At 38.4% G+C, this 70,778-nt stretch overlaps 7 protein-coding genes across 7 annotated transcripts in view; 4 read left to right on the top strand and 3 right to left on the bottom strand.

Annotated features, from left to right (window-relative positions):
• Positions 1 to 11,424, bottom strand: part of LOC134679552 (uncharacterized) — a 17,830-nt gene extending 6,406 nt beyond the window's left edge. The window contains exons 1-5 of the mRNA XM_063538508.1: positions 11,260 to 11,424; positions 10,072 to 10,222; positions 9,358 to 9,445; positions 7,690 to 7,871; positions 7,107 to 7,459 (exon numbers count right to left, since the gene is read on the bottom strand). Coding sequence (XP_063394578.1) covers positions 7,107 to 7,459; positions 7,690 to 7,871; positions 9,358 to 9,445; positions 10,072 to 10,222; positions 11,260 to 11,365 — 880 coding nt within the window. The 5' untranslated portion in view covers positions 11,366 to 11,424. The remainder of the gene's footprint in view (positions 1 to 7,106; positions 7,460 to 7,689; positions 7,872 to 9,357; positions 9,446 to 10,071; positions 10,223 to 11,259) is intronic.
• An 8,751-nt stretch (positions 11,425 to 20,175) lies between these two features.
• On the bottom strand, positions 20,176 to 23,472 carry LOC134679543 (juvenile hormone epoxide hydrolase-like). Its single transcript, XM_063538501.1, has 7 exons — positions 23,293 to 23,472; positions 22,913 to 23,140; positions 22,024 to 22,188; positions 21,677 to 21,814; positions 21,396 to 21,597; positions 20,704 to 20,938; positions 20,176 to 20,398 (listed from the first exon to the last, which is right to left on the bottom strand). Exons 1-7 carry the CDS (start codon positions 23,449 to 23,451, stop codon positions 20,176 to 20,178), a joined length of 1,350 nt encoding a protein of 449 aa, XP_063394571.1. The 5' UTR covers positions 23,452 to 23,472.
• A 2,261-nt stretch (positions 23,473 to 25,733) lies between these two features.
• On the top strand, positions 25,734 to 33,400 carry LOC134679530 (juvenile hormone epoxide hydrolase-like). The gene is made up of 8 exons (XM_063538485.1): positions 25,734 to 25,841; positions 29,243 to 29,437; positions 29,970 to 30,197; positions 30,721 to 30,885; positions 31,373 to 31,519; positions 31,933 to 32,134; positions 32,365 to 32,599; positions 32,870 to 33,400. The coding sequence occupies exons 2-8, from the start codon at positions 29,243 to 29,245 to the stop codon at positions 33,096 to 33,098; spliced, it is 1,401 nt and encodes a 466-aa protein (XP_063394555.1). The 5' UTR covers positions 25,734 to 25,841; the 3' UTR covers positions 33,099 to 33,400.
• Positions 33,401 to 34,671: 1,271 nt separating this feature from the next.
• On the top strand, positions 34,672 to 39,817 carry LOC134679400 (juvenile hormone epoxide hydrolase-like). The gene is made up of 8 exons (XM_063538297.1): positions 34,672 to 34,747; positions 35,910 to 36,095; positions 36,441 to 36,668; positions 36,941 to 37,105; positions 37,334 to 37,519; positions 37,909 to 38,071; positions 38,324 to 38,558; positions 39,074 to 39,817. The coding sequence occupies exons 2-8, from the start codon at positions 35,916 to 35,918 to the stop codon at positions 39,297 to 39,299; spliced, it is 1,383 nt and encodes a 460-aa protein (XP_063394367.1). The 5' UTR covers positions 34,672 to 34,747; positions 35,910 to 35,915; the 3' UTR covers positions 39,300 to 39,817.
• A 1,977-nt stretch (positions 39,818 to 41,794) lies between these two features.
• On the top strand, positions 41,795 to 52,604 carry LOC134679390 (juvenile hormone epoxide hydrolase-like). Its single transcript, XM_063538290.1, has 9 exons — positions 41,795 to 42,277; positions 42,752 to 42,949; positions 43,041 to 43,268; positions 43,882 to 44,046; positions 44,340 to 44,486; positions 45,159 to 45,360; positions 45,963 to 46,194; positions 51,836 to 51,950; positions 52,326 to 52,604. The coding sequence occupies exons 2-9, from the start codon at positions 42,752 to 42,754 to the stop codon at positions 52,440 to 52,442; spliced, it is 1,404 nt and encodes a 467-aa protein (XP_063394360.1). The 5' UTR covers positions 41,795 to 42,277; the 3' UTR covers positions 52,443 to 52,604.
• A 622-nt stretch (positions 52,605 to 53,226) lies between these two features.
• LOC134679713 (uncharacterized) lies at positions 53,227 to 55,931 on the top strand. Its single transcript, XM_063538655.1, has 4 exons — positions 53,227 to 53,301; positions 54,622 to 54,746; positions 55,021 to 55,211; positions 55,467 to 55,931. The coding sequence occupies exons 1-4, from the start codon at positions 53,268 to 53,270 to the stop codon at positions 55,906 to 55,908; spliced, it is 792 nt and encodes a 263-aa protein (XP_063394725.1). The 5' UTR covers positions 53,227 to 53,267; the 3' UTR covers positions 55,909 to 55,931.
• Positions 55,932 to 68,153: 12,222 nt separating this feature from the next.
• Positions 68,154 to 70,778, bottom strand: part of LOC134679531 (juvenile hormone epoxide hydrolase-like) — a 5,247-nt gene continuing 2,622 nt past the window's right edge. The window contains exons 4-8 of the mRNA XM_063538486.1: positions 70,658 to 70,778; positions 70,061 to 70,207; positions 69,445 to 69,646; positions 68,691 to 68,922; positions 68,154 to 68,403 (exon numbers count right to left, since the gene is read on the bottom strand). The exon at positions 70,658 to 70,778 is cut by the window's right edge and continues 44 nt beyond it. Coding sequence (XP_063394556.1) covers positions 68,175 to 68,403; positions 68,691 to 68,922; positions 69,445 to 69,646; positions 70,061 to 70,207; positions 70,658 to 70,778 — 931 coding nt within the window. The 3' untranslated portion in view covers positions 68,154 to 68,174. The remainder of the gene's footprint in view (positions 68,404 to 68,690; positions 68,923 to 69,444; positions 69,647 to 70,060; positions 70,208 to 70,657) is intronic.

The raw sequence follows: 70,778 nt of genomic DNA, 5'->3' as shown, positions 1-70,778 counted from the left end.
TGAAGGTCAAAAAGTCGTAAATGTTAAGACTGACTGACAGACTTATAGTACCTAAACCTAACCTACTTCCAGATGACCTAGAAGGATGAAATTTGGAATCCAGCTCAGTTATTGTGTGAAAGCGTAGGAAAAAATCTAAAAATAAAAAAAAGTTATAAAATAGGGGGGGTCCCCATACAAAAAAAACATTTTTTATTGTGATTGACATATAAGTACCTAAACCTAACCTACTGAAGTGTTCGGCGTTCAGGGGTTATAATGATAACACACGAGAGTCGAGTAAATACTGAATCTATTGGTAGAAAGCGCTGGCCTTATATACTAAGGTTTTAACAGGTTTAATCGAGTGGAAGTTATGGCAATGGTCATTAACCATTGTATAGTAAATTACAGTAAGTCAAGGTTTATGGCATCGTTAACTTAATGTTCTATAAAGTAGTAAAATACATATATGGGAGATAGGCATCAAGTATCAGCTGTATCAGCTGATAGCAGCTGTAGCAGCTAATAGCAGCTGTGTATGATCTGACTACACTACAGCTTTCCCGTTTTTTTTTTTTTTGAAGACAAAAAATATATAACAAGTATTATTTTTTGGCTTAAGTGAACTTATATCTATGGTATACATATTGGTTCTTAAAATTATGAATATAATAAAAATCTTACTGCTATCTGGATATACAATTTGCTTACATGCCTATTTCTAAGATTACATGTTCCTTATATGGTTATGAAATACATTGTTGCATTAACATGTGTTTACTTTTATTGAAACTGTTAACTAATATGATATTTATTTGTTAGGCATTATTTATTAATTCTCTGTGTCATGGAGATAGTGGTTCCTTATATGGATGGTGGTATGCGATGGGATGTTAGGTTTTCTGTTACATTATTTATCTTATAGCTAAAAGTGCGGTTTTGACATTTAGTATGTTTCTTACTTATAATTATTCTATGTAACATTAGATATACTACTGTAAACAATGCGTTGCTTGCTTTCTTATGTTCTAATAAGGAAGATGGAGATCCTTTTTTGGATTCTGTCGGCTTGGTAAGTTTAAAGGTGATCGGTTTTAAATTGCATTTGTAAAATAAGAAATGTGGATTGTTAGATTATCAGATTAGTTCCGTCGCTTGCTTCGCGGATTTGTGTCGGTCGATCATGGAACTTGTAATTACGTTTGAATTTGACTTGTGTGTTTGTGTGTGTATATGTCTGGTGTGCCGAAAAAGGTGAGTTCTAATAGTAATAGTGCTTTGTTCTGTTTTGGTGTACAATGTTTTCTTTTGCTGATACTAATATTTTTAAATTTTGACCTTAGTCTTGAAATACTGTGTAGGGTTAATACTGGGTCCATCTTATCTCTATCTTCCTTTTTTTATTAATATTAAGTTTCCTACGTTATTGTTACATGAATTATTTTTTTTTCATATTTTTGTTTTTTAAGTTGTTTGGACATAATTAAATTATGTCTAGCGTCCTCCTGGGACTTTTGTAATCTATACTTAAGTTCTAGGGAATAAGAGTTAAAATTATAAATTGGGTCTATCTGTTATGAATAATTACGGTTCAGTGTAAACTGATATTTTTAGATGCCGAAAAGTGTAATGATTTAAAAAATTGATTTATAATTTTGATAATATGTCATTGACAATGTAAGGGTTGCATTATTTTTGTGCTGCATGGCTGGTTTTTTTTTTTACAATATGTTCTTACTTAATGCTAATATTTGTACCCTGATTTTGAATAACAGTATATGGCTCTTTTATACATTGGGTAATAATAACTATGTGGTTAAAAGGATTTTTCTACATTGGTGACGCAAAACTCGTATTGTAGTATAATACAATACTCTAAACTTTTAAATTAAGTGGTATTCTTTGGAGTGAAATAAGTTTTGTATTATTTTATTTATTTTATATAAGTATGTGTTTTTTTTATTATTATTACATTGACCTATTGTGGGTATGGTAAATAGGTTGTTAGGTATCTTTGCGAATTTTCTTCGACATTCAAACTGGTCATTAATTCATTAATTTATTATTATATTATGGACACAATACAACGTGTATTGTACTTACATGTAAGGTATTTTTTTTTTGTGATTTAATTGTTTTTTTTTTCATTAATTTAACTTATTTTTAATTAAGTTTTTTTTTTTTTTTAATTGATTTGTTTATTATTATCACTGTAATTGTAGGTATTTATTTAATGTTGGTATTACTTTTTTTTTATTTATTTAATTAATGTTCTTTGACTTCTTTGTTTTAATTTTATTTTATTCATAAACATGTTTAGTACGTAATTTATTGTATTATTTATTTATTTTCTTCTCTGTTTTGATTGATAGTTGTTTTTTTATTTATTTATATGTATAGTATAATGCTATATCAGATTTTTATATGTACTTATTTTTATTTTTTTTACAGGCTGTTTTTTTTTAACACATGTTTATATTTATAAACATACTATGTGTCCAAGGACCTCCATGCAAGGTAACTCGACCCTATCATGATGTCTCAAGGATTCAGTGCTTGTAAAAGAAAAATATTATTCTGATGTGTTATAGTGTGTATTATTTTCCCTGGGGTTTTTCATTTATTTCTATTTATTTTTTCATCAGAATTTTTGTGTCTTACTCGTGATTTATGGAAAATTATTTATTATTGTAATAATTAATCGCCAATGAGCCATTTTGTAATGTCTGCATTGTGTAATAATTGATCGCCAATGAGCCATTTTGTAATGTCTGCATTGTGACCTAATAATTGTAAGCTGACTTTGTGATACTTGTCACCTGTCTTTTAAAAAGTACACAGCGCTCAAAGCTCAAAGCTTTTAATAGTTAGCGCTCTCGGTCGGCCGACCTCTTTTTTTTTTTTACATAAAACATATTTATTAAGGATACAAAAATCAACATGCAATTGTTTGCATGGACATTATTTATTATAGCGCGCTAATACATATTACGCGTTAATATGTATTGCCAGACATTTGTTTTCACACATCGGAACAGCAAAAAAACTTTTCCGTGTGCCCAAGGAGTCTCCACGATTGATGCTCGATCGAATCATGGTCAGGTTTCAAGGGTTATTGCCTGGTTGTATCCTGGTGTACCTTGCTTACATTATTTAATTCCACGAGCTACCCCATTTTGAAAGGAAATCGTCATTTTGAAAACTTAAAGCATATAAGAGTCACAATAAATTTTAGTTGATCAGGCTAATGGTTGCAACACTTATGTGATTTAGCTCCCTCAATGTGATATTTATATTTGTCCTTTCTCTTTTTTTTTGTCTTTCATTATATTTAGTATATAGCTTTTCGTATAGTACCTATATTATGCCTTGATTTTCATATTATGTGTTGCGATTATTTTTTAGTTTAAAACTCTAATAATGCGTTAAGTGTATGAATTGTTTATGGGTATTTATTTTTCTTCTTTCTATGTAGGTAGGTACTCGAAATTTGAGATGACATAGCATATGTTGCATGTTCATCCGTATTGGGTGGCGTGTGACGAGTACGCGTGACGCGGCCTTCACGAGTCTGGTGCATCCCATTTATCATATCATATGTTTAAGTTGATTAGTAGCTAGTGTTGATATGTTTGTGTTACTTTGTATGTTTTGTTGTTATTGGTAATTTGTTGGATGTGAATATTGATTGTCTTAATTAAATTTTTGTATTTTCCCTTATATTTGGTTATTATGAGAGTGGGGACTGGCTGATGGCATTTTCTTATTTTTATGCAATTTCTAATTAGTTGAGTAATAGATCCGTGGACTGAATATTATTGATATATAAATGTAAGTTAACGTATGTTAATGTAAGATTGTTATTTATTTACTTTAGATTTAAAAACAAAATATTTATTCTGATTGACTACATGTCATAGAAATAAGTTATACCGTTATCTAAAAAAAATTGAAATCAAATTTGCAAATTGAACAGATAATAATTAAAAAAAATATAGAGTTTATAATTCGCATTAAAGGTATTAAAGTCGTATATGTAAGTTGAAATTATTTGATCTAAAATAATAATAATATTCTGTGTAAGTAATGTTTTCATGTATAAAATAATAATGTGTTTTGTAATTGTAATAAAGTGTTGACATGTAAAATACTTTTAATTTACCAATAAAAGTTTGATTGATTGATTGTAATAGCGAAATGATTTGATTGGGGTTTTTTTTTTTTGCTTTTCTTTTGGAAAACATGAAATTAATTTGTAACTGGTTAAGAGGGCCTTTGCAAAAATATATTAAATATGTTAAGTATTGAAAACCAAATGGTGTGAAAGCTAAGTTATTGAACGTTAAATTGGATAATAATTTGTAAAGATAATAAGTGATGCCGTTTTATGTGTGGAATAATAGATTCTAGTGTTTGTCAGTTAGTCCAAGTTAATGTTGGGTTAGTGTGATAGTGGTTTTGTCTTTATGTTGGGAAATGGGTTTGTTATGTTTTAATCGATGCTAAATAATATTATTGTTAAAGTGTTTTTTTTATTGTGGTGTTTTAGATACCTATATGAAGATATATATGTTAAGTTAATTGTAAAGATGGAAATAATGGAATGCACCCCCGTCTCAGTTATTAAAAATTGCTGATTGTATAAAGCTGTTTGAGTTAACCATGCGACGCCTTATATGTGTTTTGTTTGTTTTAATTTTGTTTATGTGTTTTAAAATTTAACGAATGATGCCTCGGTTAAATTTATTGATGGTTATTAGAAAATGTTTTTGTGTTATTAATTGTTTTATCTTTGCAAGTTTTTGGTATTTAATTTTATCTATATGTATGTTTTATTACTTGTTTTATTTTAATAAGTTGTTGATATTTAATTTTATCTAGATGTATGTTTTATTACTTGTTTTATTTTAATAATTATTATTTATCGTCAACTGGTGAATATATATATTTTTTTAACATATATTCATGTCTTGTTTTTCGTCATCAAGTAGTAATCGCAAACTAATTATAATTTTATTAATAGATAAATAGATAGTAGAAATTGAAATATCGCTCGCAGATGGATCTACATGTTTAAAGAATAGATTATACATAATTATGATTATAGATCTATCTTTACATAGATAGATAGATTATGAATTTGATTAATATTATCCTTATTGATAATTTTAACTGATAATTTTAATAAGACGAGAAAAAAAAAACCTTAAGTAGTTGGTGTGCTTGCTTACTTGTTAGTTTTGCGTTTGGCTGCGGTATACGTGACGGCTTCGGTATTGCCTCCTGGAAGTGTGGGCTCTGCCATGTCCATGAGGTGGCTGGTGATCCGGCCGAGTTGGTAGTTGGGGTCGACGGTGAATACCTGGTGTTTTTGTGGCCCACTGGACTGTTCTTGTTGTGGCTTTCTGTCCCGTGGTATCCACCGTTATTATTATTGTTATCATTGCCCCTGTGCCGCTGTGAGCTTGGCTAGTGCTTGCGCTGTTGGACGCTTTGTTCGGAGCAATGATGACTTTTCCTTTTTGGCTGCTCATGACCTTCTGGACGTAATCTTCTCCCTTGACGAGCTGAACGTACGCGCACCGGTCGAACCAATGCGCGTGCTGCTCCCATGGGACGTCGTCCTCCTCCCAGTCCTTGAGTCCTCCGTCGCAGTAGAAGCACTTGGTCTTGTCGCTCTGGCCGGTGTAGTAGAAGCCGGCCTCGGCGAGCTCCTCGGGTTTCTGCTTCATGCTCTTGGGCCAGTCTTTGAAGGTGCGGAGCCGGGCGGCCTTGTTGTTGTAGCGCGAGTGCGGGTGGGGTTTGGGGAGCACACTGGCGCCGGTGGCGGGCGGCGCGCACATGCCGCACTCGTCCTGGCCTGTAGTCATCTGGTGTTTGCTGTTGGGCACAGGCGGTGTTGGTAGAGGCGGCGGGTCTGGTTGGCTGGTTGGCTGGCTGGCTGGCTGGCTTACTGCCTGGCTGGGCGGCTGGGCGGCGTCTAAGCCGGGGCTGCCTCGAGCAGCCCGACTGGCAGGGTCGCCATGAAGTGTTCGGCGTTCAGGGGTTATAATGATAACACACGAGAGTCGAGTAAATACTGAATCTATTGGTAGAAAGCGCTGGCCTTATATACTAAGGTTTTAACAGGTTTAATCGAGTGGAAGTTATGGCAATGGTCATTAACCATTGTATAGTAAATTACAGTAAGTCAAGGTTTATGGCATCGTTAACTTAATGTTCTATAAAGTAGTAAAATACATATATGGGAGATAGGCATCAAGTATCAGCTGTATCAGCTGATAGCAGCTGTAGCAGCTAATAGCAGCTGTGTATGATCTGACTACACTACACTACTTCCAGATGACCTAGAAGGTTGAAATTTGGAATCCAGCTCGGTTATTGTGTGTAAGCGTAGGAAAAAATCTAAAAACAAAAAAAAAGTTAATAAATAGGGGGGGTCCCCATACAAATTTCTTTTTTATTGTGACTGACATATAGTACCTAAACCTAACCTACTTCCAGATGACCTAGAAGGATGAAATTTGGAATCCAGCTCGGTAATGTGGTGTGCTCGGTGTGTAAGCGTAGGAAAAAATCTAAAAATAAAAAAAGTTAAAAAATAGGGGGGGTCCCCATACAAAAAACCTGTAATACGCGCTAAACAACCGGCCAACGGTGTGTCGTTGGCGGCCAAGTCAAATCTAACCTGCTTTAAGATCTCGCATTTTTTTTAAATAACAGCAATTGTTATAGGTATCCAATAAAGCAAAGAAATAGAGTTTAATACTTGTTTATAATGTTATTTTGTTCCTATAAATACATATTTGGATTTTGCATAGAACTTGGCACTCATTTAGATCTCCATTCTTTTTGCGGCGAACCCCACAGCCAAGCATAATTTTTGTATTGAACTTGGCTCTCCTTTTTTACATTTATGTTTTTGATGGGATTTAAAATACACTGCCTTTGGTAAAACTTGAACTCATATAGTTTAATCATTAATTAGTCTTTATTTTTTTATTTGCGTCTCTATTTGGATTAGAAAAGCTATCAACGACAAGTTAGGTCTCAAACTCCAAGGTTATTTGTTTATTTCAATAAACTGAAAAAAAAAATTGGTATCAAATAACAATTATATTTACCAGGATGATTAGTTTTTCCATTACTCGTCAACTCCTGCATCCTTTGTACCAAAATCTTATCAGAAAGTTGCCCTGACTTTTTGGCTTCCAGCAGCTCTAGAATCTTCCCGAGCAAGTTTGAGTTAAACAGCTGGAGGTCTTCTTGAATCTTCCCAGGCAAGTTTGTTCCTGCCAGTGGGAGGTCTTTATCAAGCAACTTCAGTATTTTCTCAGCTAGAATGGTGTCTGATAGTTGGCCTAGTTTATTAGCTTCTAGAAGTTCGTCTACTTCTTCTGAGGAATCGTCTCCGATGTACGCGCAGTCTTTTAGGTGCTTGTAGCCTTTGATCATGATGAGAGATGCTCCGGGGTGGCTGAGGAACATATTGACAGTTAAGATTGTTTCTAAAGAAGTTGAGCCGCTTACATAATAATCTGTTGCATAAATGTGCGTGGAAAAATGCAAATAAGACACTGGCTTTATAAATAAGATTTTGTTTTGTTATATATGAACATGTTTGGAGGTTTTCCAGAAATAACGAAGCAGATGTTCCTATATCTGTCTGAGACTTAAATATAATGATAACATCACAAGTATTTTTACTTGACACAAGCAGACACTGTGACCGTAGACCCCTTGAGCAGATAGAACCCCCAGTACTCTTTCATGTCATCCTCCAGCTCCAGTTCCCTGGTCATGGAGACGGGCACCAGCTCTTCAGAGAGCTGTGGAGGTCCAGGCATCACGAAGGCATTGAAGGTCGTGTTGGATTTCACTACTTGCCGCTGTAACAATGGAATGCTTAAAAGGTTATATTTGGATTAGCACACAGCTGAATCAGCAAAACTACAGTAGCCTACTAGTCTTTATTTTGACCTTGATCGGCATGATTGATTTAATTATGACTAATGACAAAGAGAATATAATGCTAATGATGAAGATGTCAACTTAAAAAAATTACGCGATATTTTAATGCAAAATGAATGAGGGTTGACACATTTTTGCTAAACACCATCCTAGTTATATGTCCATGCTAAGTTGAAGTTTTCTAGCATTAACAATCACGGGGCCAAGCCTCGAACGGACACATGGAAAGATATAATGTAAAGACAGACATGACGAAACTATAAGAATTCCTAGTTGACTATGGATTTGGAACCCTAAAAACAATCCCTCTACATATCTAACCATAGGCAAATTTGGATGCTGATACGCAATAATGTGTAAACCCACATTAATTTTTCAATAAGATGTGAACTCAAAATATTGACGCTTAAAGTTGACATTTTATTGAAAAATGGATGTGGGATGACTCATTTTTGCTAAACACCATCCATTTCATTTCAAGGTCTATCTAAATTGGAAACATATCAAAGAATAGATTTAAACAATCTTAATTTATGCCTAACATAATATTAGGTAAGTAGGTACACGTTTTTTTATCGTATACAATAAATAGAACAATATGTAATGCCAGACTTACTGGCGATAACGACAGATAGCAGACTCTTGTGTAATGTATGGCTTGTTAAAGTAAATTGCACATTTATATTGTACCTGTTCCTAAATGTCAATATCTTGTAGTGTAATAATGGCAATACGCATAACATAACTGTATGGACCCAAATCTTCATGTTGTATCAGTATTACTTTATTTGATATCACAAACGAAAGTGACACTATTGAGGATATCGGCATTTGAGCAATGTCAAAAACTTTAGAAGCTAGGTATACTACAGGCAGAAATGCGGTTGCTGGAAGTTAGTTTTATGGCTGGTTGATTGGGAAGGTACGAGTAGTTGTATGGTTTTTGAGCATTAAACATTAGTTACCATTTATCTGTGTCATGTTTAGATTATATACTTTATGTAGTATTACATTTTATCATCTACATTTACCTTATCTTCCTTCTTGAACCACATATAATGATGGCGATTACAATAGTCACTGCCTGCCTTACCTTAACGAAGACTCGTTTTAACCTTATCATTTTTATAAGACTGCTCTTAGGGCAAAGCTTATTGTATATATAGTTTAAGTTTGTCAAAAACACGGGCTACTGTCAATGGAGTTCATAATATTGTAAGTCAAATAAAAAAATGAATTATTGTTCAACATTTAGGAAAACCTTAGGTACCTACTTTCAACACTCTTGGTATTTTAAGAAGGGGCAAAAACACGGCATAAATGTCACATACGTAACCTAATAATGATGTTAAAATGGAACTTGAATTCCTAAAACAATCATAAATCGATAAGTTTAGCTGTTACCTGGCACCAGGTGGGGGATATTTTGCTGTCAATCAGCCTCATGTCCGTCATGCTCATCGGATACATCTGTGCCTGGAACACCCGGTACCTGAAACATAAGGATATTAGCTAGAGATATTATAACTCCGTCTGTTCGGTAGACACTATACTCCCTAACATTTGCCATACATCGACTTTTTTGTATTCGATTTCTGCATGTTGCCTCGTCGTCAGTGCAGATGTAGTGAACTATCGTTGGCCATCGTATTTTCTCGGAAACGTTCGTATTTGTATGAAGGAGTATGATACTGACTGAAATAGCATAACATTAACATATCATAATATTTATTCCGTGAAAATACGATGTTAAAGGATTAGTCACTAGTTTCACTTCGTCTGTAGTGTCTGTACCGAGTTTTACCGTCAGGGTTTACTTCTACATTTCACCTAATGTACTTAAGCACATGTTGCGTACCTATAGGTACTCGTTCATCAATTGTCTATAAAATAAGCCGTTTTGTCTAATTATATTACGAGATTATGATAAGGAATATATAAGGATATATAATCATCTTCATATGGCTGCGGAGTGCGATAGAAACAATGAGTAATCATTAGAATTTTAAAGCAGTGAAAACGAAACAGTCAAAAGCGTTTTGTAGCGACCTTCATATATGTGTATGGCGGTTTTAAAGCTACTCAAAACATTGTTGCTGAACTGGGCTTTAAGCTTACCTCATGTAAAGTGGTATAAAGATGAACAGACTAGGCAAGAGGATCAGAAAAGCTAGCAGTTTGCAGATGCGGAGAGGGCCTCTGAAGACACCTCTGCTGGCGAGGTTGCTGCAGTAGCGAGCGGGGATGTAGGGGCGAGGGGGGGCGCCCGCTGTAATAAAGGAATCGAGGTTTACTGAAAGTACCTAAAACTTACTAGCCAGCGAGTTGCGTCAAAAGTTTTATTTAATCTTTAAAATGTGGCAAAAGTTTTGCTTATCAAAATAAGCAACCGTTTCATTTCTATAATTACCTACATATATTGCCGTGGCTGTTCTGAAATTGCGGCGATCTTTTGTGACATGAATCGTTGGTCATATCATAATCTAAACAGGCTGCATATTACATTGCCTAAGAAAACTTCCAAAATTGCTGAACAATATCTGTATCTCTAATATCTCTATAAATGAATCAAAATAAATATAATTAGCATTCAGACACCATGAACTCTACAAATAATCATACACAACACATTATTACGTAAAAACCAGTCGTAACACGTGTCTCTATCATGTCCTTAATTATTTAAATAGAAGCCATCAATATTTATATTAAAGCCATCGTCAACCCGTTGAATAATAGGGCAGGAATGTTGCATGGCCCTTTCAAAGGGTTACTAATTTCAAGAACCATGAGAGTGGTAGGTATTCTAATTTTAAGTCTGTTAAGATTCTGATATTGATATGATACGATTGGTGCGCTGTGCGAGCTTTCGTGATGCGGATGCACAGTGCGGTCAAGATCATATCATTAACAATATCAAAATGTTAACAAGTCATTGATATACAATGAATAAATAATTCGTATTTCTTCCATTATTAGAAATTTGATAATGGCAGTTTTTTTTGTAGAAATTCACTGTTCCTTCAAGTCAGGCTATATGTTTATATGTTTGGTAATATCGAGCAAGTTTGCAAAAATAGAAGGGTTTCTACTCAAAATAACACAAATCGTAGAATAATTGTGGCTTTCCATCGCAGAAGGGTCCTTATACTTCATATGCAATAAGAATCTTTCCATCGGAAATTCCAACAGAAATTGTGATAGGGTCATAATGTTTCCTTATTGCACATGAAGCATTATGACCCATTTCTGATGGAAAGCTACATTGTATTGTTCCATAGATGTCGTAGAATAATGGTAACTTACCTTCCAAGGGCTCCAACTCCGGCAGATCCATTATGCCATCACTGTCACTCACAACCACTGAGCTGGCGCTGTCTCTCTCGCCTGACACTAAAGTTTGCCGATGCATTTTGTTTTCACTAATTACACTAATTATGGGTACATTATACACAAATCACATATTTGCTTTTGAAATCACATATTTTTAACTATTCATCTATTTCTATGGAAAAGACATATGAATTAAGAACTCTGTTCTCTGAACTCTGGAGGTTGATTTTGAGTTACTATTTTTTTAAGGTTTATTTGATCTTGTTATGACATGATCTTGACAGTCACGATATGATTGATGCAATAAAAGTCGTATCATTAAGCATCTCGCTCGCACTTATGGATGCGCGTGAGATGCACTGCGAATCTCATCACGATGGGATCATAATAAAGTCAACAAAACTTTAGGAAATTCTTAAATCAGAATCAGCCTTTCTGGTAAGGTTGTGTTCTCATTTCGATTATAGTTAGACCAAGAAAAGTCTGCAGCGATTTTGATAGCTCACGCAGTGCAAGTGTTATTTATACGTTATAATTTCATAGAAGTTTGACGTTTAAAATACATATAATAACACTTGCACTGCGTGGGCTATCAAAATCGCTGCAGAGTTTTCTTGGTCTAACTTTAAATTGTTTGATTAGTTAGTTATCGTCAGTAGTAAAGGTAATACAAATAATCTATTTCAATTAGGTACATACAAGCTAGACATTGTAAGTAATTATTTACGTTATCAAGTGTTCATTTCATGTACCTACATATATAAAGCGCGTCAGACAGATAATGCAACACATTAGTTAATGACCTAATTATTAATCGTATCATTAGTTAGACGATTGTTTCCGTACTATCCGATTTGTCTAAGGTCAACCGGTAGAGGATGCTTTGTTGCATAAATACTTTTTTGTAAAAGTTTTTAATAGGAACAAAAACAGTTCCTTCTACAGCAAATGGTTTCAGACTGGGCTATAACCGCGAAAATCGAAGTTCGCAAATTGCGGCCATTTTTCTCTGCCACTCTAATTACGCCTTCATTGGAGTAAAAGAGAAAGATCCCCGCAATTTGCGAATTTCGGTTTTCGCGGTAGCCCCTCTGTACTGTTTAGGCTTTAAGCTAAATTACCCAGATTGAAAAAGTGGTTTGGATAAGTTACTACTTCAGTCAGTGTTATCATGGATTACGCGTGTCAGAATTTTTTCGGGAGATCTTTTTAATGGCGCGCCATACGGCGTACATCATAGAAGTACAGTTTGGATACAGACTAGTTACAACAACATAACTGCTGCAGCAGTAATACAGTCATTGCTGCAGAAAACGTCAAAAAGGTCATTTTATCGAGATATTTACATATATTCAATTTGACGTTTCCTGCAGTAATGCATCGAGCAGCATTGCTGCAGCAGTAGGTATTGATCGCTAAAGTTACTGCCGACTGCAGGGCTGCCGCAAATGTCACAATCGATGTTGCTGCCCGGATTTTTAATACTGGAGCAGTACTGCAGCAGTCACACCGGTGCAGCCTCAGTCTAAACGGCACCTTTAAAAGTGACATTCCATTTCCAACTGCAGCTGCAATACTGTTCATTTTACTATGGAAACGCGTCGCTGTCACTGTCAATTTCCATAGTAAAAAGAACAGTATTACAGCTGCAGTTGGAAATGGAATGTCACTCTAAGTGGTATCAAAGTGCATGCAAACAGTTTGACATGCTTGATACCAGTGTGATAAGTGGCCCGATGATATGTCAAATCGAGTGGTTTGTGACAATTGTGACGATTAGTTTCTTGCTGTTAAAACATCGTATCTGACACGATAAGCAAAGAGGTGTGTGTTGTCTGGGTGTGTGTGGTGTGGTTTGATTCAGTGAATTTAACATAAGAGTCACACGAAGTAAGTTACCGCCATACAATCGAAAACGACATTCTTAAATTGCTTTTAATTAGTCTGAATCAGAACGGTAACTGACGGACTCTACATGCCTACTTACGCATTTCATGACTCTTGGTCTTGATATTTACGGATTGCTATATTTCAAAGCCTAAACTTACACTTCAGTTACGATTATGACAGAAGCATGTTTAAAATTTATTATCGCTTTGACAGTGAGAACTCGGCCTTAGATAAGAGGTTGGTGAACCCTTATTGAGTGCTAAGTGTTAAGTTAACTATATCATTGGTTATAATGGTTATGTTTAACATGCTTGATAGGGCAATTAAAAGTGATTGCGCTCGACGTGGCAAAAATGTTAATTTTTGAGGTTCCGGACCTCAATTTGAATTTACTTCGCAGCGGCCAAGAAACCGCCTCATAGCCGAGAGGGGCGCCAATTTCGGGCAAATAACCAATATGAGCCGCCACACACGACGCGACGCGATGTCGTGCATACAAAATTGCGACAAGTACTACTAGTGTTTTGTGTAGTGTAACTTGTATTTTAGAGATGTAGATTTTATTAGCTAACGTAGACGATACGTTAGTTATTACTTTAAACATACGAAAAAAGTTACGAGTTTAAAGTTACGAATTAACTTGCAAATATATGTGAACACTGGACACTATGTGTAGGCACTTTCTACCCCTAGTGTAAGTTTCACTCGATATCGCGACGTGACGTACACGTTTGCGTTAACAGTCATTTTGTATGGGGTTTTAAGTTTCCAAAACGTCCCGCTTGGCGCGCTGTTCAAAATCCCATACAAAATAGACATAACGCGAACGCTCGGAGTCACACCAGCGAATGAAAACCAGAGATTCTGTTGAGTGTATAGACGTTTTTGATAGGCACGATAAACTTTGAACTCAAATAAACAACAGCGTCCAGAATATTATTGTTGTGTTATATGTAGCTTTCCAATACAGAAGGGTTCTTATACTTCAAGTGCAATAAGGACGTTTCCATCTGAAATTCCAATATAATTTCTGATGAAAAGGCCCTTATTGCCACATATACCGTAAACCCACTCAACAGTCCAGTACTATGTCTAATGGTCCACAAGTTGAATTATCAATACCAATGTCACAGATTATATAATATGCTTTTGGTTTAACTGAGTTTATTCTTCCGATCTTCATCTCATCATCTTCCTCGCGTTGTCCCGGCATTTTGCCACGGCTCAGGGGAGCCTGGGGTCCGCTTGGCAACTATAAATAAGTAATAGTCATATGGCTAAACATTCGATTTAATTTTGGACCACAGCTGGGATGAGCATTTTGGACTAGTTATAGTTGAGTGTGTTTTACAGTACCTTTATGTACCAACAGCAACTATATATAACAATTGGGGGACCTTATATCTTTGTAATAAGGTGTACAAATTGACACTTAATTGTGTGAACGATAAAACCATGTTTTATCTTGAAGTAATACACCGGTTGTGAAGTGTTTTCCTTGTATTTACACACGTGTTAGGCTTGGTAACGAATAAGTAACTAAGGAAAGAAAGAAATAACTTCAGTAGTATGATCAAAAAAGTGGACCTATGTCAGAAATTAATAGACTCTATAATTATTAGAGACTGTTTGGTCATTACCGTCTTTTAGTGAGGATGTTAAGTGCAACAACCTTTTTTTGTTTGATTAAAGCATGAAACTTGGCACAGTTGTTCCTTATATCAAAATAAGCCGATTTAGATCGGTAGCCCGAAGGACCCTCCCCTCTGGGGCCAGGGAGGGGGGGTCAAAGAACCGCTCCGCCCGGCTTCATTCTAAAAAATCTAACAGGCCCCGTTTAGCTAATAGGTCATATTTGGTATCAATTTCGGATAAATCAATAACGTAGAATTCATTTCTGTTATTAAAAAATTGCAATTTGTCGAACAAAATTAAAAAAAAATAAAAATAATCTAATTTTTCAAGTGTAATTTTTATGTTTTATTTGGTGTCAAAATTAAACTACCTGGTTTTTCTACATATAAAAAATATGACAATAAAGCCTATTTAATGCAGATTTTAAAAACATAACTTTTATTTACCTTTATTAAAAGAAAATTGCATAAAAAAACTTATACCGTCTCGCGCCGGTGAATATCTTTTTACCGACATCGGCATCGTTATAGACAACATCCGAAGTACACACTCTGGAGACCGATTAAATGTATTGTTTATTGTTGTAAATCCTATTATAAAGATAGAAAAGCGTACATATATTATTATTATGTGTCGTTCAGTGAAAAAAGGGACCTAGGAAAAAATTATCACAGAGCCTCGCGTTTGTATAGAAGCATCGAGTATTTAATTAGTGCCAACCACTCCAAGGACTCCATGGTCGCTGTTCTCAATGAATAAGAAGTAAACTGTAAGTATATATGTCAGTTTCAATCATATTCTGGCCACAGTAGGGTAGGGTCAGAACAGTTTGGAAACAGTCATTTGCTTTTTGCTTCCATTCCCAAGAAGACAGACTGAGCGTTGAGGGGGCTTTTGATACAGCAACCTTCGAGGCCGTAGAGGAAAGTCTGAAGAGTGAGGGCATCTGACCGGCAATAGCGCAATGGATAGGGAAAATGCTAAGAGGTAGATCCATTACGGCGGAGCTGGGAGGAGTAACAAAGACGATTAGTCCAAGAAGAGGGTTCCCACAAGGGGGATGCCTGTCCCCCCTGATGTGGTGCCCACTTCTAAACTCAATGGTAAAAGAGCTCAACAGAGGAGGCATGTACATGCAGGCTTACTCTGATGATGGAGTGCTGTTAGAGAGAGGAATGGTTGTCACTGCGATAAGAGATATAATGATAAGAGGTCTGAGACAGGTACTGAGATGGTGTAGAGAGAGAGGGTTGGATCTCAATCCATCGAAAACAAAGCTGGTGCTATTCACTAATAGAAGAATAAAGGAGATGAAACCCATAAAGATACAAGGTATAGAACTAGACATGGTGGAGGAGTTGAAATATCTGGGCGTTACTTTAGACAGTAAACTCAGGCACAAAACTCACATCAAGGAGCAGACGGCTAAAGCTATAAGAACACTGTTCCAATGCAAAAGGGCAGTAGGAAAGAACTGGGGACTGAAGCCAGGAATGATCCACTGGATCTACAAGGCGATAATACTACCCAGGGTGAGGGTGCTATATGGAGCCGTGACATGGTGGTATAGAGCACATATTAAAGAAAACCAAAGAGACCTAAGACCTAACCAAAGTCCAGAGATTAGCGTGCCTCATGATGACAGGGGCTATGAGAATGACCCCGACACACGCAATGGAGGTAATGCTAGGCTTGAAGCCACTCTGGATTGAGGTAGAGAAAAGAGCCACCGAACAGTGGTACAGAATGAAAGCATGCAACGAATGGAGAGGAAGCTGCGTAGACAAGAGACATGCGCTGATACAAAGAGAGGCACTATCAAAACTTGAAATGTTGATGGCCAATAATGACCTTATAAAGAGGCAGGAGATATTTGACAAGAAATATAGAATACACATAGGAGACAGAGATAACTGGAAGGTGGAAGTCGGACACCCGACGACCATCTGCTTCACGGATGGCTCAAGAAGAAGCTCGATGAAACTAGCAGGAGCGGGCATAGTGATCCTCAAACTGGGAGAGCATCAGTACCACTGGGTAGATATGCTAGCGTGTTCCAAGCCGAGGTATGTGCTATAACGCGCTGCGCAAGCATAATCAAGAAGAGCGTAAAACAAGAGGGCGCTGTCGTAATATACACAGACAGCCAGGCATCACTAAAGGCACTAAAGAAAATATCAGTTACCTCCTCTCTCGTGAGAGAATGTCGAGAGGAGCTCAACTTGATAGGCAAACAAAGAAGTGTCACGGTGGCATGGGTTCCAGGACACCAGGGAGTAACGGGAAACGAGAAAGCTGACGAGCTGGCGAGGATAAGGGCGGAGACGGAATACATAGGTCCGGAACCGGCTCTGCCTATGTCAGCGGATGTCACGAAGGGAGTCATAGAGAAGGTAAAAGAGATGGAAGCACAGAGAGAATGGGAAGAAGAGACTGGATGCAGACAGTCGAAGATGATGATCAAAGGTATAGACCACAGGAGAACCAGGTATCTTCTGAAACTAGGTAAGAGCAGTCTGAGACTATTGACAGGTATCATTACAGGTCACAATACTCTCAACGGACACCTCAAGATAATGGAAATTAGTAGAGACGCCGCCTATTCACATTGTGGTAAGGAGGAGACTAGCTTACACTTACTAGCAGAATGTACTATGTACGCGGCACCGCGATATAATACATGCGGTAGAGACACACTAAAAGAAAACGAACTAAAGGACGTCGAACTCAAAGATGTCCTTTTATTCTGCAGGAAAACAAGAAGATTTGAGGAGAATAGTGTGGGAATGCCGCCGGGACAGTAACCTGAAGCTCCAACTCCAGGGAACTGGGCTGAATGAACGCGACAAGCGATCGACAGCCCGCCTGCTTCTGACCGGGCGTCCCTACACTACATCTACATCTACATGTATAAGTTAGTCTATGAATTTACTAGAGTCGGTAGTGCTGCACTCTGGCGGCAGAACATTGCAGTAATATCCCATATTGAGAACAGCGACCATGGAGTCCATGGAGTGGTTGGCACTAACTAAATACGAGTATGCTTCTATACAAACGCGAGGCTCTGTGATAATTTGTTCCAAGGTCCCTTTTTTCATTGAACGACACATAAAATAATATTTGTACGCTTTTCTATCTCTATAATAGGATCTACAACAATAAACAATACTTTTAATCGGTCTCCAGAGTGTGTACTTCGGATGTTGTCTATATCGATGCCGATGTCAGTAAAAAGATATTCACCGGCGCGAGACGATATAAGTTTTTTTATGCGATTTCCTCTAAATAAAGGTATGTAAAAGTTATGTTTTTAAAATCTGCATTAAATAGGCTTTATCATCATATTTTTTTAATGTAGAAAAACCAGGCAGTTTAATTTTGACAATAAATAAGAGACAAAAATTACACTTGAAAAATTAGATACTATGAGTTTTTTTTTAATTTTTTCTACAAATTGCTAAATTTTTATACCAGAAATGAATTCTACGTTATTGATTTATCCGAAATTGATACCAAATATGACTTATTAGCTAAACGGGGCCTGTTAGAATTTTAAGAATGAAGCCGGGCGGAGCGGTACTTTGACCCCCCCCTCTCGGGCCCCAGAGGGGAGGCTCCTTCGGGCTACCGATCGAAATCGGCTTGTTTTGATGTAAGGAACAACTGTGCCAAGTTTCATGCTTTAATCAAGAAAAAAAAGGTTCGACCTTTTTTTGTCACTTAGAACCCTAGCTATTTACCATAAGGGCACACGGGGCCGTGCCCAGGGCCCCCATCCTCAGAGGGCCCCGAAGACACGGACAGTAACAGTATATTTGATTATTCATAATAAATAGACGATCATAATAGAAAAATGTTAGTTTAATTAGCTTTCTTTACTTTCCAAAAGGGCCCCAAATTCTTATGTGCCCAGGGGCCCCAACATAGTTTAAGACGGCCCTGTGTTTGTTACTAGGAAAAAAGTGCCGTTCAAATTTAAAAAATCTGTTATTCATTTGTTATTTAAATATTTGGCCTAATTTAGACTAAACTATTAAGTATGTAACTGTGTGGCGTTTGTTTAGGAGTGAGATGAATAACATTAAATTGTTAATTTATTTTGAATGAGCTCAATCAATATAACATTGTACCTACTCTAATGGTTTCTTTCATTATTTATACAGTTTTTTTATGTTATTACTTATAAATGTGTTCAAGTAGGTATATACCTATTTAATTACTACGCATGTAATTTTAATTTGTATACAATCTCATTAAAATGACGTTTCTCACTAAAATAAACTCGTATCCGAAACACGCGGCAACCGAATGTAAATAACCACAATTAAAAACAAAAACCATTCAAATATCAGCCTTTCTCACACGAAATAGCGTCTAAAATTATTTTCGTTCACGGGAATCACTGTACACTACACGATCACGATAATACACCTTATTCAGTTATAATAGAGTTCATACTAGTTAAACTTCGATAAGAATTGACCGGCACTGTCGGTGGTTTGGAGGCAACTACTCGCTATCGAATCGACGATGATAATTTTATCTTAACTTAGGACTATTAGGAGTAATGTAAATAGACATTCCAAATATTCTTTGCGTTCTCGTGTTCGCGTTTAAAATTATAAAAGTAATTAACACTGAGTAAACTTAGTTACATCATTACACACAACAAACTATCACTCAAAATCACGCAAATACGTAATTTCACGCAGAGTTTATATTTATAGTTTATATTACTATGTTATCCCCATAAGACCTCAGTCGGTTCACTCAATATGAAAATGCACTGCATAATAAAGTAGATCAAGAACCCAAGATTGTAGGACTTGGCGCAGGACAGTGAGAGACCCCACCCCAAATAATGGGACCAGGAGAGGAAGAAGAGAAGATGATTGCGTAATAAACTATGTAAAACAGTTTTTGAATAGAAAAGTTTTCCATCGAAGAGTTCCCTTGGTTACCTTCCGACTGAATCATCATTCGGGACCCTTTGAGACTCCAATACCTATTCATTATATCTTCACGATGTGTTAAAAACTACACCTCATTCGGAAGAATGGGAGTAGGAATACTCCTCATTGTCCAGAAAGCTGTTATAGCCTTCAAAACAGTCTTTTTTTAGGTGTAACGCACAATGTAGAACACTTGCACCTATTTAACTTTTTATCTTACTAAGGCCCGCTTGCACCATCCCAGAAACCCGGGTTTAAGCGGTTTAACCGTCAACCTAGTGTCAAATTGTACTGGTAACCATGGCAACTCCAGGTTTAACCGGTTAACCCCAGGTTAGTGGAATGGTGCAAGTGGGCCTTACTTACAAACACATTACTACTCAGGATCATACACACACATTTTACAATTTTCCTACAGCTCATTCTTCTCACTCTCCAGCTTCCTAAAAGCGGCAACAGCCTTCAACACATCCTCAGAGAAGACCTTCGGCAGCTGGAAGGCGAGGAAGTGTCCGCCGTCGTCGATGGCGTTGGCTGCCACCAGGTTGGGGAACTTCCTCCGCAGGATCCGCCAGGGTTGGAAGATCAGCTCGTTCTTTGCTTGGATAATCCAGGTTGGCACTGGGGTTGGGATTCTGGAAGGAAATGTAAATAATATAAATAAATACATATATATTATACGGTGTTTTTAACGCAGATCGAACTGGCCCCACAGTAACTAGATGATTTTTAAAAAACCTTACCAATTTAAAAGTGGTTGTTGCTAGGCCTATTTATTTGAATAAAGAATATATTGACTTTGACTAAGCTCATTAAGCTCAATAAGACTTTGGAAATTTGTTATTATGACCATCTTAACACATTTCTGACATTCAGGATCACGATTCCAAATTCACATAAGCAGTATTAAGTGTAATACCATTCGAGAAATCATACTTACTCATCCAACTGCAGTCCTATCTGCCTCTTACTAAAAATTTCTGCATACACTCTCACAGACGTGGTGAAGGAGCTGGTAGCCCAGTAGCACATGAGGTTGTCGAGCAGCTGGTCTCTGCTCCAGTGGTTGTCGAGGCCACCATCTGGTAGATACTTGTACTCGTTCTTGGTCCAGGTCGAGAACTTCTCCAGGATGTAGGAGAGGAGACCGACGGGGGAGTCGGAGATGGCTATTCCTGTTCAGGAAGAACTCAATATTAGTAAGTATAGTACTGTAAAGGTGTAAGCCAATTCTTATAATACGGACCTCAGAAGTTTCAAATAGCTGGACTGCATATTGCTGGCCTAGCCATATATAAGTAGAAAACTAGTTTTGTTGCCTACTTTATTCATCAATTTAATGGATGTTTTAATCGATATCCAGAGTGTAAGTGTAAATTTAAAGAAGCAGACTGCCTATGGGCGGTTTGAGCATCCAAACTATAAGTTAACTGGTTCGGACTGCTCTACTGCACTTAAAGTAGACAACTATTTTGTATTTCAAGAGTAGTAATTGGCCCCTATTTTAAAAGGTTACTCAGCACTACTGCCTTAAAGTAGGAGGCCGATAATTACAGGGGGACTGACATAAGAATAGTTTACCCTAGTTGTATTAAGAAATAAAATATCTCTCAGCATCACAAAGATATTCACCTAAAGTATCAGGTTTGGTGGCCTGAAGATGCACGTAGCCAGATTCCTCAAGCAGAAAGCCGAAGGTCGAGCTTAAAGGATACATTCGATCTGCTAGATGAGATTCCACCACGAAAGAAGGCATCCCTGCACCAATCAGGTTGAGGAGGATTGCGCTGGTAGATGCAGAAGCGCCCACATTTGAGTGAAAGCCAAGGACTTCCTGAAAAATACGAGAAATCATTCATCTGCAGTTCTAAACTAGTCCAAAGTAAAAACTATAGGGTTTCAAGGAGTCTCACCTGAGGAAACAGGGTGGCTAAGCTGATGCCGATAATATCTCCACCTTGCAGGTAGAACTTCTTGAAGCCTAGTCGGTGCATCAGGTTACGCAGGATCACTGCCATCTCCGCGGTTCCAAGGCCTGGCCGGGCTGGAGCCTGTATGTTACCACACGTTTAAAAATGTTCTGTTCAGCTGCAGATTTAGTCCAAGATTCGGGGACATCGTGGGACCCCAATAGGGTTTGGCTCACGAAAACTGTCAGGAAGGTTATTAAATATTTTTAAATTAAATTAAATGTAATAAATAGGTTTAAATATTAAACTGTGCGAAGCCGGGGTGGGTCGCTAGTGATGACTATACTTACATCAGAGAACCCATAACCAGGCCAGCTCGGCACGATGGCTTCGATGGCGAAGTCCCGGTCCTCACTGGTGGCGGTCAGGTGAGGCAGCGCCTCGTAGAACTCCCTCACTGACCCTGGCCAGGTGTGCAGGAACAACATGGGGATAATCTCCACACCTGCTGCGACCTGGAATCAGGGAGAAGAAGAGTAAATTAGTTTACAATCCACTTCCTAATACCCTGTTATGGTAATTACAGCATGTTAGCACGAGTCTTATAAGTAGTAGGAAAAATTAAGGTCTAAAGTCTGTTAAAAAGAAATTATAGGTACCTCTATTTTATTGTTTGTTACAACAAAACTTATTCTTCTAGACTATATAGGTACGGAGAGAAGTATATAGGACCAGACACCTAGAGACTCAGGGCACTCTAAAGGAGGCAGTTAGCAACCTGAAAACATTACTAGTCAGAATTAGCGCTACCTCGTTTTTCATACAAAATAGGCACAATGGTTGTCGATTTGCCCAGCATCAGCATAAGAATAACTAACTATTGCCTGTTAAAGCATTCTGAAAGAACTGACGTCGAGCAGTAGCGAGCGAGCATTATACAGTAGTTTCGGCGTACTCTACTGCCAAGACCCTGGTCTTGGCAATGGAGGTCCAGACCTATAGAGGTCCAACCTATGTCGAATAGAGTGAAAGTGGCCAGGCCTTGCATATGCTGTAGACATAATGGACGGTGGGACAGAAAACTATTTGAGTGGGAACCACTTTCTGATCGCCGAAAAGTGGGTAGGCAGCCAATGAGCTGAATACAGCTGGTAGAAAATGGATAAGGATAACACAAAATTGGGGAGAATGGAATCAACATTGAGTGGCAACAACCTGAAAATGTCAACTCTAACATACCTCTGGTCGGACCCTGATGATGTGAATATCCAATCCCTGTATATTAGTCTTGAACTGCGGGAATTTGTTGAAGAAGCTCTCCCTCTCCTGGAAGTTGTATCTCTCAGCCCAGTACGCGACCCAGCTGTCCAGCTGCTTATTGTTGAAGCCGTATTGGAAGCCGATGTTCTCCAGCGGAGGAGTCCACTTGCGATGGTTTTTCAGTCGATTTTTTAGGTCTTGGATCATCTATTGATAAATAAAAATAAATTTCACAAGCCTGCTTTTTCTACCATCAGGTTATAAATAGTTCACAAAAATCAAGATTGACGTACCTACTTCATATCCAAATGGGGTTAAGCACTTCTTCCGACCTACAATATTTAAAAAAAATGTCTCACCGAAGCACTAAACTGGACTTCAAAAGTCCTGACGCTGGTATCCTGCTTGGTTTCCTCTCCAGGTCCCCACCATGCTTCGAGATCGACATCAGGGAGCGGTGGAGGACTCCTCAGGAACAAGGTGTATACAACTATGAGGAATGGGGAAGTAAGCAGCATCAGGAGAACGAACCATAGTAGACGGGTAGACATCAAGGCACTGCGAAAGTACAAAAGAAATGAAAACACAAAGAACCAAAATACTTAAACAAATAAAAACAAAACCCAAACTAAACACTATTCATATTTGGGCGACGACAGCGGGTGTTGCCTCTGCGTGCGTCCCATAATGACACGGGCACTCGGGCAAGGGCATCAGCATCCGCTCGATGGAGCCCTTTCTCCTTACATTTCAAAAGGGACTCTACGCGTTGGTTTCGGCTCCGTGCACGCTCCCAAATGCACGGAACATCATTCCGTTTCGCGTTTTTACGAAATATTACAAAGATACCACGATAATAGGAAATTCTTAATTGATTAGCATACCTCGTTATCAAAGTTGCAATTATTTGAAAATTAGGGTTGGCAAAAGTATCTAACTGTACCGTATTAATCCTCACTTGGCTGTTGGTGTCCAACTTCACCCATATGAAATATTAAAATATGTAATAATTTTAACAAGAAATAGATAGGTAAATATCCATTGAATTCACAATAAAATGTGCTGCTTAAAAATGGTATAATAACGAAAATTTTAATTAAGGGACTGGTGGCGTGAAAGGTTATCGTCACGCCACCCGTCCCCACCTTCGCCTTTTCAATTTCTTAATTTTATTATGAAAATTGACATAAAACTAAATCCTAAATGAATACCGCCCATGAATCCCATGATACATCATATTATGAGGCGAGGTTAAGGTAAAACTGGTGCTCGACACGGTCCCAGTACATGTCATGTTGAAACTTAACTAATTGTCAATAGAGGTGACAGCAAGGTGTCATCTATTGGGCATTAGCATGTCGAGCACTAGTACGTTTTCCTTATATACTTAAGTCCAATGAACTGCACGCTGATAAGGGGGTTTGTTGTTTGTTGATTAGGAAAGGATTCGCAAAAGTGTTTATAGCATAACTAGGACAGTAGGTAAAGAAAGAAATGCTCCGCTTGGCCTCGGCTGACAATTATAGGTACATGTGATTTGATCTGAAGCTTTCTTATTCACTGGCCTAGGTGTGTATAGGTACTATTTTTCTGTTCGACGGAGCCGGAAAGCGGCAACTTCGTTTAGCTCAGCGGGCAGAAATTGCCGTTTACCGCAAGGAGAACAGAAAAGTATTTTTACTCAAAGACCACAAATTGTGCCTTTCTTAAGCCCATCTAGCACATTAAGACAATTTTTCCAATCTCAGTGACTGCACGAGTTAGCGCAAAAAATCAGAAATATTTAAAATACTTAATCTTATACCGTTTACAATAACTTCGGCTGCTGACTATAAATGTGTGTAAAAACGCCTGCAAAATGTGAGAGGCAAAATGGCGATTATACAAAATATGCATTAATGTTTTGTCGCTATTAAACAATGCACATTGACAAAATATGTGACAAAATACGCGGTATTTCGGGACTGATACGACAACTTTCAAGAAAAGGGCGTATTCCCATCCCGTCCCATCTTAAAGCTGGCGGCACTTGCAACCCCTCTGGCGTTGCAGCTAGGGTTTGCAATCCGGATCCGAAATGTATGAAATTATCCGGATCTGGATCCGGATCCGCGGATATTCCCATACATTTCGGATCCGTCATGCAAACCCTAGTTGCAGCCGTTGAAGGTAGCCTGAGTGACGGTAATAGTTGCCTCGTTTGCGTCCTAAAACATCATAAAAACTTGTAAGGATATGATGGATGAACTTTTTTTATTGTCTATTCATGTCACTGCCGCTCACACAAATACTGATTAGGAAGTGAGAGACGTTAAAAGTGCAACCATCATAGGCCCTAGATGTAAAAAAAAAAACTATTTTCTTGGCAGCATTAAAAATTAAAATATACAACTGATGGCGACTGTACATTCGTTTACCGTACTTACATTATTTCAACTGAACACAATCACGATGATTTTTTGATTCTGCAAAAACATCAACGAATCATGACAATGAATTTCTTCTTCTAAACATGGCTGTCTAAACGAGTTTCGGTTTAAGTCGCAAACCTCGTAACTCCATTTCAAGGAAATTAGTAATTGCTACCTTGGACAACAATACTTAAAGTCGTAAACATCGTAACTCCCCCGAAGGAGTTCCGAGGTTTGCGACTTAGGCCGATGATTATGCTCTGTTCACTATACCTACGCTATAATACAATGCATTTATTTTATTACCTACTTTTTTAAATTCGACTAATCAACGCAGCAGTTTTAAATTTCAACCTTATATTAACTGGATCAAGGTTGATTTTTCAAGAACAGTAATAGATACTTGTTTTTAAGCGTATCTCGTTCACAGTTATATGTCTGCTCCCTCCAGTGTGTTTTGAAGAAGGAACGGCGGCGGACGTTCATTTGTTTTCAAAGTAAGTTTTGTTTTTCTTAATTATTCTTTCGTTATTCAAGGATATCTATTGAATTATAGGTAGATGTTAAATTAAATTTTGGGCTGCGTACATAATATGCAGTTAATTATATAGTTGTTGCTATGTGTCTCAACTCAACATAATTAGAGGTGATTTGGTTGTTGAAAAACGAAGATATATTTTTTTACTTGAAGAAAACGCGTTTCTTATTTCTTATGATAATTAATATTATACTGTGGCTTAGTTAAACAGAGTTTTGTATGTAGGTAGTTCAAAAACATATAACAAAATAAATTAAAACAGGTTATGTAGTCAGTGTGAGTTGTTTACACACCGGCCAGCGGCTTATTACGCTCAAGTTCAATGCCATGGCCGTTGACGATCGATAATCTGGGGTAACGTTATGCAACAATTCAAATGATGGATATTTGGCGTTTGCATTATTGGTCATATTTTGTTTTAGGGTAAAGGTACCATTCGAATTTATACGACACGAAATTCTTAATAATAATTTAAGCAGATTTCAAAACAACAAATGTATATTTAGGTCATTAAGATCCCGGTATAATTTATGGTAGAATACAAAGGGTCGATGTGAGTGGACAGCGATCACCGGGGTCATTGGTCTCTATGGGTGTACCACAGGGGTCAATATTGGGGCCTTTCCTGTTCCTTATCTACATAAATGACTTGCCATTCCTTGTAAAGACCCACCATGACATAGTATTGTTTGCAGACGACACCTCACTTATTTTCAAAGTCAAACGACAGCAACAAGCGTACAATGATGTAAACGATGCTATTTCAAAGGTAAATGAGAAAAAGACTAAATGTATTCAGTTTGTCACTAGTAGTAACGTAAGGCATGTGCAAACAAGTGTCATTGTGAAGGATGAGGAATTGGAATTAGTTGATAGTACAGTTTTTCTTGGTATAACTTTAGATTCTAAACTTCAGTGGGGTCCCCATATTGCTACTCTTTCGAGTAGACTGAGTTCTGCAGCTTTTGCAGTGAGCAAAATCCGTCAGTTAACTGATGTGAAAACAGCTCGATTAGTATATTTTAGTTACTTCCATAGCATTATGGCATATGGTATTTTACTGTGGGGCGGTGCTTCAGAGATAAATACCATTTTTGTTCTGCAGAAGCGGGCTATTCGAGCAATATATAAATTGAACCATAGAGACTCACTTAGAGATAAATTCAAGGAAATTGACATAATGACAGTGCACTGTCAATATATTTATGAGAATATTCTGTATGTACATAAAAATATTGTTAATTTTAGGAAAAATTGTGACATTCATAATATTAATACTAGAAATAAACATAAGCTCGCAGTGCCCTTCACACGGCTCCATAAAATTAAAAAATCATTCATGGGTAATTGTGTAAGATTTTAATAATAAACTTCCAAACCATATTACTGAATTATCAATTAATAAATTTAAAAATTATGTAAAGCGTAAACTTATTTCTAAAGCTTATTATACCACACAAGACTACATGAGTGATAAAACAACGTGGGATTAATGGTGACTCGAAATAGATAATTCAATGTATGTACTTTTTTGTTAAGTTTTATTGACATTTGTTATTGACATTTAGATTTTATTCTAGAAACATTCTAGACTAGTATTTTTTATACAATTTTTTTTATGTTTGACGAGCTTTTTGTGAAATTCTTAGCATTAAATTTGATCTGTATAATAATCCAATATTACTATGGAATAATATTAACTTCAATAAATTGCTCTGATAATTAGCTTAAGATAATATATTATTATGTAAAACGTTCATAAGTGCTTGTTACTAGGCCTACATGAATAAAGTATTTTTGACTTTGACTTTGACTATGCAAATACAAAAAAAAACATGTTCATCTGACTGTAAATACCTACTTATGCCATTCTATTCTATTAATGAACATACATTTCAAGTGACTCCTATAAAACCACGTAAGTACATAGTTACAAAATAATGCAGTTACAGATGTACATCTTATTTTCTCGGAGACATTCGTATTTATATCGTCATGCTATTTCAGTCAACCTCAGTATTTTATGTATCAAGACTGACTGAAATAGCAAGTCACGTTCGTAGTTTTCCGTGAAAATACAATGGAAAATAATTATTTATGCACTACATTTATATAAATTCTTTATCTACATGTATAAATCAAGTACAAATTGTATTTATCAACATGTAGTCACCTAGTAACTAATGTTATCTCTTAATTCATTACTTTGTACAAACAGCAAACACTCCTACACAACACAAATCAACTGTCTTATTACAAAAGGCATAAGGTCCACCGATGTTCAGCCAACAGTGTGAGCGATGGTACATAATATCTGAATGTATTTTTGTAGGTAATTTCTTGTTTACTTCTGATAATGTGTCATAGGTACCTATCCGGACTTTGCGGCTCGTATAGTCAAGGGTAAAACGATTTTCTACACGAAGACCGGTGTCGTGATGATGACATTACATATTATAATAGTCTAGATTCCGCGTGTTTTTTGCTTCATGACATTTCAATATTTTCAATATAAAATCTACCTACAATTTTGCGTTAGCCCCGGCTTTGGTTTTCCATTGCTAAATATTCGTTCGCCTATTCGTTGCAATTTTTGGGACCGGTGCAAATCTGTGATTAAATAATAAGGATTACTTTCATAATGACAAACAAAAAGCTAGCTAAGTAACAATCGACTGCAATATAACATTTAAAACTTTAAAATTTAATTAAATTACATTTATAACCGTGTCTATTACGAATTTATTTTTTTACCTTTATTTACCGACGTTTCGACACAGGTATCACTGGTCGTGGTCGCGGCTAACTGATGTCCCAGCAAAATGTCAAAACCTGTGTCGAAACTGCGGTAAATAAAGTTAAACATATGTAAATTCGTGATAGAACCGGTTGTAAATGTGATTTAACATTCGACTGGCCCTGCAGCCACAATTAGATATTGTTTACCTGCTTCTGTTGTCTGCAGGTATATGTTTGTGATAGTCACGATTATCTTATCTTTATATTAAAAAAGTTAAAAGATGGGTTTAGTAACCTTTACGATTGTTTCTTTAACATAGTAGACTATGGTACTTACATCTCTCCATAACGTTCACTAGAACCATCAAAGATCTTTACAAATATGAAGAGTTGCGCGTTCGTCATACCTAGTAAAAACTGTCTTGAAAAGTAAGGGGTCGAATGAAGCACCTCATAAATCTCATTAGAAATTTTTGTGGACAATTGGACGCCACAAAGAGTCGAAGAGAGTGGAGAGAGTGGAGTTATTGTCCACAGAACAAAGGTTCTACCGATGGTTATTTAAGAGTCAAACAAGTAAGTTAGTAGGTAGTCATTTAAATATTATCCTTACAATTTCAGATGGCACGTCTCCTATGCTTCGGTCTCCTAGCGCTCCTATTAGCTGCCCCATTCGTCGGGTTTATATACGTTTTGTTCCTGAAGAGTCCACCTCCGCTGCCCGACATCGATGTCCAAGCGTGGTGGGGACCCAAGGAGCTGCAGGCGAAGCAGGATGTCAGTGTCAGGCCTTTTAGAGTGCAGTTCTCTGCCCCGGTAAGTTCTTCTACATTTGCTACGCACAGTAACATTAACACATTCACTGCCTTCGACCCACTCGGCGGGTTCCTTGTTCGTAGGCCCTTTTAGCTACAAAGCGGAAAACATATTTTATCAGCTAGAACAGCGTAGCTTGCTGTGGCAGTGAATCAGTTTAATCTGTCAAAAACTCTTAGTTCATAAGAGTTAAGTTAGTCTTTCGTGTAACGTCTTTCCTGTAATAATACTAAGGCCTGTTCAAGCCATCTATTCTAAAAGGCTGTATGATTAAAGCCTTGGTGAAATAAATAAATATTGGTGGACATCTTACACAGATCAAAAATGTGCCCAAATCCTTAATAAAACACAGTCTATAGGAAAAACGCCAAGATTTTTTATCTAGTATTTTCTACAGACGCCAAATTTGGCACTCTAAAATAACTTTATCAAAATTAAAACTACATGGTACTTTTATATGTTCAAGAGGTCCAAGGGCAATAGGTAATTTCTGTACCTAAATTATTACTTAGACAATTTTCATTACTTCCAGATGGTCCACGACCTCAAAGAGCGCCTTAAGAACCACCGCAAGTGGACTCCTCCGCTGGAGAACGTCGGCTTCCAATACGGCTTCAACAGCAAGCAGCTGGACAGCTGGGTCTCCTACTGGGCAGAGAAGTACAACTTCACGGAGAGGGAGAAGTTCTTCAACAAGTTCCCGCAGTTCAAGACCAATATACAGGGATTGGATATTCACTTCATCAGGATTAAGCCAGAGGTAGTTATATACCAATTTCCACACTATATCTGAGGTCTTCTAAACATTATTTCAAAGAGAAAAGTGTTGCTGTTATTCATATATTTATAGTAAATTTATTAAAAGAAAGGCATATAATTATTATTATATAACGTATATTAGGTATATATGAATGCACATGGCAGCTCAAAGGACAACTCACGATAGACCGGACCGGGCCTGGATTGAGGCGTCCGACATGTCATTTTATATAACGGCTGGTCGGTGATCACGTGGTGCTTTCCATAGAAAATGAAGCGCCGGAAGCTCCGACCCGGCCCCGGCCCGGTCTAGCGTGAGACTTAAAGCTGATACGTGCACATCAAATGTCCAGTTGTCCACTTGTATTTTGTTAATTTCGAAAATGTTCTAAAGTGTCATGTGACACTTTTTCTAAGTAGTTTGAAAATACAAGTTTATCAATAAATTATTTGTATTTGCTTCTCCTCGCCGCTTAATGCGATTATCTTTAGATAAAGTCCACATGAGTCCTCATTGATTTCAGGCTCCAGCAGGAGTGGAAGTGATTCCCATGCTTTTCATGCACGGCTGGCCAGGGTCAGTCAGGGAGTTCTACGAGGCGCTGCCTCTCCTGACGGCCGTCAGCAAGGACCGGGACTTCGCCATCGAGGCCATCGTGCCCAGTCTACCGGGATACGGGTTCTCTGATGTAAGTGTAGAAAGGAAGGAAAATATATCGAATAGTTCAGAAGCTACGCAGAAAGTGGATTGCATGGCTGGCCACTATTCCGAAATTTATAAGATTGTTTTTTTTATATAAGCTTGTCTCAACCTGTCCACCTTGATCTTATCCTTAGCTTGATACTACGGTATGAATTCTCTTATACTTATATTGATTTAAACTGTATAAGATGATTTTCACTCAGCATTACTGTTTTATTTTAAACTAAATACTTATCTTAACCAGTTGTTTTACAATGATTAAACTTTTCAATGTCGGGTGTACAGTCGACGTCAAAAATATGTTTACATTTTTCGCCTTTTTACAAAAGAATAAGGTACAAAAGTGTAAACATATTTTTGACGTCGACTTTACAGCAGCAACCATTATTCAAGAGAGACTAACTAGTTTACGAGACTTAAAAAAGGCTTAAAGAACTTCGAAATGTCCTTATTCAATGTTCCACTATTTCCAGGCTGCAGTGCGTCCAGGGCTAGGAGCTGCGGAGATGTCAGTTGTGATGCGTAACCTGATGCACCGGCTTGGCTTCAAGAAGTTCTACATCCAGGGTGGGGATTGGGGCAGCCTTATCGCTAGCGGCATGGCTACGCTGTTCCCTGGTGTAAGTTACTGTGAATTAATTGGATTGCCCTACCATTTCGCACTTTGTCAAATTGACAATATTTGATATTGTTCCGAGTATGACATGGTACAGAAATCATATTTCTCGACCATATTAGCGTTTTCACATTGTCCGATCCAATGTCGGATGTCGGATAGGACTACAAAGAACTTAAAAACGCCTTTTATATTTTTATATCGGTATTTAATAATTATAATAAAAAAAAAAGTTAATGCAAAAAGTTAAAGAAATTGATTCCAATGGCATTCTCTAGCAGCTGTTTTTATCCAAAGGTCATTCCACATCCGATATTGAATGGGACATTGTGAAAGACTTTAGAAGGGTGATACATAGTATCAGATCAGAGTACCTATTCACATCGGGGCATCTTCATAACTCCCATATTATTCCAGGAAATCCTCGGCCACCACACCAATATGGGTGCCTCCATGTCCATCAAGGCCAACATCCTGACCGCGCTCGGCGCTTATCTGCCTTCCTTCGTGGTGGAGTCGCACTTGGCTGACCGCATGTACCCGCTCGCCACGAACTTCGCTCGGCTGATAGAGGAGACCGGCTACATGCATATACAGGCCACCAAGCCCGATACTATAGGTATGTATAAAACTAGAATAATACCAGAAATTCCCTGGATGCCTCCCACAGGGCTAAGCTCAAACAGGGTTGGGACTGCGCAACAGTCACATATTTAACTACACGAACGCGTCTACCCCGATATGATTTCATCGTTTTAGCTTCCGTCTTTCCGTGACCATAGCTGGTGCAACTCAGCTGAAACTTCGGTTTGTGAAAGTTTAAAAATTACTTAAACAATTTCTTAACAGGTGCAGCCATCTCCGACTCCCCTGTCGGCCTCCTCGCCTACATCCTGGAGAAGTTCTCGACCTGGACCAAGAACGAGTACAAGTATCTACCAGACGGTGGCCTCGACAAGCACTGGAGCAGAGACCAGCTGCTCGACAACCTCATGTGCTACTGGGCTACCAACTCCTTCACCACGTCTGTCAGATTGTACTCTGAGAGTTTTAACAAGCGACATTTCGGATTGCAGTTAGATGAGTGAGTATTAGCTCAAAAATAATTCCCATCTCCGGCGAATTCTTTAAATTACTTAATAAAAATTACATAATATAGTATTTACTTACACACTTCACTAACTTAGTGTACACTTCAGGATGAGATTGGCTCAGAACTGGGATATGTGGCGTGGGATAAGTGGTGGTGGGCGCACTCGAAAAGAGGCCTATGCTCAGCAGTGGGCGATAAAAGGCTGATATGATGATGATGATGTTGGACTTGGACTCATACACCTTGTTTGTTTGTTTTCAGGATCCCAACCCCAGTCCCAACCTGGGTGATTCAAGCGAAGAACGAGCTGGCCTTCCAATCCGCCAGGATCCTCCGCACCAAGTTCCCGAACCTGGTGGCAGCCAACGCCATTGATGACGGCGGACACTTCCTCGCCTTCCAGCTGCCGAAGGTCTTCTCTGAGGATGTGTTGAAGGCTGTGACTGCTTTTAGGAAGTTGAAGAAGGAAGCTAAGAAGACTGAGCTGTAGATATTAGGGAACATGATTAGAACGGAATTAAGGATGACTCACGGTAGACCGGGCCGAGGGCTTCGTTTTCTATGACGGCTGATCGGTGATCACGTGGTGCTTTCCATAGGAAACGAAGCGCTGGAAGCTCCGGCCCGGCCCCGGCCGGGTCTAGCCTGAGTCATCCCTTACTATTAGACCGGTCTTACGATCATTTGTCACCATCGTTGTATAATATAAGAATATGGTTGTTATATTTGTTTTGTGACTTTATGAAAGGGTTTTTATATTATTATATTTTTATAATAAAGTGTTCAATAAAATGTTTTTGTTTATTTTTAAACCTTCTATTAAATTAAATAGATCCAATTCAACTACAACTATATGCATGTGAGTGCACACACACATCAGCTATACGCTACACACTTATGTGTCACCGTCGTTATATGTGTATATTAAATAATTTAACGATATTTTTGAGCAGCATGACCTTTTATTTTACTTTATTTATGATTATTTACTTTGTGATAAATGATAACAGTATCATCATAATGCTGATAATGATTTAAGTAATCTAATCTAACGCCGCCATCAAAATTTCTTAATCATAGATATCGACGGGCTTGGACTCTGGAGAGGAGCTAACAAGCACATGAAAATGTTTCCAAGAATTATTAATTATTAACATCCGGGGTTAAAATAAAAGCATAAAGGATAGGCAGACTATATAGAATGGTCTGGATCTGGATAATGGCGTCAGTTTGTATAGAAGAAGTATATATTACCGATCACCTATCTTACTCGAATAGAAAAGCTGAGTGTCTGAAGGGTCTGATGCCTCGGCTTGGACCCGGACCGGTTTAGCGTGAGTCATCCTTAAATATCGGAAATGCGAATATTTTTCGAAGAATGAATAGCTAAATAGATAGGTGTTCTTAAGCCCTTGAGCCTCGTGGCTTCTTAAGGCAAGCCTCTAAAACGTTCTTAAAAAAATAAAACTGTCTAACTAATATCTGCATTTATATGTATTCCATTATCACAATTAAATACCAAATTAGAAAATTAAAAAAAAAACCGATACTCGGGACATATTTTATGCTAAAAGGGGGGGTTGCGTCAGGGGAGGGCATGGGACACTAGTGTACGTAAAGCACCATACCCAAAGGTATCATACTACATTCATTGAATTCATTTAAGAGATTAAGAGTAGGTATGGCTGTTTGTACATAATGCTGTACAAAATGTCAATAAATTAAAACTAGAATAATTTACTGCAACATAACGTAGGTATTACTTTAAAAATATTATACTTTAGCTTTGATACAAAAACGCATATATGCTCAGTTAAAAATCTATATCACGTAATTTTGGGTCATCCTTTAACTTTAAAGCAATGTCATCATGAAATAGTTTTGTTTTGGCTAGCCAATTAGACGAACGAAGTTGTTTACGGTGGGCCCTCTGCTTCAACACGCATTATTGTATACCTTATTCTCGGGCTATAAATCTCAAATTCAAACCGGTTTCTCAATGGCTGTTGCGTGAGGGCCGATAAGTATAATTGAAACACACTATCAGAGAGTAGTGTCAGTATGCTACAGATGCTCTACAATAGCGGTACTCCTTCACGGTTGGTGGTTTAGTGTCGCGCGGTACGGAGATTTCATTTGGTAAGCAAAAGTGTTATTTACTGTGGAGAATAAATCACAAATAGATGAAATAATCTATTCATGCCTGTGAAGATTGTGTTACATTTACAGCTACAATTAATTTCTAGTCTTGTAAATTCAGTTCAATTCTCTGCCTAAGCTACTGTAAAGTTAGTGACTTTACAGTAAGAGTGACATTCCATTTCCAACTGCAGCTGCAATACTGTTTATTTTACTATGGAAATTGACAATGACAGCGACGCGTTTCCATAGTAAAATGAACAGTATTGCAGCTGCAGTTGGAAATGGAATGTCACTTTAAATGTGGTGCTAAATTACTACACCCGGTTTTTGATGAACACCGGTAGCATGCATGAAAAAGTGTCACGTTGTGGACAGATCTCCAGGGTAACGTTGTGGACAGATCTCTATGATAACGTTGTGGACAGATCTCCATGGTAACGTTACGTAATGTACCTAATGGTATTGTTTTCTTATGACGATATCACGCAAAATTATCGTCCGTAAACCGACTTTACAGACAAATATATTTTATTATTATACATTATGTGACAACGTCGAAAATTTAAAGGTCCATATAAATATGTACTGTAAAATAATATGTAAAATAAATATGTACTACGTTGTACGATACACGTGCGAATAGGTAATTCACAACTCATGTCGATTTAATACACTCCCCGGTCGTATTTTAAAATTCACCACTCGTTGCGAATTTCCTATTTTTCGCACTTGTATCGTAAATAACTATTGTTATTTGTGTAAGGGTTTATACGTATGTGTATGTGTATGGGTCAACTAGCCCCTAGCAGGGAAGTAAAGTGCCACTTTGATATCCTAGCAGGGAAGAAAAACCGCCTTTTCTAATGAAATAGATGAAGTGAAAAATGTTTTGTCACTGTTATTGAAACATTACCGTACAAAACTTTGTTCACGGAACACTTATTTTAAACTAATAAATGACTTTTAATTAAATTCATTTCAATGTCATGACCGATTATGTCTCAATGATAATATATGTACTATTAAAAATTCAAAGAATAGAGCACCTGTGCCAATTCGGATTTAACAATTTGTTACGGATTTGAAATGGTTTTGATATGACCTTGAAGATAGCTCTTGTTTTTTTTTCTCTTTCCGTATTCAGTGTTAATATTTTCAGGATAAAATGCTGAAGCTTCTCCTAGCCCTAGTAGGAGGCGTGACCTTCGCATTATGGTTCGTCTCCAGACCACCTAACCCCTCCACTCTCCCCAAGTTGGACCCTGAACAGTGGTGGGGTCCGGAAAAGTTGAAGGGCAAAGCTGATAACAGTATCAGGCCTTTCAAAATCGAGTTTACTGACAAGGTTTGTGAACATTCAGCTTTTTTTACAATATGTGGGCCAAAAATATTCAGGAAAATGGTCATCTTTCCTTTGGATAAAACAATAGTTAATAATTTGGGCTTTATTAAGGCTTTCATCATAAAGCCTTTCAGAAATTGAAGGTTTGAAGTTGGGCTTGCCTATAAAGTTTATGGTGTTCAAACGAAAACGCATAATGTAGCCTTGTGTGAAAATCTGTTGCCAATCGTTTAAAAATCTCTGCCTTATCTTTTGAAAAACCTCTAACTGTAATATCTCCTCGAGGAAACCTCAGCAATCCTTATATGGATTTACCTTTATTCTCAGTTAGTATTCCTGCTATTCCAGATGGTTGAAGACCTGAGAAGGCGTTTAGACAACTTCCGCCCCCCACCTCCCCCGCTAGAGGGCGTGGCGCAGAACTACGGCTTCAATAGCAAGCTGTTAGACGAATGGAGGAAGTACTGGAGGGACCAGTACCCTTTCAAGGCCAGAGAGACCTTCTTGAACCAGTTCCCGCAGTTCAAGACTAATATCCAGGGGCTGGATGTGCACTTTGTACATGTGAAGCCTAAGGTAAGCAATCAAGGAAAGAAAAACAAATAACTAATGAAAGTACGTAAATGAGAAATAATGCCACTTGTCGCATCAAGAGTCTAAAATATTGATTTAACCTCTCTTGATGCAAGAAGCTTAGCAGGAGCATTGGAATAACATGGAACATGGTTGGCGTATGGGAACAATAAGTGAACTTGTAACATCTGTCACTACATTTCTCTTATGATTTGGCTTTGATTAGTGATAGACATACAGAACATTTATTTACGAAATCTATAATATTGTTTCAGGTTCCAGCGGGTGTGAAAGTCCTGCCTCTCCTGCTTCTTCACGGCTGGCCTGGCTCTGTGGCCGAATTCTACGAGTCCATTCCCCTGTTAGCTCGTCAGGCGCCTGGGTACGACTTCGCTTTTGAAGTCATTGTGCCCAGCCTTCCCGGATATGGATTTACCGACGTAAGTACACCTCAAATAAAGTAACATTATACCTTAAATAAAGTTGAGAGAGATACGTTTGGCCGCTACGTCTATGTGTCTGTTTGTACCACCAATTTGGATGCGGTTATTATTATTTGAAAGAAGGTTTTTCCAAAATCGGTTCATTCGTTTCATTACATTGCGGATTTTTCAAATTTTATGTAACGTTTTTAAAGCAAACTAATTTGTATTATCATCATGTTTCAGGCTGCCGTCCGACCAGGTCTTGGCTGCGCCCAGGCTGCTGTACTTCTCCGTAACCTGATGCACAGACTTGGACATAAGCAGTTCTACTTGCAAGGTGGAGACATGGGCTCCATCATCGGCACCTACATGGTGACGCTGTTCCCTGATGAAGTGTTGGGATTCCACTCCAACATGCTTCTCGCTAGGGTAATTATTGACACTTAATTTCCGTAACCTGATGCATCGAATTTGACACAAACAGTTCTACATGCAAGGTAAAAACATGGGCTCTAGAGTCAGACCAATAAAAGTCTGCAGTGGATTTGATAGCCCACGCAGTAAAAGTGTCACTTTAAAAGTCAAACTTCATTATGGCGTATTAATACCATTTGCACTGCGTGGGCTATCAAATCCGCTGCAGACTTTTCTTGGTCCGACTCTATCATCGTGAACAACATGGTTATGCTATTCTTTGAAATGTTGGGATTCATTTAGTTATTCTTAGTACTCCTAATTTTTGAGGTTAATGCTCTTAAGTTCCTACAATAACAACTAGGCATTACGTAACTATTTTTAATGAAAGTATTTTTTCACAGAACACTCGTTCAAACTTGTTGCTGTTGCTGGGAGCCCTGTACCCTCCGCTCGTGGTGCCTGCTCACCAAGCACCAAGGCTGTACCCATTGGGCACGTTCATTGCCAATATGACGCTAGAGACGGGATACTTCCACATGCATGCCACCAAACCTGATACTCTTGGTAAGTTCAGAGTTGTTTAATGACAAATGTATGCTGTCCTCGTTAATCATCTTGCGTACCTTCCAAGTCCATAGAAAGCGCTCAGTGAACTGGTTTGTCACTGGTTAGGATGAATCATCGTCAATCACGATGGCACTTCTTACGTACCAATATGCAATTAAAAAGGCTTATCGCCTTGGCCACCCCCAAAATACAAACCAAAATAATTTATTCAAAAATTACCCACGGAATTTCATAACATCAATTTCCCAGGTGTCGGTCTATCCGACTCCCCGCTCGGCCTCCTAGCCTACATCTTCGAGAAGTTCAGCACAGGCACCAGGTTCGACTTTAGGGACCGAGAGGACGGAGGCCTTCTGGAGTTCTACTCCAGAGAACAGTTGCTGGACAACGTGATGATATACTGGGTCAGCAACGCGAAGACTACGGCTATGAGGATGTATGCTGAGACGTTTAACAAAGCGCATATTGCTCTTAATATTGACAGGTGAGAAACTGTAAACTGTAGTTAAAAAAGGTCATTTACGAAGAAAAAGTGAACTAGACTTTAAGTGCCCGTGGCTTGACCAAACCACCGTATTCTACAGTCGCAGAAACACTTCAGTCGATAAACACTCAAAAACAGACAAGTCGTTAAGGAACTTAACAATACAATTCTTTATTTTTTTAACATCAGTGGACAAGTGAGATTTTAAATATTAACAACTTTTAAAATTTAGTTATGTATAATTCCCTAACTTCATTATTAAGTATTATTTCTCTAGCTTTTCTCTGGCAATTTTGTCAGTCCTAACAGTCATAACCTTCCCTCTGAAGAACGTCGTGGGGTTCATATCTCGCTCTCTTCCTAGCTATCCATCCCACATGGTGGCTGGGTCAGCTTTCCTGTTTAACCTTCTCCAATTCACCCTGTCCACGACATCGTCCTTGGATAATTTGCACTCACGTGGGGTTCATATCTAATTATCAATTATCTCAATCTTCAAATATTTTCTGTTCCAGTTACCAAACCACCGTCCCAACCTGGGCCTTCCAAGCCATCAACGACTTCTACCACCCCCCACTCCTGCTGCGCACCAAGTACGTGAACCTCCTAGGAAACACCGAGGTGCCTGACGGTGGACACTTCATCGCGCTCGAGAAGCCTGAAGTATTCAGCCAGGATGTGTTTAAGGCTGTGAAGGAGTTTGTGGAACATCGAGAAGGCAGTACGAAGACTGAGCTTTAAGAGACTTATTTTGTGATAAACACAACTGCCACCTTGGAGTACAGTACAATATGAAATTTTTGAAATTAGTCATCAGAACATACTCGTAAGTCGTAATGTCCACCAGAACATTCGGCAAATTCATTTCTGTTGGTGATGAAGCTATTGATAAAGTCTCTGCTACAAAAGTGATAAAAACCAGTATCTGTAAAAAATATAGTTGTGATTGTGATGCATGTTTTAAATGTGTACCATCAACCGGGGTGAATAGGGATAACTGGTGTGAATAGGGACCAATAGGGACAAAACTTAAAATGTGATTTACCTGACGATTTTTTAAAATACCCACATATAAATAGTATCATACCAAATCTACTGTTATTTTCGATCAAACTAGGTACACAATTTGTGTGGATATTTTTAAAGAAATTGTCAGGTAAATCACATATAAATTTTGTCCCTATTGACCCCGGTTGACTGTATTTCATTTATTTTTGTAAATGTAAATATAAAATAAATAAGATTTTGTTATGTCATAATGTCATTTTATTCATTAATTGATAGTAAGATTTGGATGGTTTAAATATCGGTATTTGTATAACATACTATGATGTTGGTCGCAGGTGCTGTGCTTGTTATTTTGGGTAACGACGATAGGTACTTGTTGAATAACTTGTACCGGCCAATATTAAATAACTGCGATCAACAATTGACAATCTTTGCGTTAGCAACTGCTATCAAAGTCTGACCAACGGAAAACCAAAACTAAGCTTTCTCATTACTTAGTATAATTACTGTGATTCACTAAGATATCAATATCACTAAGATATCACTATCACTAAGATATCACTATCTTCTTATGATGGATCGATAATACATTAAATATCAAATCAAATTAATTCATGCTACGTCGATAGTCACACCTGCAATAATGTTACACGGCGAAGGCCGCATAAATATCTGCCACGATCTTATTAGAGCCATAAGAGCGTGTCACGTATTTTTGCGGTCTTAGGATAGAAACATAATATTATTGCAGGTAACTGTACGGTAGACATTTTTAACGGGTAGGTATTTGTTACATATTAGTCATTGGGAAAAATGACTCCCACTTTTCGTTCTCCCGTGGGAGGAAATTCTTCTGAAACTTGAAATGCTTGATCTATAGGGTACGGTAGCAAAGAGAATGGAGAAAGGGGTTGGAAGAACAACCCTTCAATCTTAGTTCAAGAATTACATAATATTACAAAATACGAGGCAACTCATACACAATAATAACATACGACTATACGGGGTCCATATTGGCTCATATACAATTTATTATTCGAATATTTCTAATAATACCGCTTTGTAGTCATAATAATCATTTCTCCGAAAATTGTTTCTCATATATTTTTTTAATACTTTTTTGTACTACTATCTACATTATTCATAACGATACATATTCCGTTTTTTTTAACTCATAATGTTGTCACTGAGAATGTATCTGTGCCCATAATGTTATTTTTAAAAATTTCTCGAAGACTAAGGCGGGGGAGCATTATTGCTCTCGCTACGCTCGCTCACTGTGAGGGTCACGGGATTTCGGTTCTGTGAAGTTCGCAGTTCTAACCTAACCTAACCCACCTTTCTGGCAGCATTTCGGTTCTGTGAGGGTCGCAGTTCTAACCTAACCTAACCCACCATTCTGGCAACATTTCGGTTCTGTAAGGGTCGCAGTTCTAACCTAACCTAACCCACCATTCTGGCAGCATTTCGGTTCTGTGAGGGTCGCAGTTCTAACCTAACCTAACCCACCTGTCTGGCAACATTTCGGTTCCGTGAGGGTCGCTGTTCTAACCTAACCTAACCCACCATTCTGGCAGCATTTCGGTTCTGCGAGGGTCGCAGTTCTAACCTAACCTAACCCACCTGTCTGGCAGCATTTCGGTTCTGTGAGGGTCACAGTTCTAACCTAACCTAACCCACCTTTCTGGCAGCATTTCGGTTCTGTGAGGGTCGCAGTTCTAACCTAACCTAACCCACCTTTCTGTCAGCATTTCGGTTCTGTGAGGGTCACAGTTCTAATCTAACCTAACCCACCTTTCTGGCAGCATTTCGGTTCTGTGATGGTCGCAGTTCTAACCTAACCTAACCCACCTTTCTGGCAGGATTTTAACCTGACTTGACCTACTTTTCTGTTTATTTTTGTCTTTTTTTTTCTTATATAGAATTTACTATTGCAGGTGCATGCTGCTATAAATAAAATCAAATATGTCGAAATCGATATGTCGAGTAATAATATATGCATAAATTTTAGTAATAGAGATATTTATGTAGAATGACATTATAAATATAATGAATTCGAAGTTCCAATGAGTATTGTTTAAAATGAAAATGTATAATGATCATTAGGATGTAAAATTATATGAGATACATTTTCGGAGTTTCAATAATCGAATTTGCAATTTTATATGAACTTTGGCGCACCCGACTATACGACGTTATCTCATTGCAGTAGGATTTACAATCGTCTCCTTCATTTAGTTGGTAACTTACCTACTAAATTTAAAATGACGTAACTCGACGAAATATTGAAAAGTCACCTGCCTGTTTAAAACTACGACGAGTCTAATCGTATGACTCACTCATAGACACAAATTATAAACGACTTTATTCCATCACAATAAAGTTTATATACAATAGTCGTTGATTTTCCTACACTGGCGTTATGTTAAAACCGTGTTAAAATGACATCATTGTAGAGAAGTTTATAGTGACATAAGTCTTTTTAAAACTACTAAGGTTTATAATCGTTCACTTGAGTTTATACTATAGTATAGAGTTAGTAGAAAAAAAACTGTCGGACGATATGATAGCGTCTATATCAGTTCCAAGGTTATTTTAGTTAATGAAAAATTTGCGTTTGATTTTGGACTTAAATTCTAATGTGTTTTGGTTTAAATTCGAGTTGCTTGTCGAATTGTTTATAAGTTTGTGCGTCTGAACTTGTATGGGAGGTAAAGGTTTTTTCTTGATAAAACTAAATTTTTAAGTAAAACGATTTTATTTATTACCATCTAAAAAAATATTGGGAATGTAAAAGGCCGGTAAAAGTTAATCGTACCCACTTTTAACGTAACCTTTGTTAACCTCTTTTGTAGGGAATTAAGAATATTAGTTGCCCGTTAAATATTATCTATTAAATATCTTAGAAAACTAATATCTATTTGTGTTTTATTAAGTTCACCACAGTCAACAAATATTATTAAAAATATAAGTATGTACATTTTTACACGACTCCCCAAAAATTTTGTTAACATTTTGTTTTTGGTTCCAACGTGCGTTTCATAATACGGGAATTATCCCGATAAGATTCAAGAGTCCTCTTCACAAAACATTTCTCCCTAAAACTTATTTAATATTACAAATATGTATATCTATTTACTGGCTCATGGATGGTTCCAATACCTAAGTTTTGTACCACATTTTAGATGTCGCATTGCTGGCCATGTCTCCTCATCACGCCACTCGTACTAATCGGCCTAGTCTCATTCTACTTCGTCTATGTGTTCTACCTGAAGAGTCCACCTCCCCTACCAAGCTTTGATCTTGAGGAGTGGTGGGGACCGACGAGGTCAAGGGTGCAGGATACCAGTATCAGGCCGTTTACGATTCGTTTTGAAGATGCGGTATGTTGTACCTTTATTCTATTAAGAACCTTCAGTTCCTTCCCGTCCTAACTGAATTCATTAATTTGTATTCGTATTTTTCTGATTCCAGATGATAAAAGACCTTAAGCACCGTCTCAAGAACCACCGCCCCTGGACCCCTGGTCTCCAAGGCGTCGGGTTCCAATACGGATTCAACCATGATCAGTTGCCAGGCTGGATAAACTACTGGGCAGAACAGTACAATTTTACTGAACGGGAGAAGTTTTTGAATCAGTTCCCGCAATACAAAACCAATATACAAGGGCTGGATGTACACTTCATCAGAGTTAAGCCTAAGGTAAGAATATGAAGATAATATATGTAGTTAGAGGATCATGGCAGAACCATGAACAGAATAAAACGTCTGATGATCTTGTAGCGCAAAGGATTACGTTATTCCTCATAGGCTGTGTTAATTCCATGAAGCTTGATCCGTATCCTGTCTTTAGTGGAGCCACTTTACAGAGTAATCCAATACGTGATTACTCTGTAAAGTTTTGCACAAATTAATTTTAAAGCACTAATTCTTCCTTGCTAAATGCTTCTTCTTCCTCCTCGCGTATCCCGGCATCAAATGATATTTCGTACATAAGTTACGAAAAACTCATTAGTACGAGCCGGTGTTTAAACCCGCGACCTCCGGATTTAAAGTCGCACGCTCTTACAGCTAGGCCTGCTGGCCTATATTCCTTGCTAAATGGTTAAACACTTTTCTAGTAGGTCCTTAAAACAGCATATTTGTTGATCATCTGTCAATAATATTTCGATTTTTCAACTATTTCCATGTATCATCGTCGACACTGTTAATTAACTACTCCAAAATTTTCTTGCAACAATCTCATGGTAGGTCTATCATTGATCATTTAAAAACATTACTGTTAGTGTTTATAGGTATTAATCTTGACTCCAAGGTTCCGGATGGCACAGAGACAGTTCCAATGCTGTTGATGCACGGCTGGCCAGGGTCGGTGCGTGAGTTCTACGAGGCGCTGCCTCTCCTGACGGCCGTCAGCAAGGACCGGGACTTCGCCATCGAAGCCATCATACCCAGCTTGCCCGGTTATGGCTTTTCTGACGTAAGTATAGAGGATAGAGATTCCTCGCTACATGCTGTTATGTCAGTGAATTAAGAACTATGAGACATATTCTTGAGTAAGTCGTTCACACCCATATTTTTACAGTTGACTGTACCTATTTATTGATTTTAATCTTTCTGCACAGTATAAATTATCTTTCCGTCGTCATTTCCGTCACATTATCTTTCGTGGTACTGACTTCTGCTTTGACGAGTGAAGATTGGTGGATATTGTTCCTTATCCAAAAATTTGGTGAAATATTTATATATATATTTATAATATTTGTTTTCTAGGCTTCAGTAAGACCAGGGCTAGGAGCAGCTCAGGTCGCTATAGTGCTGCGTAACCTGATGAGGAGGCTGGGTTTCAAGACCTTCTACATCCAGGGCGGGGATTGGGGCTCCTTCATCGGAGCGGAGATGGCCACTATTTTTCCCGAGGTATGAAAATTTCACATTACATTAATGGTAGACGAAGTCCAATAGCCTAGATGACAAATTTTCATTTTAGTATGGTATCAATCGATCATGTTTGCTTTTAGGATCAAATGTCTATATGGGACCCATTCATTGAATACCAAAAATACCAAAGTCAGAAATGATAATCTAAGTTCGACAGTCGTACTTCACTCGCGAAACGCTCATAACAAAACGATAAGTGAACGTGACGTCAAGGTCACTGAGAGTCCATCTTGAAGTTGTTCTGACTAAAGGGAGACCTCATCATCATCATCATCATCATCTCAGCCATAAGACGTCCACTGCTGAACATAGGCCTCCCCCTTGGACCTCCATTGGTACCGGTTGGAAGCGACCCGCATCCAGCGTCTTCCGGCGGCAAGGTCGCAAGTCCATCTTGTGGGTGGACGTCCTACGCTGCGCTTGCTAGTCCATGATAAGAGAGAACTAATTAAATAAAAAAATATCGCTTATTTTCACCCGAAATTGCAAATAAATATTCCTACTGACACATGAAACGCTTACTCAAACTTTAAAAAATACCTACTTGATTTGATTTTGGCATCGTTGTGCGCGAGTTTAAAATTCCGAAAAGGTCTTCTGTATGAATAACTACGTGCCACATAAAAAAACAATCCTGAATTGTATTTTCAGGAAATTCTGGGCTTCCACAACAACCTGCCAGTAGCCTCATCGTCTAAAGCCAATCTGCTGACACTCCTTGGCTCCTTGTACCCTCCTCTGATCGTGGACTCCCATCTCCAGGACCGCATGTATCCCCTTTCTAAAGCAATTGCGTATCAGCTTCAGGAGTTTGGGTACTCGCATATACAGGCAACGAAGCCCGATACTTTGGGTGCGTATATTTGAAACTATACAGGGTGGCCAAAAAAGAAGTGCATTCCCGTTGCCAGGGAGGTTTTGGCACTTTATTTTCTGGCCAGCCTGTATAACTGTGAGGATTACTGAGGCGAGGAAAACTGTAGGTAGTCTCCCAACCCTACAGATGTAGTGCATAATTATTTTTCATCGTATTCGGTACAAAAAGTAAGATGAGGTTGACTGGAGTAGCATGACAAATACGAACGTTTCCGAGAAAATACGATGGATAACAATTATGCACTTACATCTGTATCTAGGGAGGGTCTTGTCTATTATGTTATGCCCAGCCAAGTCGTTAAATATTACTCCAGTACTAAAATTCAACTCCTATTTTACCCAAGGGATGTATTGTACTTAAACTGGTATAAAAAGTATCTTATGTCAAATGAAAAAAAAATTACCTCTATGCTAAATTTCCACAAATTAAACAAACAAAAACTTTCACATACTTAAATATTAGAAGAAAATGTCATGGCTTGTAATTTTATCCTTCGGCATAATATCTCTTTGCTTACCTACAATACATACACCTTAAGAAAATCACGCAACATTTGACCATTACCCTTTTAATTCTAGGAGTAGGCCTCTCGGACTCACCCACTGGCCTGCTCGTCTACATCCTCGAGAAGTTCTCCACCTGGACTCTTACCGAGTACCGCGACGAGGCCGACGGCGGCCTCGGCATGTGGGACAAGGATAAACTGCTGGATAATATCATGCTGTACTGGTCCAGTGGGTGCATCACGAGCTCGATGAGGTTCTATGCTGAGAACAATAATGTTACCTATTGGTCTTTGGGGCTTAGCGAGTGAGTAACATTAATTTAACAATTTATTAACGTTAGGTACGTTTTATTTTATGTAATAGTTACATAACAAAAATGTTGAACTGAACTTATTAATTCATATTAGTTATGTATACTACCATATAAAATTATTAAACTTTCATCAAGGTATTTCACTTATGCTGCGTGAAGGTATGCTGCAGCATGCGAAAGAAAACGGATTGAAAATATTTAACCGCTTTGTCGTAAATAGCTATTAGGGTCATGCATGTGTTAGATTAGTCTTTACGTTTAGGTTACTATTTTTACTTTTGTATATCATGTTTTACTTTGTGCTCACATATTATGTCAAATGAATTGCGTGGAATGTTTTATATCTAGTCATAAGTCTAGGATTCATGCTCCTTTCATACGTGCTTAATATTGTATCTATTTATAAGTCTAGGATTCGTGCTCCTTTCATACGTGCTTATAATTAACGAGATTGGCAGAAATAAATAAAATTCACTCTGCATATAATACCCACTAGTTCAGAGATACAAATCGCCCGGCCATTCCTATATAAACCCGCGCCATTTGTAGCATATTCAGAGAACTCAGAGAGCTTAACTCTATCACTTGCCTGAACACTCTCCAGTAAATAAACTCAGATATATGTGTTTTTATTTCACACAACACATATTCCGGTAAATGGAGGTATAGCGGACTTCGAGACAGCACGACGGCCAGCGCGTTCCAGCGGCGAGTTTCTACGCTTCACCCAACGAACCCCTCATCACGAAAAGTTACAGTCTACACTCCACAGTTTGGTCCTTCTGAAGCCGAATGAAGATAGAAAAACGTACGCGCTGAGTTTCAAGCGACATAGCTTAACTCAGACATCAAGAAAGAAACACGTACGCGCTGAGTTTGAAGCGACATTGCTTAACTCAGACGGCAAGAAAGAAACAAGTACGCGCTGAGTTTTAAGCGAACGTTGCTTGACTCAGACGGCAAGACAGAATAAAGAACGCGCTGGGCCTAGAGGTTCGCTTCGGCTTAGACCCAACCCCAATACCTTTCCGTAACCCATTTACCGGCTTGCCGGTCGGACCGTGCAGCGTCGTAGGTCGTCCTCCGCTCACGTGTCCTGGCAACTTTCGTTGCATGTGTCACATGGTTGATACCCACACACTGCTTTCGAACGTTCTAGGCATAGCACTTTGCCATTGCGGGAGATTCAGTGCCACGAGGGATCCACGCTACGCTTAGGGCACTGACGTTGCGCTCAGTAACGGTCAGTCATAGATATAGGCAGGTCAAGTTAGGGACCCCCGCGTGTGTTAAGTGAAGTGAAGTGGTTCCAGCCAGAAAGATGTCCGAAAAGGAAGCAAGGAGCCTACGACCACGCACCAAGGGCCCGCCTGCGCCCGCAGCCAACATGGACACCCCTACCCCCTCGTCCGGTAAGACTACGTCCGGCGAGACAAATACGTGGAGCAAGGGCACCAGTGGCAACCCGAATACTACCGGTGGAAACGAGTCGGTACACTCGGAAACGTTAGATGCCTCGGTAGTAAATCGTAGTAGATTAGGTACGCTAGTGAATAAAGACATCGATGCGCCGCCATCGCCGTCGCGGGCGCCGTCTAATCGCGATTCACATAGGAGTCGCAAATCGGTTAGGGAACGCGATAATCAATTGGCCGTGCTAATGGCCGAGCTCGAGGTTCGTAAAGCCCGTCTGGCCGTTGCTAAGACAGAGTCCGACACTGCAAATGTACGGCTGCAGATTGCGCAATTGAAGGCGCAGTCTGTCGGCAGCAGTGACGCGACCGTCGAAGCTACTAAGACAAAGTCCGACACTGCAAATTTACGGCTGCAGGTTGCGCAACTGAAGGCGCAGTCTGTCGGCAGCAGTGACGCGACCGTCGAAGAACGGACTAGAAGTTGGGTAGAACGACAAGCTAGGTTACAGCACGAGATCGCAAAGGAAAACGTTAAAATCCCGCCGCCGAAAGAGACCGCGCAAACGCAACCGCCGCCGCGTGCAGCCGTCGATCGGGCTAGCAGACCACCCCCGCGCACTTTAGAGGTACCGCACGGTACCTACGCGCCAATGTACCATAAACCGCCGGAATTGCCTACATTCGGCGGAGATATCACCGAGTGGATATCATTTAGGGCAGAGTTCGAAGATACGTCGCCCATGTTTAGTGCCGTCAATAACGTCAGTCAGATTAGGCGCGCACTTAAGGGCGAAGCTCGGACGGCCGTAAAATCAATAATGTACACGGTTCAGGATCCGTACGAGATAATGGAAGCGCTGGAACGGCAGTTCGGCGACCCTGAGGAGATTGTTCTTACGGAAATTCATAACGTTAAACGCATGCCGCGTTTATCCGAAGACAATTCTAATATAACCTCATTCGCCGCGCATGTAGCGAATGCCGTCGCCACCATTAGATCATTGCGTCAAGAGAAATACTTGCACGCGCCTGAGCTCGTGAATAAAATCGTGGATAAGTTGAATCTGATAGTGCGCTATGAATGGGCCAAATACCGGCAGTCTAACGTAGAATCACCCGGGTTAGTTGCGATTTCCGAGTTTCTTAACGAAATTAGCACTGCGGCCAAGCACGTAAACCGACATAAGCCGTCTAACAGGTCACGGAATGCAGTGAACGCGGTTTCCTCTGTGCGCGAACCGAGCAGATCGAGCCAAGCTCTCTCTGGGTCACGCGCCCCCGCGTTCTACCGTGACACGTCTGACGAATCACGGAGTGCAGTGAGTGCGGTTTCCTCTGTGCGCGAACCTAGAAGATCGAGCCAAGCTCTCTCTGGGTCTCGCGCCCCCGCATTCTACCGTGATGCGTCTAGTAGATCGCGAAATGAACGAAGCGCGGTTTCCTCTGTGCGCGAGCCCAGTCGATCGAGCAGCGCTCTCACTGGGTCCCGCGCCCCCGCGTCCTTTCGCGACTATAGTTCGGAATCGGAATCAGATTCCCACGAATCATACCCACGTGATACGGGAAATAGATCACGTGTTAATAAATCGACCGTAGCTCAAGTAAAGCACCGCGATGGTAATTTAAAGAAAAAGCCAGCGTCAACCAGAGCTCAGCCCAGGCAGCAGACATCGTCTGTCTCTGTCTCGCGCGATGCGTGCGCCATATGTAAGAACGGCAAAGAACACAAAGTTAGTGAGTGTTCGAAATTTCTAGCCGCGACTATATCTGAGCGATGGGACTTGGCAAAGGGTGCTAAATTGTGCTGTAGATGTTTAGGCGCGAGTCACCCTAAGCCTTATGGGTGCCAATATGTCGCGTGTGGCATGAATCAGTGCGAAGCCGGACATAATAAACTATTACACGGTCCAAACGCGGCCGCGTCCGCGAGCGGTAATAGAGTCCCGGCAGCACCTGCAGTACTCAATGTTAGACTGCCGCAGACGTGTCACAAAGTCATGCCTGTAGAGGTGTCGGAACCGTTAGGTACCGTCCAAACCCTCGCGCCACTTGACGAAGGCGCGACAATGACTTTGACGCTACACGAAACTGCGGACAGAATCGCGCCCGCGGTACAATTGGTTGGGCACGCAAAGCCTAATACCGCGGACGACGAGGCCTTACAACTTGTGAAACGGCATTCTGAGGTAGAATCATTAGGCGTTTCGCAGAAGTTGCCTCGGGTCGACCCCGACCAACGTGCGCTAGATTTACTAGAAGCCACCTGCGAAAAGATACCGGGGGAGCAAAGGTATCGCTCGGGCTTACTTTGGCGGTCAAATGACGAGAAACTCCCCAATAACCAAGCGCAAGCATTGCAACGGCCGTACAGTCTAGAACGAAAGCTAGACCACGATGCGAAACTTAAAGCCGAATATGCAAAGTGTATGTTGCTTGACAAAGGTTACGCGGAGAAAATAGACTCGCCACCGCCCCCCGAGGCACCCCGGACGTGGCCTCTGGCGCATTTCCCAACTTTTCACCCGCAACGCGGCAAAATGCGATTAGTTTGGGACACGGCCGCCACAGCTTGCGAACGTTCGCTTAACGGCGCGCTGTTGGCTGGCCCCGACCTGTTAGAGTCACTTTTTGGCGTATTAATGCGCTTCCGCGAAAGTAAAATCGCGGTGTTAGCCGACGTCAAACAGATGTTTTTACAGATCGAAATAACAGAGCAAGATCGCGATATGTTACGTTTCGTTTGGCGGACAGGGATCGATTGGGACAGGCCTATATCCGTCTCACTCGCACCCGCGTGGCGATCGTTCATTGATAATGTACGGTTAGTTCGCGCCACCGCTGGTAGTCTGGTTGCCGCCGAGGTTTTCAAAGCCGTATTGCTCGCTAAGAAAACGTAAAGAAACTGCATGAAGGTGACGTAGTAACGAGGAACGTGGCCCAGAGGCGTAATCGCCCAGCTATATCCTGGCCTGGATGGCCATTGTTCGCACACGCGCAGGTGACGTCCGCCGCCCAGTTTCTAGACTCATCCCCATTTACTCCGCGCATGAAGACGGTGTTAACACACGTGGGGGAGACTGTCGTAAATAGCTATTAGGGTCATGCATGTGTTAGATTAGTCTTTACGTTTAGGTTACTATTTTTACTTTTGTATATCATGTTTTACTTTGTGCTCACATATTATGTCAAATGAATTGCGTGGAATGTTTTATATCTAGTCATAAGTCTAGGATTCATGCTCCTTTCATACGTGCTTAATATTGTATCTATTTATAAGTCTAGGATTCGTGCTCCTTTCATACGTGCTTATAATTAACGAGATTGGCAGAAATAAATAAAATTCACTCTGCATATAATACCCACTAGTTCAGAGATACAAATCGCCCGGCCATTCCTATATAAACCCGCGCCATTTGTAGCATATTCAGAGAACTCAGAGAGCTTAACTCTATCACTTGCCTGAACACTCTCCAGTAAATAAACTCAGATATATGTGTTTTTATTTCACACAACACATATTCCGGTAAATGGAGGTATAGCGGACTTCGAGACAGCACGACGGCCAGCGCGTTCCAGCGGCGAGTTTCTACGCTTCACCCAACGAACCCCTCATCACGAAAAGTTACAGTCTACACTCCACACGCTTTCTGTTCCAGTTACTTATTTAATAAAAAAATCATATCAACCAAAACACAAACGACTTTATCGAAGTTTCTTTATCTGCCTCTCTATCACTCTTGCATATTTGAGTGATAAAGATGCAGATTACAGTGTAAATTTAGAATCATGTTTCGCGGTGGCCCTCTGTAAACAAACCGCTTTGATGCATCAAAGTCATCGTGAAAACTTGCCAATAAATTGTTTAAGGCATATGTACCTATGAGTTAATCTATATGGTTAACAATATTTTATTTTATTTATTCAGAACACATACAGTCATACAAGATACGAGTACATAAGTCAAAGGTGCGTATACGAACATAAATCTTTTTATGGAAAAGTTCTGCAGGTTCATAAAATATATAATTTACTGAAAATTGGTACAATAGGTACAAGCATAAGCCTAAGGTAGGATACACACGACAAGAAGCAAAAGTAACTTAATACTTACAATATAAGCTAGGTCTGCGTTCTGATGTCAGAACATTGCAATAATACCCCCTATTCATAAGTAGGTATATACGTATGTCACCAATTTATGATATTACTTGTTCCAGAATCCCCACACCGGTGCCCATGTGGGGTCTGCAGGCTAAGAACGAGCTCGCCTTCCAACCACCTGCCCTCCTGAGATTCAAATATCCCAACTTAGTGCGGACTAATCCGCTTGAGGTAAATGCCTAAAATGGTGGTAGATAACCGATTAAAGACCGGGCCGAGGCGTCCAAATATGTCATTTTCTATGACGGCTGATCGGTGATCACGTGGTGCTTTCCATAGATAACGAAGCTCCGAAAGCGCAGGCCCGGCCCCGGCCCGGTCTAGCGTGAGTCATCCTTAAGTGTGGAGAAAAGCCGCTATCCACTACCTATCAAATAAAGCCTGTATCTCTTAAGGTCCTGAATTTTTTTCATTGTTTGCTAAATTAAATTTCTGAGAACTTTTCTTATAGTAATTAGGCAACTTCGGAAACTTCTCCTTAGTACAATGCTACTCACACCCTATACATACCCTTTTATACATGTTTTTTTGTTTTCCAATTTCCAGGTCGGAGGTCACTTCATCGCCTTGGAGTTACCGGAGCTGTTCGCGAAAGATGTCCTCAGTGCGGTGGCTGAATTCCGATCATTGAGATTAGCGCATCTTTCCAAACATGAACTGTAAACTACTGGCTTAGGGCCACTTGCGCGATCCAGAGTTAGCCACTAACTTCGGAGTTAACAGTACAATTTAACCCTATGTTAACGGTTGACTCAGAGTCAGTTGGCTAACCCTGGATCGCGCAAATTACCTTTAAAAATGTATTAAAGATGTTTGCCAAACTTAGATCTTGCCGAGTTTTTTTTTTCATCATAGTTATGCCCTATTGTCTCATTATGGACAGCAGCCAATGGAAAGAAAATTAAATTTTAAATTTAGCAAGAAAGGAAAACATTTGAACAGTCCATTTGATAGAACTTCGTTGAATTTCAGCGTTGTATTTTTTTTCTAAGGAATGGAAATTTTACAAAGGATTTTTTAATTTTATGTCACAAACGTAACTCTTAATTTTTTTTTAATTGTTATATGTTTTCTGAGCAAAGCTCGGTCTCCCAGATATTATATAAATAAACAAGAATTGCTCGTTTAAATGTTCCCAGATTTTAGGACGTTTATTGTGTAAAATTTTATATGTGGGCGAATATTTTGTTTCGAAAAGTAAACATATTCTTTTGAAAATCGCTAGTGGTGACAATCCACCTTTTCATAATGCAAACATATTAACAAGGGATTCCCCCCCCCTTAAGCCCCTTCTACGTCCTTCAAGCTCTCCGATTGGCCGCCAGCGCCCCGCCCTCCACCAATCACAGCGTGTTTCTGCAACCCCTTGAAATTGCATTTTTCTGTCAGTCTAGAGTTAACTGAAGCTATAAGCACTCGTGTTTTGAGTTGTGCTGAGGACGTTGAGGTGAGTGAAGTGTTGGTTGTAGTGAGTTATTGCCAGTTTTTATGCCAACCGTGACGAAGAGTGGTGTGTTAACAGGTAAGTGTCTTTAAGATAAAGCTGGTCATGTTTATTCTCTTACATCAATTTATACAATAAAGTTATGAATTATCTAATTACGTTAAAGCTAAATGGGAAGGATAAAGGATGACTCACGCTTGACCGGTCCAGAGCTTCCAGCGCTACGTTTACTATGAAAAACACCACGTGATCACCGATCAGCAGTCATACAAAATGACATGTCGGTCGCCTCGGTCCGGGCCCGGGCCGGTAATAGCGTGGTCATCCTTAAATGTTGAATCAGTGGATGCAGTTTTTCATTCAATTTATAAGCCAGTTTTGGTAAATTAAAGAAAATAAATTTTCAAGCCTAGCTTCACCTATAGAGCAAGAAAGCCTAGCTTCACCTAAGAAAAACATACCAAAATACGGTACCTACTGCCTTCCTACCTTTAATCATGTATCTCGTAACAAGTTTCTTACGTTGCAGATCAGTATTTATGAATGAAGGAATAATATAAATAATAAAAGAAAGAAAGATTTGAAATTAAACGGAAAGTTAAGTCAAATGATTTAAACTTATTTCTATAACTATATGTATACTTATTAATGCAATAGTAATCTTTCTGTTTTAATTAAATTAATTGATTTCCTGATAATGGTGACTGTTTACAAGGTTAGGTAGAAACAAAAGAAAGATGGGCGCGAATAATTCTTCATTGTTTAAATATAGCGCATCCGCTGATAGTCGCTTCCTGTACACACTGCTTTATTTAGTTGCTATGTTTTTTTACTTGCCATCAATACATAATATAATTATATAAGGGGAAGAATATGTAGTATTTTATATTTATGAGAGAAGTAACGTAGGTACGTATTCTGTATTTAAATTCACAAAACAAGTTATTCCGTCTCTCTACGGTAGCAGAATAACATCAAGTAAAAGTATCCATTCCTAACTTTATAATTGGTTAGATCAAAAAAATTGGGTCTGTAATTGCAAAGTTTGGTTACTACATTTATTGTATTATAGGTTCCAGAAAACGGGTGTCTATCCTGTGGACAGTTTTTTGGTATGACCCAAACTGATGTGGTCAGATTTTATAGAATGCTAAACTCGCTCGCATCCTTCCTGTGGACATCGTAAAATTAAGAGAATTCAAAGCTAATTTTAACGCTGCTCCCTTACAGGCGGGATACATTTTTTCAGTACTTGAGACTCAAATAAGAAAATGATATATATGTACGAGATTCGTTAACTTTTATTGTATTGTCCCAGAAGTGACCTTGTTCTTTTTGACACATCTTTGCACAAAGCTAACTCATACAGAAAAGTTTTTGATCCTTGTTTGTACGCAGCGAACCAGAACGCAATGGCGTCGGACCAGGAATCGTGCTCTGACGAGGAGCCAGACAGCGAAATGCTGAGCGACGACTTATGTCTGCCAGATAGCGACGATGACCGACAGAACCTCCCTGTTCAGGTAAAGATATTTCAGTTAATAACAGTGCACTTTTTACTATCTAGATACGATGTTTTAAAACAGGTGTACCGAGAAGTAATGATGTGTGAACGAATTCACCTATTCTTTCTTCAACATATTAGAATACCTATGTAGTATTGTGACTGCAATCTGCATGACACCCTTGCATAAAGTAAACGTTTCTCTATGAAATAGGGTCTCAATTTTAATCCAGCTAGACAAGCAAGCATTGTGTGACAGTTCTTATCTCAACTAACTCATACTTCTCTCCCAGAGTCTGCACGAAGACCTACCACCCCTCAACTCCTGCCTACCCCGGCCTCCTCGCAAACTCTTCACCAACTGCCGCGAGCGCTGGCGTCAGCAGAACGTTAGCGGAGCCTTTGCTGAGCTCCGACGGCTCGTACCAACTCATCCGCCGGATAAGAAGCTCTCTAAGAATGAGATACTTCGCATGGCCATAAGGTAACGGATTTAAATCACTTTCACTATTTTTTCATTCCTTTCTTTCATCACTACCTGCTTTGCTTCCTTCTTTCGTGACAGTTATTTTATCACAATTCCTTGAATCGATAAAAAGCGAAAAGGGATACGATAACAATGAGACAAGACAACATTTTATTGTATCAACAGGAAGCCAAAGTTTGCATTGATTGTCATTTTTCTAGCCAGACCGCACTTCTAATGCATCTCTAAAGAAATTAAAAATTTGTCAATCAGATACATCGGCCTCCTCTGCGAAGTCCTAGAATGGCAGAAGAACCACGGCCTCACCAACAAGGAGAACACCGCTCTCGCCATCAAATGCGAGTCCCCCCTCAGCCCGCAAGCCCGCCGCCTCCGCCTCAAGCGACCCTATTTCGAGGACGACGGCCCCAGGCCTAAAGTCTTCATAGAAGAAGCTTCCAAATACGGAAACGAAGAGAACGAGGAACGCAGAACCCAACGCACCTTTACCTGCACGAAGACAGAGTATATTTTTGGGAAAGATCATCTCCGTGTGCTGAGGAACCATTATTATTATCCGCCAAGATGGCGGCAGAATGTTCCGTTCAGAAATTTGACGCCGGATAAGAATGGGAATAATTTGCTGATGATTGCGCCGCAAAATGGGAAAGAGGATAAGTTTAAGGAAAAAGATGATGGGAAGGATGGCAAGTAAGAGGTTGGGTAAAGTTTTAAGCCAAAAATGTACAACTTGGCAAAAAAGAGTAGAAATTAAAAAGTGGCAACACTGTAGTGTCGTCCCTTTCAAACCAATAAATATAAGAGAACGGGACGACACTACAGTGTTGCCACTTTTTAATTTCTACTCTTTTTTGCCAAGCTGTAGGTAGGCCAAGGAATTTAATTTGAGTACCATTTCGTTCTTGTCGCAGTGACAATAGTATTAGGTCCATAGCGACTTTCATATTGATTGAACGGTACCGGAAATGGTACCTACTGAAATTAATTTCTTCGACTGTACCCGTAAAACGTTGAAGGTAGTTTGTATGTAACTTTACTGTAGAGTAATTTTAAAATTGATGCCAATGTTACGTAATATTGTTTATTTATATTTTGAGTGCAATTTTTATTTTAATTTGGCAAATAGTGAAATGAACTCATAACTCTCATAATAGCCAACTAAAAAGCGTACTAAGTATGCTGAAAATAGGTATGTGTGTAACGTAGCATGCAACTTTAGCCATGTATTTTAAGTATGCAACTTTTTAAAGTTATTTTTTTTCTTTATTGGAGTAAACGGATATTGAATATATATTATTTGTTTCATGTATAGGTACTAGTGTTTATTAGCTGTATCTATTTCTAATTAAGGATGACTCAGAGCGGTTTCGCACTACGTCCGATCCGAATCCGATCCGAACCCATGAAAATATGGTCCGTAGTAGCCGTAGAACTATTTCTATGGTAAGTTACGCACTGGATCCGATCTCCGTCATCCGATTTCTTTCCGTCATTCAACGTGCGTGGTGCGTATAGCTTACCATAGAAATAGTTCTACGGCTACTACGGACCATATTTTCTCGGATCGGATTCGGATCGGACGTAGTGCGAAACCGCTCTCACGCTAGAACGGTCCGGGTCCGGACCGAAACGTCCGACACTTGGTTTTCTTTATAAAACCTCAGTGATCAGTGATCACGTGATGCTTTCTATACATATAAAACGAAGTGTCGGACGCCTCGGCAAATTCGGCAGTGGGGTTTTATTTTCAATTTCTGTGATCTGTGTTAGGTTAAGATAGTGATTATTGTACTTATAGGTATAGTTAAATAAGTATTAATTGTACCAATCCTTTAGATAATTTTATTTTCTCAGCCAAGATGTTCGATCAGATATAACATATCATGAAAGTCATATGTTTAAGTAGGTACCTACCTATTTAGTAATTCATGAATAAATTGAAACACATACTTCATAGGGTCAACTACCGAACGATTAGTGCTAAGAAGTATTTGCTAACTATTTTTTTGTAGTAAAGTTATCACTGTTGCCTCAAAGGTTTTGTGCCAACCATTGGGGAGGTGATAGGATAGTTTAATCTATCTCTATGTCGCAGTCGGATTCTATACCATATGTACCCTAGAAATATGAATTTACTTTTTGTGCAAATTAGTTTAAAATCAACCTAATGTCAAACATAAATAAAACACCTAAATAAACTCACAAATAAATATAAACATTCGTCGTTATTTCTTTAATATCTTTACCTAGTAATAAATAATCCAATTCCCAATTGTTTATAAAACGGTATCCGTCACTAATCGCGCTCTGTTAGAAAGCGACAGATATTTTGTCACGTGGATAAAGTAAAGCCATCCATAAAAGCTAGGCCTCAATATATCGATGCCAAGTCGATACAGAGTTTACTTAGTACAGATTCTATCTATCCTTCGAAGACTCCGTAGGTAATTACCTACAGATAGGTATAGGTCAAGAAATGAATGCTCAAAAAACGTTGTAGAGGGAAATGCTAGGAACACAATTTTTGACTCCGTAACTTTGTTTGGACTAGTTAGGAGGTGAACATATCAAAAGTCCCCGGCTGTAGCCCCGCTGCTGGGGGGTAGAGGGGGGTAAGAAGGTCGAATTTTTCGGTTTTTCATTGATATCTTGGAGACTTTGCGTCTTAGCGACATGACTACTAAGACAAACCGAAAGCTGATAAAATTAGTCACAAGTTTTATCCTGTCAAGTTTTTCGATATCATGAATAGTTTTTGAGATACCCGCTCTTGAAAGTTTCTTTAGGGATTTTAATTTTATCTTGATATCTACGTCAGTGAAGCTGTTAGGCCATGTTTGGTATCATTTTCGTATAAATCGGGGGTGCTGAATTCATTTATGGTATCACATTGACACCATTCCAAAGTAAAACCAAAATTTAAAAATAAATCTTTTTTTAAATCCCTCTTCACGCTTAAACCGCTGAACCAATTTCGTTGAAATTTGGTATAGAAATAGTTTAAATCTTGACACACGACATAGGATAGTTTTTATAACCAAAAGCATCTTTTGAGCGTGTGAAAAGTGGGGTGGAAGTTTGTATGGGGAGTCAATAACCGCTGAACCGGTTTAGATGAAATTTAGGACGGAATACATCTGTGATTTAGATGAAAGTGATACCAAACATGACTTCAAACCTTACCTTGAGCAGTATTAAATTCAGGAATTCAGTTTCGTCGACGAAGTTGAATTCCCCCCATACTCCATTTCACAACTTTAAAGGATGATTATTGAGATAAAAAGTATCTTATGTCCTGTCTTGGGACTCGAAATATCTGTATACCAAATTTCAATTAAATCGGTTGAGCGGTTTAAGCGTGAAGAGGAATTTTAAAAAAAAGGTATTTGTTTAAAGTTTATATGTTTTTTCTTAGCAATGGTGTCAAGCTGATACCAAAACTAAATTCAGCACCCCCGATTTATACGAAAATGATACCAAACACGGTCTAGCAGCGTCACTAATGTAGATATCAAGATAAAATTGAAAGCCCTAAATAAACTTTCAAGAGCGGATATCTCAAAAACTATTCAAGATATCGAAAAACTTGACTGAATAAAACTTGTAACAAATTTTATCAGCTTTTGGTTTGTCTTAGTAGTCATGTCGCTAAGACGCAAAATTTCCAAGATATAAGTGAAAAACCGAAAAATGAAACCTTCTTTCCCCCCTCTACCCCCCAGCACCGGGGCTACGGCCGGGGACTTTTGATATGTTCACCTCCTAACTAGTCCAAACAAAGTTATGTAGTCAAAAATTGTGTTCCTAGCATTTCCCTCTATAACTTTTTATTGCTTGGCCTAGTAGAAATAATTCATTTTTAGGGTTCCGTACCCAAAGGGTAAAACGGGACCCTATTATTAGGGTTCCGTACCCAAAGGGTAAAACGGGACCCTATTACTAAGACTTCGCTGTCCGTCCGTCCGTCCGTCCGTCTGTCTGTCACCAGGCTGTATCTCACGAACCGTGATAGCTATCCAGTTAAAATTTTCACAGATGATGTATTTCTGTTGCCGCTATAACAACAAATACTAAAAACAGAATAAAATAAAGATTTAAGTGGGGCTCCCATACAGCAAAAGTGATTTTTGACCAAAGTTAAGCAACGTCGGGCGTGGTCAGTACTTGGATGGGTGACCGTTTTCTTTTTGCATTTTTTTCCGTTTTTTTTTTTGCTTTATGGTACGGAACCCTTCGTGCGTGTGAGATACGTAGTATAAAAACAAAGATCACACTTACATTTTTACGAGATGGTTCACTTTTGCTAAGCTAATACGTACTTGTATCGAAATCATAAGTTAGAACTGCTGTTCAATAACACAACTACCCTCCATGTATATTTCTTGACCATAACTGTCAGAACATAAGTAAGGTAAATAAAGTATTTTATAATAATAAGCCATGATATTAAATTTGTATTAGTTTGCGTTAATTATTCTATAATAAATTAAACTAAATGCAGCAAATACATTTGTTGAATTGAATTATTATAATAACCGGATGTGCAGGAAACATCTTACTTGTTATTCCCACCAAGAAGTGGTAGAAGGGGTGAAGTCTAATCGAATATAAGCGGGTGTCTGACAGTTGTGGGTCACTTCTCAGTTGGAGAGCTACGACGACGAACGAAGTTAAGTGTCAATTTTATTTAATTGTGATTTTATGACTTGTTATAAATTTCTGTATGTTTTCTTTGTGTTATAGTCTGATGGTATGTACGTTACAATCTTTAATGTGAATATAACCCTTTGATGAGTTTTTAATAGTTACTATGTAACGTATATTCCAACTGATTACGGTGTAATACATCATGTGGCTTATTGCTCGATCTTTATTACTATTTTAAACTATGCCAAGTGTGTACGTTAAGGTAGCCAGTACTAACTATTAAGCCACCAATATTTATTACGCATAAAATAATATTTTTGTGAATGATGTGATAATAAAGCCGATTAATTGTTCCGTAAATCTACAATATACTTTTACTTACAATCTGCTTATATAAATATATTACTTAAATAATGTCTACCATTTTTCATATTCTAAACCTTGTAGTTGTCGCTATAATAAATACATTACTTTGAGCAATAATTAACTAGTCTTAATTAAATACTGCCTTACATCCTTATTTCCTATTTTATCAACGATAATATTAAAGTAAATCTGACATCAGAAGTGGGATGATATTACACACATTCTATGCCTACAAAACTAATGTTTCAGGAGCAGTACGAGTATAAGGACTGCTTATGCTAGTCAACAGCGGGACGCCATCCAACTCCAAACAGACACTGTAAGCCGCGCTATCCTGGACACAAGGACACTGGTGTTTCACTTTCAGTGAAAACCCCAGGTGAAACAAGATATTTGGTATACTAAGCATGATGCTTTTTATGGAGAACCGCAGCAAGCAGCTCAAAAGTACTTCGCGAAACAGAAACTGCCGCACCTGTGAGACGCTGCGGAGTGGCGCCTGTCTGGAAGGATGACTGATGAATGATGTTGTTTCTGGTATGTTAAAATTTGGTTACACTTAAAAATAGGACTGTATAGGTATGTTTAGATATCGAATCACATCGAATAGTTACCGAGTTAGATAAACGTAAACGTCTGTCCTTTTCATAACCTGTTATGTAACCATAATGACGCATAAATAAATATTTTCTAATCTATACTATTCTAAATGACGACTTAGTTAATGACTGAATCGAATAATAATAATAAAAAAGAAGCTATTTGTGAAATTGGATTTTAGAAAAGCAGTTTGGTTTGAATAAGTTTCCAAACGTTGGAATAACGTTATTTTTATGGCCTGGATAAATATTTTAATCGTGATCAGTTAGCTACAACTCGAATCTCATTATAAGATTTTGAGGTCTGCATTAAAGACTACGTTGGAAATTTTAGGCGGTTAATAACAATGGGCATTTTAATTGTAACTTACCGCGTGTCTTAAGTTAGGTACGTTTATCAAGTCACGTTCAGCTGTCGGTTTAGTTACGAATTTGATACTTAATTTAATTGTCGCGGTTATGATATTTGTCATCAGATTTGTGACTTTTCCTAACCGGCCGTTAACGGTATACAGTTAAGTGGAAATACCCTTATACGTCCTTTGTATTTTATTAGTCACATTATTTCTTATTTTTGTTACGATTGATACGAATAAATATTTATATAACACCAGTTACTTAGGTTCAATAGTCCGATATCGAAGGCACATATCTTAAAGATTCTATCTCACCGATCAGGATCTTATCAAGGAACTATTTCAATAAGTATAAAACAGTAAACAATATTGGTTTTTAGTTACAAGCCCCTCGTAAGCTTATCGATATTAAAACAGTCGGTGGTAGTCGTGATACTTTCATAAATAGTAATAACGGCTATTTACAATTTTGCACCTACAGTGCTTATTGCGAGTTCTGTGTGCAGATAGTAATACGTGTTTGGCATAAAAGCGTTTTTGAAAGTATGCTTCCAATTTGATAAATTTACTGATTGATGGATATTAAATGACTATAAAAAAAAAAAGGATATCTCAGTGACAACCTTAGACAATTACGTCATACAAAATAGTAGACTAGTCAGTATTGTTCTTGTGGTAATCAGAGGTAATTCAAGTCCCGTGTTAGTAAATTATGTTTTGAAACCGTGAAGTTGAAAGATTTTTGCACATGCAAATTAGTCAGTAAATAAAAAGCACATATTCTCTTGGTAATAAAAATACTTTACAAAAAAAAGGGGTAAATATACAACATAGAGTACAATAAATGTGTACAAAGTAAACGTATTCCTTTAGGACAATTCATCTAGGTGACCTGTAACTGGGTTGCCAACTTTTTTTTTGGTGGAATATAGTATTTTCCAGAATAAGGCATCAAAAATATAGTACATTTCAAAAAAAAAATATAGTACTTTTAGATAAAATACTAAACATGAGTGTAATATACTTTTAATCGGAAATATAGTATTTTAGCGTACTATATATTTTTCCAAAAGTATATAGTACAAAGAGCCAAAATATAGTACAATACTATATAATATAGTACGGTTGGCAACCCTACCTGTAAGGAATATAAAAAATATATACACGGTGTAACATGAGGGGGCCGAATAGTTTTAGCAGCGTATTCCTGATTATATTTAGAGACAAAGTCCTTTAAACCTTTTTGAAATTCGCCTAGTTTCAGAGTTCATTTAATACAAATACAGAAAAAAAAAAATTAAAAAAAAAAACTAGTTTTCTTTTTGATGACGATGTTACTACTATGGGACGTAGTCTAAATATCCTTATCGATAGATGTCAAAAAGTAACAAGTAACACTTTGCAACAACTATGATTTAAAAAAAAAAAAATTTGTGAAAATGTATTTTAAGTGACATGTTTACCAATAACATATACTTTTTATGTACAAGTACATTAAAAAAATAAATTTTTTTTTTGGGCGAAATTGACATATACACATATTACATTATTTTCTCTCTTTTGACCTCAGAAATGCGTGGTTAAGGTCTTTCGCATTCCTTGTGAACACCATGTATATACGATATTTTAAACTGTTATATACTTTACCAGTTCTCGTAGTAAACTCGCATAAGCCCTTGGGTATATGTACCACCATTTACCTGGTCTGGCGGTAATTAAATATGCTGCGGTAATAAAATGCCTATAACAATGGCAATTTTGTACCTATGATCTTCTGGTTCATTTTAATGTTTGTTTTAATTTTGGTACATACAAGAAAACATAAGACCACCGGAATACTGATAAAGCCAAGTGAAAGGTAGATAGGTGAATTAACCTTTTGGTGCCACTTGTTGCTATGAGTGAGCTGTTCAGGAATAAAACGAATCGTATAATCCTGATTCTATAGTATTTAGCAAACATCAATTTTTATTTTTATTTATACCTAACCTATTGCCATAATGAAGCATGACTGATATAAATAATATGTCTTCGAATTAATTGTGTCCTACCCAGAAGCCCAAAACATCCTAGACCCATCCTAGAGAACAACTTTTGTAAGATGAATCCGCCTTTGTACGATAAGTTAAGATTCAACTAGAAGAATATCGCGTTATCTCCTGCGGTTTAAGGACAGTTACGATGGAAGCTCCAAAATACCATTTCATAAAAAGAAATACGTTGCCTATTATTTGTAACCACATTTTTATTTTGCCACCGAAGCTTCAGCTAAATAAAAGATAGATCTATACATATTGAATACATTATAGATAATACTGATCACTGACTTTTAAAATAGTTGTTTTGTGGGATGGCCGAACGGAGTTTAAAATTCTGTTACATTAGGTTTATATAATTCATGGGAGTGCCCAACGTAGGAAGTTCTAATGGAATGAAAAAAATAAAAAATAAAAAAGAACGAAAAAAAATGATAAATGTTTATTTCTGTTAAACGATTCAGGTTAATTTATAAAATTATTAGGATTAAGAAGTTTTATATACTTAAGGTAATTTATGTATTAAAAAAAAAAAGAAAAAAAAAAAGAAAAGTTTATAAAGTTTACTTATGTGAATGAGACATGAGTTGATTATCGATCGATTGAGAACTTCCAGTGTACATCATTCCAGTGTAGTTAAAAAGCTTATTTGACAAAATAATAACCGATTAATAATTGCTGCCGAGCCTGCGAGCTCTCACTTGATGTAAGTGAAAAAGTAGCAATATAGGGACCTGCTGCAGAGCCTGCGTGCCCCACTTGATGTTATAGGTGGACCAGTAGCCAACTCAGGGCGATACATGCTACCGAGGCTGACTTGATGTGATAAGTGCCCGTAGCATGGTGATTGTAAGTAGGATAATTGCTGCCGAGCCTGCGAGCTCTCGCTTGATGTAAGTGAAAAAGTAGCAATATAGGGACCTGCTGCAGAGCCTGTGTGCCCCACTTGATGTTATAAGTGGACCAGTAGCCAACCTAGGGTGATACATGCTACTGAGGCTCACTTGATGTGATAAGTGAAACAGTAGTATGGTGATTGTAAGTAGGATAATTGCTGCCGAGCCTTCGAGCTCTCACTTGATTAATGTGATATGTGATATAGTATCTGACTAATAAAAAATAGTCATTGCATATACTAAGTTTAATATAATAAATAAATAATAATAAATATAGAAATAAGGTACTTCGAGAACGAAGCACCTGTCAGTATGGCCGTGTGAGATACGTAGTATAAAAACAAAGATCACACTTACATTTTTACGAGATGGTTCACTTTTGCTAAGCTAATACGTACTTGTATCGAAATCATAAGTTAGAACTGCTGTTCAATAACACAACTACCCTCCATGTATATTTCTTGACCATAACTGTCAGAACATAAGTAAGGTAAATAAAGTATTTTATAATAATAAGCCATGATATTAAATTTGTATTAGTTTGCGTTAATTATTCTATAATAAATTAAACTAAATGCAGCAAATACATTTGTTGAATTGAATTATTATAATAACCGGATGTGCAGGAAACATCTTACTTGTTATTCCCACCAAGAAGTGGTAGAAGGGGTGAAGTCTAATCGAATATAAGCGGGTGTCTGACAGTTGTGGGTCACTTCTCAGTTGGAGAGCTACGACGACGAACGAAGTTAAGTGTCAATTTTATTTAATTGTGATTTTATGACTTGTTATAAATTTCTGTATGTTTTCTTTGTGTTATAGTCTGATGGTATGTACGTTACAATCTTTAATGTGAATATAACCCTTTGATGAGTTTTTAATAGTTACTATGTAACGTATATTCCAACTGATTACGGTGTAATACATCATGTGGCTTATTGCTCGATCTTTATTACTATTTTAAACTATGCCAAGTGTGTACGTTAAGGTAGCCAGTACTAACTATTAAGCCACCAATATTTATTACGCATAAAATAATATTTTTGTGAATGATGTGATAATAAAGCCGATTAATTGTTCCGTAAATCTACAATATACTTTTACTTACAATCTGCTTATATAAATATATTACTTAAATAATGTCTACCATTTTTCATATTCTAAACCTTGTAGTTGTCGCTATAATAAATACATTACTTTGAGCAATAATTAACTAGTCTTAATTAAATACTGCCTTACATCCTTATTTCCTATTTTATCAACGATAATATTAAAGTAAATCTGACATGCGCGAGTCCGACTCGCACTTGCCCGGTTTTTAAAAAAATGCAAAGCCGTGTAAATAGTGTAAATAAGTGCATCCTAAAGTAATCCTATAAGATTATTTATATTAGGCAAAACTATAACTAGCTAGACACTTAGTCTAGGTATCTGTGATTACCTTCATTTCACTCTCATTTTAACATGACTGATATATTCTATTAACCATTACAAATGAATAGCAACTAATTACATAAAGGAAGGTTCCCCTAAGCATTAAGGTCGGTTTTCGCCTGGCTGCAGCAGTATGTTATGGAATTAGGAGGGGGTGGGAGCGTGCGTTCTGCTGATAAGGGGCGAGCGGCGCGTCTTGCAGCGGGGTGGGAAATGGAGCATTTACCCTACTGAAGTTTCGGACATTTTTTAACAATGTTGTTTGAAGCTGGAAGATACTTGAATATCTGAGCTTTTCGAAACATATGAATGAAATTCCATTGAGGTAATTAATGATTGCTAAAATAATACAATCTCTAATCTCTGTTTTTATATTGGAGCATTCCACGAGCTGTCCCGTACAAACGCATTTTATTTCCTGTGTCGCAACTTTTTTCTTGGCATTTAAAGCAGGCGATTATTTTTCTGTGCATATTTTTGACCATTTGTCATACAAAAGGAAACTCTCATACCTGCAAATCTTCAGAAAATTCGCGTTTGTACGGGACAAACGGTAGACAATTTAATGGAATGCTCCATTCCAGATACTTATTTCGTCCAACCGACCTGTTATTTTAGTACAAAATAGTAGAAAAATTGGCCAATCCAACTCAAAAACAAGAAAAAAACATAACAATACGGCAGATACCTAATAAATAATTCATTAATTTATTTTATTAATTAAATTGTATAGTTTACCTAGTTTAGGTTTATTCGGATTTCGGTATTAGGTACCTGTCGTTTTTGATTATTTTTAAGTTTGTTGGGAGCGCATTCAAAATTGAAAAAATTGGATTTTGATAAGTATGACATGCATGATATTACTCGCAGAGTACTTCACTTGCACAAATAGCTACCTATTTAATCGTGCGATTATTAAAATGTCGCCTAATTATACCATATTGACATTTAATCACTCCATATTTAATCAATCCGTACAAATTGCACCCGTCTACCGTCTACCGTGGGTTATCGTTGATCTAACGCCTTGCCACGTGCCATCACGCAACGATATGGCAAATCTGCTGAGCGTAGATAGAATGTATGGTAGATAGGGTATTTGCTTGCAACAAAATAAAAGGGATGAGTTAATAGTGTCTCGACTCACGACTGTACAGTCGCCATCAGATATATCGGAGCGGCCAAGGTGTTCACAATATCTGAACAAGCGCTCTAACGCCTTGACAATAGAGGCGTGTTCAGATATTTGTGAGCACCTTGGCCGCTCCGATATATCTGATGGCGACTGTACAAGAACTTACCTTCGTAAGTTGTCTTCACATTCTGCGCATAAACTCCCTAATTCACACACTTTTTCATTTAACTTGCAACGTATTGTATTGTATGTATGTTCGGGTCAAATGTTGCAAGCTAAGTAAGACCCACTTTCCATTATTCGATTGAGCCGAAACTTCATCAAACTGATCTGATGAAGGGTGGCCATAGACCTATGTGATAAAACAACGCAACTTAATTCTGTTTGAGTTTGTTAACATTATCTCGATGAGTATTAATTGCCTAGTGAAAGAAAAGTACAGTCAAGAGCATGTATCAACAATTATTCTTTTACCAATTTTTTTTTAGTTTAAAAACGCTTGAAGCTCGCGCGCAGGGCGAATCTATACATTTTATTAATCTATGCGCCCCTACCAGTTGCGGTATCAGTATTAGTCCACTCGAGGGTAAAGTGATTGTTATTGCCCTCCAAATGCGGCTCAGCGGGGTGAGAAAACTGTTATTGCACACTTTATCGAGATTTGTATAAAAACGGGGCGTAAATGACAGATTGACAGAGCTGGAAGCTAGAGTTAGACCTAGAAAAGTCTATAACGATTTTGATAGCATATCCAGGGCAAGTTTCATAGATATATAACGTTTAAAATAACACTTGCACTGAGTGTGCTATTAAAATCGTTGCAGACTTATCTTGGTCTAACTCTATTGCGAATGAATTATTTTTTATACTACGGTAACTGCTTACCATCAGGTAGATCGTATGCTTGTTCACCACCAATATGGTACAAATATCATGAGCTCGTCAGTTTGTGCGCAAACAATCATATAAGTATTGCAATTTTTTTAAACAGCGAGTCCTTGAGATTTCTCTACAATGGCTGCTTTTTTCGCCGAATAGCAGAAACAAAGTTTAAGTTGACACGAGATAAACTTTTTTCTTTTTACGGGTTGATTGTTTTCGTCTCAATAATGTTCAGGCCACGTGAAGAAGGTCACGTGCCGCGGCCCACGAAGTCTAAAAAATGCAAGAAAAAATACACAAAAGTTTAGAACTGGGTAAGAATTTTCTCTTTTCTTTTACTTTTAGTCAATTATACAATCTAACTTTGCATTGGAATGGATTGACAAAACAAAATAATATTCTTGAGATAAAGTCGGACTAAGCTAACTCTGCATTTTGTTGTCAATATCATATTTTCATAGAAGTTTGTCGTTTAAAAATAACACTTGCACTGCGTGGGCTATCAAAATCTCTGCAAACTTTTCTTGGTCTTAGTCTAGGCTTTTTATTCCTTTAAATTAAATACTATAAATAAAAAAAACATACGAATACAAAAGTATAAAGTTTTATTTACAACTCAGTCTTCAACTTGCTCCTGTCCAATTTCCTAAAGGCACTGATCGCCTTCAACACATCTGCGGCCAGCGTCTCAGGCATCTCGAACGCGATGAAGTGACCGCCATCTTGGAGAACCGTCACACCGACGGTATTGGGGAACTTCTCTTTGAGGATGGTGGGTGGCTGATACATGATCTCGTGTCTGGCTTGTAGGATCCAGGTGGGCACGAATGTTGGGATTCTGCGAAGAATGTGGGTTATAAGAAATCGGTATGATCACGAAATTTCATAGGGAAGAATAAAAAATGCATCGTGTCAGGTGACTCATGGTTCTGGAGAAGTCTCTACGTCAACAGCTACCGATTTGACCCCAGTATATGTTCAGTGAAAATTAATGGGGTCGGAGAAATGTTGTGTTCTTGCTGAACCATTGTAACCCAATTTGTATAATTGTTTTTGTAAGCTACTTGTTTTTGAAAGCTGGGGTTGGTTGGTTGAAGACAAAACTGTCAGGAAAATGATACATACTTGTTAAGGGTCTGTCTGACTCCTGTACCAAAGCTCTCAGCATACAGCCTCACTGATGTAGTGATGGAGTTCGTAGACCAGTACACCATCAGGTTGTCAATGAGCTGGTCGCGAGTGAAGCGCTCTTCGAGGCCGCCGTCGGCGCGAGATTTCCAGTTGGGGTTGGTCCACGTGGAGAACTTTTCGAGAATGTAGGCCATGAGGCCTGATGGGGAGTCGGAGAGGCCTACGCCTGCAAACAAAAAGGAGTTTTTGTTAAGACATATTTTTTCTGCGTTGAATCAGTACAGTTTGCAGTAACGCTTGTTAGTTGGCGCTCTCCACACGCAAACTTACTGTTAAAGTCAATCATAATATGATACATAGATTGTCAGTGAGAGATGATTGGTTATGTGACTATCAGTCGACATTGATTGTTTGCACCAATTGCAAAATTATCAGACTGATTAAAATACATATTGCTGTTTCTACAATAAATGTGTATTTTTACACGACTGCCCAAACAAAAAGAGTTTGTTGTTTTATCTTAAAAACCTCAGTCAGTCCTCAAATAAAATAGATGTCGATATTGCTTTGATGATTAGGTTACTGTCGATTAAAATAATTTTATTAACAAAATGTCTTCTTGAATTCTAAGTCCATCGATGACTGCGAGGGTATGTAAATTCAAAGTGGTGAACATTAAAATTATACTGCAGGATGATTGAATACTTTGATCCTGTTTGTAGTAATTCCTTGTGGTCGATGTACTTACCAACAGTATCCGGCTTCGTAGCCTGAATATGCATGTATCCCGACTCCTCCATTACGTACGAGAAAGTCTTGCCGAGCGGATACAAACGTTCGGCCAGGTGAGGTTCTACCACTAGGGAGGGAAGTACGGAGCCCAAGAGCATCTGTACCATGGCGTAGGGGGACTGCACCATGGCGAAGTTCGTATGCCAGCCAAGGACCTCCTGTCAATGAAAATGGGTGTGTAAATTTCGTCGGTGGCAAACTAGTAAGGGCTGATGGAAGCCGGCAGCCTACAACTGGCCTAAATGCTTGAAGTTTTAGGGACGCCGCCCAGGTCCTTACACAGGTAACAGAGTCCTCCCTGTTAATAACCTCTACATAGTTTTGAAGAATGTCATACCTCTATAGTCTCGTGAAAAAGTTAAGCAGAGAGTTAATTCCACAGTGAAATTCTGAATTTAAGCAGAGATGCAATTCTAAAAGAGCTGCTTCGATTTGATTTCAATTATGTATTCCGAGATTTGTCCTAAAAGAAGCTTATGATATTTAAAAATTTTACATATTTATTCTATTGATAGAGCATTTATATTTAGGACACAGCGAATTGGCAACAAAAGACAACATTTCTAACTTACGTCAGGGAACAGTGTAGCCATGCTGGTGCCGACCGCGCTGCCCCAGTCTCCTCCCTGGGCGTAGAACTTCTTGAAGCCGAGGCGGTGCATCAGGTTCCTGAACACAACTGACACTTCAACGGCCCCAAGTCCTGGGCGGACTGCACCCTAGAAACAATACCGCTATTAAAACATTTTTAACATAGGTATCTCGCCAACGTGGATTTAGGAAGGCGGTAGCCGGTAACCACTCACAATGCTACACTAAGTACAGTACCTACACACTAATTAAGATTTTGAACCGATCTTTACCAGTCTATTCGATGTCTTATGTTTACGTAACATACACAATAGAGATAGGATTGGAGATTTCAATGAAGATGATGATGTAAAGAGAGTAAGTAAGTAAATATACTTACTTTATTGCACATACTACCACATACAAAACAAATTTAAAATAAAATTGAAGAGGTTGAGGTGAAAGGTTTTGGAGAGGCGGTTTTTGCGCTGTATGTGATTTATAATATAATAAGGCTAATTATCAAATAAAATTATGTTAATAAAGAGCCACATCATACTGGGTCATCCTGAGGCGAAGACTTAAAACTCCACACTTACATCAGAGAACCCGTATCCCGGTAGACTGGGCACGATGGCCTCGATGGCGAAGTCCCGGTCCTTGCTGACGGCCGTCAGGAGAGGCAGCGCCTCGTAGAACTCCCTCACTGACCCTGGCCAG

Source organism: Cydia fagiglandana, chromosome 2 (genome assembly GCF_963556715.1).
Source record: "Cydia fagiglandana chromosome 2, ilCydFagi1.1, whole genome shotgun sequence".
Classification (NCBI taxonomy): Eukaryota; Metazoa; Arthropoda; class Insecta; order Lepidoptera; family Tortricidae; genus Cydia; species Cydia fagiglandana.
This window is presented reverse-complemented; position numbering and strand designations above follow the sequence as displayed.

Excerpts from the sequence above, each read along its gene's own strand:
- LOC134679543 (XM_063538501.1), bottom strand. The coding sequence starts at position 23,451 with ATGCTGCTTACTTCCCCATTCCTCATAGTTGTATACACCTTGTTCCTG. Across the intron at positions 22,189-22,912 it reads TCATCAGGGTCCGACCAGAG|GTCGCAGCAGGTGTGGAGAT; the intron begins GTATGTTAGAGT and ends CCCTGATTCCAG. Across the intron at positions 21,598-21,676 it reads TAGCCACCCTGTTTCCTCAG|GAAGTCCTTGGCTTTCACTC; the intron begins GTGAGACTCCTT and ends CGTATTTTTCAG.
- LOC134679530 (XM_063538485.1), top strand. The coding sequence starts at position 29,243 with ATGGCACGTCTCCTATGCTTCGGTCTCCTAGCGCTCCTATTAGCTGCC. Across the intron at positions 29,438-29,969 it reads GAGTGCAGTTCTCTGCCCCG|ATGGTCCACGACCTCAAAGA; the intron begins GTAAGTTCTTCT and ends CATTACTTCCAG. Across the intron at positions 32,135-32,364 it reads CACCAAGCCCGATACTATAG|GTGCAGCCATCTCCGACTCC; the intron begins GTATGTATAAAA and ends ATTTCTTAACAG.
- LOC134679400 (XM_063538297.1), top strand. The coding sequence starts at position 35,916 with ATGCTGAAGCTTCTCCTAGCCCTAGTAGGAGGCGTGACCTTCGCATTA. Across the intron at positions 36,096-36,440 it reads AAATCGAGTTTACTGACAAG|ATGGTTGAAGACCTGAGAAG; the intron begins GTTTGTGAACAT and ends CTGCTATTCCAG. Across the intron at positions 37,106-37,333 it reads CCGGATATGGATTTACCGAC|GCTGCCGTCCGACCAGGTCT; the intron begins GTAAGTACACCT and ends ATCATGTTTCAG.
- LOC134679390 (XM_063538290.1), top strand. The coding sequence starts at position 42,752 with ATGTCGCATTGCTGGCCATGTCTCCTCATCACGCCACTCGTACTAATC. Across the intron at positions 42,950-43,040 it reads CGATTCGTTTTGAAGATGCG|ATGATAAAAGACCTTAAGCA; the intron begins GTATGTTGTACC and ends TTCTGATTCCAG. Across the intron at positions 46,195-51,835 it reads TGGTCTTTGGGGCTTAGCGA|AATCCCCACACCGGTGCCCA; the intron begins GTGAGTAACATT and ends TACTTGTTCCAG.
- LOC134679713 (XM_063538655.1), top strand. The coding sequence starts at position 53,268 with ATGCCAACCGTGACGAAGAGTGGTGTGTTAACAG. Across the intron at positions 53,302-54,621 it reads GAAGAGTGGTGTGTTAACAG|CGAACCAGAACGCAATGGCG; the intron begins GTAAGTGTCTTT and ends GTTTGTACGCAG. Across the intron at positions 55,212-55,466 it reads ATACTTCGCATGGCCATAAG|ATACATCGGCCTCCTCTGCG; the intron begins GTAACGGATTTA and ends TTTGTCAATCAG.